Source organism: Anabrus simplex, chromosome 2, assembly GCF_040414725.1.
Source record: "Anabrus simplex isolate iqAnaSimp1 chromosome 2, ASM4041472v1, whole genome shotgun sequence".
Classification (NCBI taxonomy): Eukaryota; Metazoa; Arthropoda; class Insecta; order Orthoptera; family Tettigoniidae; genus Anabrus; species Anabrus simplex.
In genome coordinates, this window is record NC_090266.1 from 564430466 (window position 1) to 564502554 (window position 72089).

Genomic DNA, 72089 nt, shown 5'->3' on the forward strand with positions numbered 1-72089 from the left:
TGGGTGGAGGGGGGGGGGTGAAAGTGACTGAACATGGTGTTGAATTCTTTTAATTAGGCTACTGATATCTTAAAAATGAAGATGTTACAGGCGTGAAATTTGATATTTGCAATCTGCTTTAAAAGTAAAGAAACACGTATTCTCGGAAAATCCAATGAAGCGGGGGGAGGGGGGTTAAAGAATTGAAAAATTAATTGACTTTAATTGTATGAGAATATATACATCTAATAAAAACTAAAGTTGTTACAGACGTGAAAATTCGTATTTTGATCTCCTTTAAAAACGAAGAAAAACGCGTTTTGGGGGGGAAACCATCTTGGGGGGCGGGAGTGTAAAGGAGTTGAATTCCTTTCATGAGGACACATAAATCAAAAAGTGAAGAAGTTAGAGTCGTGATAATTGGTATTTAGAAGATCCTTCACTATTAAAGAAACAAGTATTTTTTGCGGGAAAGTTCACTTAAGGGGGGGGGAGTAGTTTGAAATGAAGTGACAAAAGTAAATTATGTTTATGGGGATACTTATATCTCAAAACTGAATGTAATAGACGTGAACATTGGTGTTTGGAATCTCCCTTAAACATAAAGAAACACGCGTTCTTTTAATTTGTGGGGGGGGGGGGGTTGGCAGTAAAAACTAACGGCGGTGGGGTGTAAAAGGAGGTGAGACCAATTGATTTTACTGTTCTTAATGTACTTATAAGGATCCTCCGTTGCTCAGGCGGCAGCGCGCCGGCCTCTCACAGCTGCGTTCCGTGGTTCAAATCCCGGTCACCCCATGTGACATTCGTGCTGGACAAAACGGTGGCGGGACAGGTTTTTCTCCGGTTACTCCGGTTTTCCCTGTCATCATTCATCCCAGCAACACATAATAGTAGTAATAATAATAATAATAAGAAGAAGAATAACATTATTATTATTAATAATAATAATAATAATAATAATAATAATAATAATAATAATAATAATAATAATAATAATAATAATAATAATATTGTTCCGGACCGTCGTCAAATGTGCGGACCGCGCTAGAAACAGCTCCTGGACGGGTAATGACTAAGAATGCAGTCCGACCGCGGGTTCAGTGCCGCCAAGGCACCCAATATGACACCACGCCGGATCTCCTGAAGGATTTTATCCAGATTAAAAATGATTATAGGAAAATACGGTCTGGCAAAGATTTACGGACCCAACTGACCGGGATGAATACCTGAGCCTAGCCGGGGAAGTACGAAATCGATTGCTGGAAAGGAAGATTGAAAAATGGGAGGAAACGTGGCGTAATCTAATAGAAAACGAGTCAGATCGGGAATACTGGTGGATTCTCGCTGAAAACGTGTCAGATCGCGAATTTCGGCGGATTATATATCTAAAAAAATAAGCATTCAATTACAAATTTCAGTATAATACCGTAGCGAAGCACGGGTACCTTGCTAGTATATATATATATAAGAAAACATAAAGGTCTGATAATACTGCCTTGAGGAATTCCCCTCTTAATTATTACAAGGTCAGATAAAGCTTCAACTACTCTAATTCACTGAGATCTGTTTTCCAGAAATATAGCAACCCATTCAGTCACTCTTTTGTCTAGTCCATTTGCACTCATTTTTGCCAGTTGTCTCCCATGATCCACCCTATCAAATGCTTTAGACAGGTCAATCGCGATACAGTCCATTTGACCTCCAGAATCCAAGATATCTGATATATCTTGCTGGAATCCTACAAGTTGAGCTTCAGTGGAATAACCTTTCCTAAAACCGAATTGCCTTCTATCGAACAAGTTATTAATTTCACAAACATGTCTAATATAATCAGAAAGAATGCCTTCCCAAAGCTTACATACAATGCACGTCAAACTTACTGGCCTGTAATTTTCAACTTGATGTCTATCACCCTTTCCTTTATACACAGGGCTTACTATAGCAACTCTCCATTCATCTCGTATAGCTCCCTCGACCAAACAATAATCAAATAAGTACTTCAGATATGGTACTATGTCCCAACCCTTTGTCTTTAGTATATCCCCAGAAATCTGATCAATTCCAGCCGCTTTTCTAGTTTTAAAATTTTGTGTCTTATTGTAAATATCATTGTTATCATATGTAAATTTAAGTAATTCCTTGGCCTTAGTCTCCTCCTCTATCTCGACATTATCCTTGTAACCAACAATCTTTACATACTGCTGACTGAATACTTCTGCCTTTTGAAGATCCTCACATACACACTCGCCTTGTTCATTAATTATTCCTGGAATGTCCTTCTTGGAACCTGTTTCTGCCTTAAGATACATATACATACCCTTCCATTTTTCACTAAAATTTGTATGACTGCCACTTATGCTTGCCATAATGTTATCCTTAGCTGCCTTCTTTGCTAGATTCAATTTTCTAGTAAGTTCCTTCAATTTCTCCTTACTTACACAGCCATTTCTAACTCTATTCCTTTCCAGTCTGCACCTCCTTCTTAGTCTCTCTATTTCTCTATTATAATATGGTGATTCTTTACCATTCCTTACCACCCTTAAAGGTACAGACCTCTTTTCACATTCCTCAACAATTTATTTCAACCCATCCCAGAGTCTGTTTACATTTTTATTTACCGTTTTCCACCGATCATAGTTACTTTTTAGAAACTGCCTCATGCCTGCTTTATAATTCATATGGTACTGCTTAATAGTCCTTCTTTTAAGACCTTCCTTTCTATCACATTTTTTTTAAGTACGACAAAAACAGCTTCATGATCACTTATACCATCTGTTACTTCAGTTTCCCTATAGAGCTCATCTGGTTTTATCAGCACCACATCCAGGATATTTTTCCCTCTGGTTGGTTCCATCACTTTCTGAATCAGCCGTCCTTCCCATATTAACTTATTTGCAGTTTATTGGTCATGCTTCCTGTCGTTCGCATTTCCTTCCCAATTGACATCTGGCAAATTCAGATCTCCCGCTCAAATCACATTTATTTCCATGTCGTTTCCCACATAGCCGACTATCCTATCAAATAATTCCGAATCCGCGTCAGTGCTACCCTTTCCCGGTCTGTCAAATAGTGTAAAAGTAGTAGATTTTGTACTGGTGGTAGTTGAGGTCATCCAACAAAGATTTGACATTACCTTACTACGGAGAGAATGCAAAGAACAAGAAATAAAAGCTTGTTGAGCATTACATGTATTTTCACAGTTATTCGGTCTAGAAAATACTTTGCTTAACATAAGGTGAAGTTATTTCGATGAATAATGACTTGTTTTTAATGTCTTTGGAGCAATCATAAATTGGTAAACACAAATTCAGTGACTGTAAAAAATTGCCTTACTTTTACACAGTTTCCAGAATTATGGCCACCAGTGTACAGAAATGGATGTATTGAAAGAACTTGTTGCTGCATTTTCGACACAGGTTACATTTGATTGGTCAATTTTCTCCATTCCCTTATCCCACCAACGCCCGAAATACCATTAGTATTGATTCTTACATTCTTCACAGAGGAGTAAGCAATTGTGGAGTAAAATATTTCACTGAAATTATTGTTGCACAATTTCTCATTTATCCATTTAAAACACGTTGATGGACATATCACTTTCCATCAGAATACCTTTGTTTGGTCAAGCTCATCTCTAGTATTAAAATGCTCGTGAAATTCTTTCATTCGTTCTTGGCCGACCTGTGATGCGTACGAAAGTTATTTGCCTCCGAGCTACCATCGATCGCTAATAAAACACCTTATCGCTGTCCGCACATTAAGGCATATCTCCAAACGATAACATTTCCCGCTCGTCGAACTGTGCTGTCTCGCGATCGATTACGCATAACGAACTGGTATGATTTTCGTGACTTCGCAAGCAGAGGTCAGACAAGCTTTAATACTAGGTAATTAAAACACAGCTGTTTGAGTTGCAAACCACACTAAGCAACAACAACAGCATACAGTTCCTTGTTTGTGCCATGAAATAGAGCGTATGTCTAAATTTGAGCAACTGAAAACATAAAACAGTCCTAAAAGTTGATACTCACTATGTATTAGAGTTTACATCACGCGAGCGACAGACATGGAGTCTGCCAGCGGACTCAAACAAAGAGAGTGTCTTTTCTTCGGGAGCTGATCCATTTATGCATTTTCCAATTGATGCCGTGAGCGAGCTTCTAAACAAGTGTAAATCGTCTACTTCACGTCAAAAGTCACTGCTTAGAGCTCGTAACTTTTCTACCGCAGGGTCTCACAAAATCTCTTCATCCTGTCCGTTGACATTCGAAAATATTAAGTTCATGCGTGGCTCTAAAATGTTTAATTCTCAAGGAAGTTTTAAAGAAAAGTATTAAATGCATCATCCAAAGCTGTTTTCTTTCCCCATCCATGGAGATATTCACGAAAGTCCAACACCTAGCTCTGTGGGCGCTAAAATGCAGCGTAATAGATCATGAAATACAAGCAATAAGCGTATGTTTCTTGACCCTGGTTGGTAATTCAGATTAGTAAATTGTCAAATAAATACCACACTTTCAGAGAAAATTAGTTGATTTGTTTTTGTGGAACACCATGCACTTTGTTTTAGAAATATTTTTTAATGTAAGTCTATTTCTATTCAGCCATTGGGATAGAGTTTAAATATAATTTTTTCCGTTTGTTCTATATTTACAAGGTCATTAACACAAATAAGAAACGTAAGTGGTCCTAAGGCAGAGATTTGAGAAATGCCAGTTTGAAATAGTTAACAAGCTTCTTTTTACCCCATTTCCCACAACATACTGATTCGTTCCTTCAATGTACCTTTGAAAACATGAAATTCCCACACCTGTGGGGTCGCGGGTGTGTTGCACATGTGGATTTGACACTGTTTTACGGCCGGATGCCCTTCCTGACGCCAACCTTATATGGAAGGATTTAATCATTCTTGCGTGTTTCTGTGGTGGTTGGTAGTGTAGTGTGTTGTCTGAATATGAAGAGGTCTGACTCCCACTTAATGCAATTTACATAATAGAATATGGTGTTCTACTGTATCATAAGCTTTATTTAGGTCAATAATTAGTCCAGCAGCTAATTTGCCACTATCAAGAGAACATTGAACTGGTATTACACCTATTGCAGCGCTTTCTGTGCTCGATTTCCTTCGAAAGCCGTACTTTTGATGGTTTAATACGTTTTTTTGCTAGCTGTTTTACGTCGCACCGACACACATAGGTCTTACGGCGACGATGAGACAGGAAAGGGCTAGGAGTGGGAAGGAAGTGGCCGTGGCCTTAATTAAGGTACAGCCCCAGCATTTGCCTGGTGTGAAAATGGGAAACCACGGAAACCCATTTTCAGGGCTGCCGATAGTGGGGTTCGAACCTACTATCTCCCGAATACTGGATACGGGCCGCACTTAAGCGACCGCAGCTATCGAGCTCGGTAAATACGGTTTTAGGGTCTATGAAAGGAACAATTGTCTCCTTAACTATTATTTCCAGCAGTTTTGATAATTCTGATTTAACGCTTATTGGTATGTAGCTCCCGGGATTAAACAGGTCATCACATTAACGGATTAGCACTAGTTGGTCGATTTTTGTACCTTGTCATACGAGAAAAGTAGATTAAATAGATCAACCGAAGCACTAACAAGAAAAAGTTTACATTTCTTCAGTATAATGTTCCTTACACCGTCATTTGTTGCACAGTCAGGGATTTTCAGCTCAGATATAATTTTAATTACTCCCACATTATTAGTAGGTGCTACAAAGCAGATTTTGGAACTGACATCATTTGATTTGGCCTTTGCTGGCAGGACCTAGTGTTTACAGTGCACTATGTCTTCTGGTATGGGCTAGAGTAATTTTCTTACTTTCATTGATCTGTCTCTGTCTTATCCTTGGCTTTGACAATATGAAAGTGACTGAGGTATGAGCGATGCTAGTAATGCCATTCCTTCTGCAGCCAGTCCCTGCTATGAATGGTATGAAAATGTTGCTCATAGGGTCGGTTGGTGCATGCATTTCAGTGGGCTTGGCAGACTGATATGTAATACCAACTTCTGGCTCAGTGAGGGAAGCAACGGGAAGATACCTCACTCCTCATCTCCCTAGTACGCTTCTTCAGTGATGCCTAGGCCATCTATGACAGCTAATGGCGGAGCTGTTGAGGATCCAACCAGCCTTAGGTCTGAAGACTGAACATACATACACATACATCACAGAGATGCCAACTTTCAAGAAAGGCAATTCGTAATGCACCCGTTAGGGCACAGGGGGGGGGGGGGGAGGGGGGCGGAGGCCGTAGATTTTTTTCCGAGATCTTACTAACATACAGATCATTGAAAAGTCAATGAACAACATACAATTCCATCATATGTAACAATTTAAAGACTGGCATATAAAGAGTGTGTGATTCTTACCTGCTAAAGTAACAGGTGATCTGCAGTACATATCTGAGTGGAGGTTGAAGGATCATTTCTTTTGTTGAGTACTGTAGTTGCTCCCTTAGCAGCTTGTAGTTCTGTTTGGTAAATGTACATCTGTGGCATGCTTTTTCTTTTGATATTATGTGCATCCTCTGCACTAACAGAGCACTTAACAATTCGGAGTTCATATTAGCACGGAATTCAGTCTTGTCCTTCCTACACACATTACAAAACACGTGCGAATTAGGTTTTGAGGAACGCAGTAAACAGGGCCATTCATTCGAGTATTCCTCCGTAAATTTTGGAACTACTTTTGGTTTATTACTAGCATCACTAGTCACGGTAACGTCATTACACGTATTTTCCTGCACAAGAAATCGCTTCATTAATTGCAAACCTTTCGCATTTCGTAATACACGATTAGCATATATCCTAAATGAGCAATATATGCAAATTTGGCAAGCAAAATTGCAATAAATACTTCAGTATTCACAATGAAACGGAGTTTGTCACCACTTTGCCGCCAAAACAGACAAAAGAACTCGCACACTTGCATGGAAGTCTGATCACGTGACAAACAAAGGCAACAACTTCGCAAGATATACTACTTCTCAGGTGCCTACTTTTTCGGTACTGGAAGTCTTTACGGTGTTTGCCGGAAGCACACACTGCGCTTGGCACTTGAAAACTCGAAATATTCTTAAACGAGGGACACGAACGAACTTTAAATTATTACTGAAAAATCCGAAAAGAATATTCTGAGATTTCAAGCTGTAATGGTATCCTTTGCGTATCCTTTTGATCACTTCTTACACTTATATTTAAAAATCAACAAAAAATCGTAATTTGTGGTGTGTGATTCGTAAAGGCGTATTTATGATAGTCGATTCGTAATTATTACGATTGAATCGTAATAGTTGGCATCTCATCATTTGACTGTTGTACTAATATACGACATTCGTGCTAACATTTCCCGCTATGTTCATCCCTATGTAAGTAGAATAATGATGCAGAATATTACAGGTCCCATACTAACCGCTCTATATTATACTCAGTTCTAGTTTTTGGTGATTGTCTAAAGATATAATTGATATTTTTTTTTCTAGTTGCTTTACGTCGCACCGGCACAGATAGGTCTTTTGGCGACGATGGGACAGTTAAGGGCTAGGAGTGGGAAGGAAGCGGCCGTGGCCTTAACTAAGGTACAGCCCCAGCATTTGCCTGGTGTGGAAAGAGGGAAACCACGGAAAACCACTTTCAGGGCTGCCGGTAGTGGGGTTCGAACCTACTATCTACCGAATACTGGATACTGGCCGCACTTAAGCGACTGCAGCTATCGAGCTCGGTATAATTGATAGTAGTTCAATTTTTTTTTGTATTTGTTTCTCCATTCAAGAGTGATGGAAAATAATCTGTCCGTAATATTCTCTTCTGTTTGGTTGTTTAACGTAGAACGTTCTTTGGAATCTTCAATATCTTGTTCTGGAACAAATTTATGTTTGGTTAGGTCTTTGACACATCTGACGCCCCGAAATTCAGTGCCTGTGCCTGTAAGCTAAGTGGACACTTTCTTAATTAATTTTTGCACCGGGCGGGTTGGCAGTTAGGTTAGACGCGCGGGGCTGTGAGCTTGTATCCGGGAGATAGCGGGTTCGAATCGCCCTGTCGGCAGCCCTGATGATGGTTTTCGGTGGTTCCCATTTTCACACCAGGCAAATGCTGGGGCTGTACCCTAATTAAGGCCACGGCCGCTTCCTTCCAACTCCTAGGCCCTTCCTATCCCATCGCCGCCATTAGACCTATCTGTGTCGGTGCGACTTAAAGCCACTAGCAAAAAACAAATATCTTTTACAAGATTCAGGTAATTCTGAAAACATGTATTACTCTAAGAGGTAATTTTTTTACAAATTGCTTTACGTCGCACCGACACAGATAGGTCTTATGGCAGCGATGGGAGAGGAAGGGGCTAGGAGTGGGCTTAATTAATTAATTAAAGTTAAGTGGGAAACCAGTGAAAACCATCTTCAGGGCTGCGGACAAAGGGATTCGAACCCACTAGCCCCCGAATGCAAGCTCAGAGCGGCGCGCCACTAACCGCACGGCCAACTTGCTCGGTACTACTCTAAGACAGAAGACAACCCAAGACTCGATTCGACTGGAGACTACCGCTAACTTCAAGTGTTGGATGGAATTGAACGTGGTCGGAAAAATACGGCCACCATCCTTACCACCATGTGGCGTTAAATGACTAGAACCGAGCCAGCAGATTTCAGGGCATATGCATCCTAAAGTAATCTCTATAAGGAGGAAAATCCCATCGTATTCACGAATGAAAATCTTCTAGAGTTAAGTCAAATTGAAGTATTTCCTAATTTTATAAATATGTTAATCCTATTACTTTAAATTCGAGTACCCATTGTTAGAAGTTACTCCCTTTCATCCTCTAAATCTTACTTAAATTCCTTTGGTGAAATTTAGTGTATTTTCTAAGTGTCGAGCTTGTAATTCGGAGTAGCCGTACTGTAAGCATTTCTAATATCTGCTTCTGTAGAAGGTAGTACTCGATCTTCTATTCATTATTACCTAGTGTGAGATTACAATCATGTGTTAATATAATGTGTTGTAAAAGTACCAATTCCATCTGACTGAAATTCAGTAGTTAAGTAATGCAGTGTTTTATATTCATTGGAATATTAATTTCACTTTTTGATTCCTAGGTTGGTGTAATATCATCATTTAATCACGATACCTCTTGATATGAGTTGTTATAGGCTCATTATAGTTGAAACCTTCCTTATTCCGGACTATGGGGAGGCATTGTTTAATATTATAATAAAAACAGTAAATTTAAAAAACCCGCATCAATTAGGATAGTTAATAATCAAGAAAAGAAAAAAGAGCCTTACTTGAGATATGTTTAATTTGTACAGTACTTAATATCATAGGAGTCGTCTCTAATGCTCCCACTGTATTGTATTTGAGTGAAGATTTGTGTGGTTTGTGATGGAGTAAGAACTATCGATCGTCCAGTCAAACATTTGGGGCATTATTTAGATTTAGCGAGGATATTGTGGATTTCTCAGTCGAGAATTCGAGAGAATAGATTTATTTATTTTGAATTATTAAAATGTTTGTAGTTACCGAAGGTCAAATCACATTTCTGTTCGACATAATAAATACATAGTATTGTTAAATATTACAGTTAAGTGTGAAAAATTTATTGGTCATAATGTTACTTATCTCAATGAAGTAACTACGCTCAGATCAGTGCGTGAGAGACAGTTAGCGAGATTCGCTCTCTGGGGCGTTCTTCATCTCACTTTGCGAGAGAGAGTCGGCGAGTTCCGTTTCTCTATGAATTCTCCATCTCATTTTGCTAGGCAGAGAAACGGTGTCGTCCGATTCTTTGGCTGATCCAAAACTGCATTTTCATATATCACAGTTGAGGTAATCAGCGCATTTCGAGATTCGCTTGGTCACTGTGAAAGAACAACTTTTAATGATAAAAAAGATATAACGGCTGTATTAAAATATGTTATTAATGGTTATTAATGTGAACATTACAATATAAATGTACAAATATAAATGTAATATGACAGTTGTCATAAGGTTTCCTACGAAAATGACGCTACGCAACGACTCCTTGTCTCTTAAGCCATATGGCGGATACATGGTCAGGAAGTCGTGGCCTTAAGGGAACATTGAGAAAAAATAAATCCTCTGACGCGTAAGTGAAAATGAAATGTAAAATTTCGTCCCTGGACAAATGCTCTAATTATAGTGCAGCATGTAATTTCTCAGTTTGGAGATCTCGAAAGCTGTCCAGTCCGCTCATGTGACTCCTATATGGAGAGACGTTCGTGATCCAGGGTGTGAAAAGTATGTAACGTTCGGCGGCAATGTGCATTAGTTCCATGTTTCCCACGCGATCCAATAAAAGAGCCAGCTCATTGAGAGATCTCATCACAATAAATTGTCAATTTTGGGTGCCTTGTAAGGACGGATGCACGCTCGTCGCTTGTCCACATTTGACTTAGTTAAAACCATAAGTAACGCGCAGGCCCCTGTTTTAGCCGTAGATAGTAGGAACCATTGCTGTTTCGTAGGGTTCACAAGAGATGAGACAATGATCTAGGTGTTTTACACCGGTGTTAGTCTCTTCCATACCCAATAAAATGCACGGAAAGCAAAAGAGTGAATTTGTTAATTGACAACCATACATCCATTCCCATCGTTCGTACACATTTTTGCTGAAGCTTATACGCTCTATTTTTATCCTTAAATGTCTGAATTATACACATTTTAGGTCGCAGAGGACCTAATTCCTTTGCAAGTGATCAGTTCTCATGATTTATAGTTTCAGTTTGTAAACATCTCATCTGATTCATTTCACTTACGGTAACTGACACGTCACACACAAATAACTCTTGAAGTAAGCTTTTATTCCCCACCCTGAAGGGGCCTCCTGGAAACAAGCGCCCTCTATCAGGCCGAGGTGATTTGAGCTGAGGAGAAAGTGAGCGGGAAAGGATTTGTCCCAGTATTCATCTTGATGAAAAATAATGGAAAACTGCGGAATAACATTCTCAGGACAGCCGACGGTGGGGACCACACTACCTCCCACCACCTCCCGAATGTAGATCTGGAAGGCTAGCCAAAAGTAGCCGTTGTTAAATCGAGGCCTACGCTACTCAGCGTGTTCACTAAAACGTTCTCTAAAACATATCGAACCGGTGCCGCACACTAAAATAAACAGTAACCATGTGTTTACTTCCCGCTTATCACTTGTGTTTGGTTCAGCTTGGCCAACACAATTGCATGGAAAACCGACAAGCACTAACAGATAATACAATAAATTCATTTAACGTAAGTGAAAATGAATTCTTCTATGCTGGTAGAAGAAGTTGAAATGACCAATAAATCCCAACATGAACATTACATTTTAAAATCCCCTGCTAACTACTAGAAATATCTGGAATACGCGAAGTCTAGTGGGAAAATGCTACATTGGCACCACTGGTTTGGTTCGCTCTAAAACAGTGAAAGCAAATGCTGCACGAAAATGTCTCTTTTCGGTTTCTATTTTTCCTCACATTACCTGTGTTTCCAGTTTAATACAGTTTCTATCATGAGAAAGCTTCTCATAATTGGAGAAAGGAGAAAAAAGGAATTCAGCATAGCAGGTGAGGCCGCTTGGGCGAGGTACTGGTCATCCTCCACAGTAGTATCCCCCGACCCAATGTCTCACGCTCCAAGACACTGCCCTTGAGGCGATAGAGGTGGGATCCCTCGCTGAGTCCCAGGGAAAAAGCCAACCCTGGAAGATAAGCAGATTAAGAAAGAAAGTTATAATAAACTAGCAAGATACCCGTGCTTCGCTACGGTATTATACTGAAATTTACAAATGAATGCTTATTGTTTTAGATATATAATCCGCCGAAATTCGCGAACTGACTCGTTTTCTGCGAGAAGCCGCCAAAATTCGCGATCTGACTGCTTTCTAATACATTACGGAATGTTTCCTCCCATTTTCAATCCTTTTTTCCAGCAATCGATTTCGTACTTCCCGGGCTAGGTCCAGATATTCCACCCGGTCAGTTGGGTCCCTAAATCTTTGCCATCTTTTCCTATAAGCATTTCTAATATGGATGAAATCCTCCAGGAGATCCGTCGTGGTGTCGTCTTGGGTGCCTTGGCGGTACTGAACCCGCGGCCGGACTGCATTCTTAGTCATTACCCGTCCAGGACCCGTTTTCAGGGTGGTCCGCACATTTGACAACGGTCGAGAACATTATTATTATTATTATTATTATTATTATTATTATTATTATTATTATTATTATTATTATTATTATTATTATTATTATTATTATTATTATGTTCTGGACCACACAGAAAGATGCAAGACCGCTACTTGGCGGTAAATTACATCTGCTGCCAGTGTCATTGTTACAATGTGACCAACATCATCGTCGCGCGTAGTCAAGTGTGCGGGATTTCTGCCGATACCAGTGACATCCTTCCGTGCATTATTGACCTTATTACAGAGGTGAACAATTTGACGGGCAATCTCATTCCTATCGTTTATTTCAAACTTTTTTAATTTTGTATTTATATGCCAGGAAAATCTACTGTAATCTAAGAACGTTCTCCGAATGAAAAGATGGCTGTTGAAAACGAACCCAGGAAAGATTAAAAATGATCGGTTTATGATGAGAATAAGTACATCGAAATTATATAGCCTGTTTCCAGTCATTCGACAGAGTCAGGAATGGAATGAATAAAGCCCCATCTAGCGGCGACAATAGGAATTGTGCCGGCTGCCGAAGCACACCTCTGAGGCAATGATCGATGAATGACAAATGATATGAAATATTGGACAGTGTTGCTGGAATGAATGATGACAGGGAAAAGCGGAGTATCCGGAGAAAAATCCTGTCCCGCCTCCGTTTTGTCCAGCACGAATGTCACATGGAGTGACCGGGATTTGACCAACGGAACCCAGCTGTGAGAGGCAGGCGCGCTGCCGCCTGAGCAACGGAGGCTCCTTATAAGTATATTATGAACAGTAAAATCAATTGGTCTCACCTCCTTTTACACCCCACCACCGTTAAGATTATTTACTCCCCCCCCAAACAAAATTAAAGAAGGCGTGTTTCTTTATGTTTAACGTAGATTCCAAACACCAATGTTCACGTCTGTTACCTTCAGTTTTGAGTATCCCCATAAAAATAATTCATTTTTTCACTTCCTTTAACACTCCTCCCCCCCCCCCCCCCCACCCGTAAGTGAATTTTCCGGCAACGAAATATTTGATTCTTTAATAGTAAAGGATCTTCTTCTGTTATGATTTATGTGTCCTCATGAAAGGAATTCAACTTCTTTTCACTCCCGCCCCCCAAGATGTTTAACCCCCCAAAACGCGTTTTTCTTTGTTTAAGGAGATTCAAATACCAACTTTCACGTCCGTAACAAATTTAGTTTTTATTTATTTTATTATATGTATGTATTCTCATACAATTAAGTCAATTAATTTTTCAATTCCTTCACCCCTCCCCCCCCCCCACTTCATTGGAGTTTCCGAGAATACGTGTTTCTTTACTTTTAAAGCAGATTCCAAATGTCTAATTTCACGTCTGTAATATCTTCATTTTTGAGATATCAGTAGCCTAATTAAAAGAGTTCAACACCATTTTCAGTCACTTCCCCCCCCCCTTTTTCCACACAAGTGGTAGTTCCGAAAACTAAAAATACACGTTTCTTTATTTTTAATAAAGATAAAAATACCATTTTTCACTTCTGTAACATGTTAAGTTTTTGAGATATACTGTAGAAATTCTCATTGTAAAATTTTACCCTTTTATAGTTCTCCTTAAGTGGAGTTTCCAAAAACAAATCACCTGTCTTTCTTTACATTTACAGGAGATTTCAAATACCCACTTTTTACGTCTGTAACACTTTACGTTTGTCAGATATTCTGCAGATATAGTCATTCAAAAAATTCACTCCAATTTGTCACTCCTGTTTAACCGCCATTAATTGGATTTTCCAAAAACAAAAACTACGTGTTTCTTTAGTTATAAAGGAGATCCCATATACAAATTTTCAGTTTTGTAATATCTTCAGTTTCTGAGATATATGTATCCTCATAAAAGGCATTCAACCCATTATTCACCCTTTTACACCACTCCTATTGGGATTTACAGAAAACAAAAAATACATGTTCCTGTATTTTTAAAGGAGATTCTAAATACCAATATTTTACCTGTAGATGTAGACACACTCATTTTAAAAATGCACCCCCTTTTTCAACCCCCATTATTTGGATTTTCCAAAAATGAAAAAATACCTGTTTGTTTATTTTTAAAGTAGACCCCAAATACCAATTTTCAGGTCTGTAATATCTTCAGGTTCTGAAATATAAGTAGCCTCATTAAAGGCATTCAACCGCTTTTTCACCCTTTTCCACCCTTTTTCGCGCCTGTAACAAATATAGTTTTTATTAGATGTAAGTATTCTCATACAATTAAGTCAATTAATTTTTCAATAATTTCAAACAAATGCGTTTTCCTTTGTTTTTAAAGGAGATCCCATATAAAAATTTTCAGTTATATAATATCTTCAGTTTCTGAGATATATGTATCCTCATTAAAGGCATTCAACAAATTATTCACCCTTTTAAACCCCTCCTATTGGGATTTACAGAAAACCAAAAAATACGTTTTCCTTCATTTTTAAGGGAGATTCTAAATACCAATTTTTACATCTATAAACTTTAAAAGTTTTGATATATAGATACACTCATTTTAAAAATTCGCCCCCTCTTCACCCCCCATTAATTGGATTTTCCGAAACCACAAAAATACGTGTTTATTTTTAAACGAAGTCCCAAACACCAGTTTTCAGGTCTGTAATATCTTCAGGTTCTGAAATATAAGTAGCTACATTAAAGGCATTCAACCCGTTTTTCACCCTTTTCCACCCTTCCTATTGGGATTTTCCGAAAACAAAAAAATTTGTGTTTCTTTATTTTTAAAGGAGATTCTAAATACCAATTTTTACATCTATCTGCTTTAAAAGTTTTGAGATATAGATACACTCATTTTAAAATATCACGCCCTTTTCTGCCCCACCATGAAATGTATTTTCCAAAAACCTAAAATATGTGTTTCTTTATTTTTAAAGGAGATCCCAAACACCAATTTTCAGGTCTGTAATATCTTCAGTTTCTGAGATATAAGTAATCTCTTTAAAGGCATTCAACCCCTTTTTCACCTCTTTTCACCCCTCCTATTGGGATTTTCCGAAAACAAAGAAATACGTTCTTCTTTATTTTTAATGAACATCTAAATACCAATTTTTACATATGTAAACTTTAAAAGTTTTGAGATATAGATGCGCTCATTTCAAAAATTCACCCACCTCTTCACACTCCCGTTAATTGGATTTTCCAAAAACAAAAAATACGTGCTTCTTTATTTTTAAAAGCGAACAAAATTTCCAATTTTCAGGTCTGTAATGTCTCCGGTGGTATCCTGATTAAAAGGCATTCAACCCATTTTTCACCCTCTTTCACCAATCCTATTGGGATTTTCTGAAAATAAAAAGAATACGGGTTTCCTTATTTTTAAAGAAGATTCTAAATACCTATTTTCACATCTGGAAACTTTTAAAGTTTTGAGATATAGATACACTCATTTTAAAATTTCACACCCCCTTTTCACCCCCTTAGCGACGGAATATCCAAAAATCCTCTCTTAGCGAGCACCTACACCTTAATATGAATATACCCTCAAAATTTCATTCCTTTATGTCCAGTAGTTTTGGCTCGGCGATGATGAATCATCAGTCAGTCAGTCTGTCAGTCAGTTACGACAAGTTACTTTATATGTATAGATGAACATTAAAAATATCGACACGGAAGCACCGACTATGGATAAATCCAATGTGCATTTTGCATATCACCTGAAACATTCAACCGAGTAATAGGTCCATGGCTATGCGTAGGAAATGGTTGCCGCTATCTGGGCTTAAGGGAGACACGATTCCTTAGCACACTGTGGTGTTTATAGACAGGTAAACCTGTCCGCGCCGCCGCCTCTGTGGTGTAGTGGTTAGCGTGATTAGCTGCCACCCCCGGAGGTCCGGGCTCGATTCCCGGCTCTGCACGAAATTTGAAAAGTGGTGCGAGGGCTGGAACGAGCCTCGGGAGGTCAATTGAGTAGAGGCGGGTTCGATTCCCACCTCTGCCATCCTCGAAGTTGTTTTCCGTGGTTTCCCACTTCACCTCCAGGCAAATGCCGGGATGGTACCTACCTTAAGGCCACGGCCGCTTCCTTCCCTCATCCTTGCCTGTCCCTTCCAATCTTCCCATCCCCCTACTAGGCCCCTGTTCACTATAGCAGGTGAGGCCGCCTGGGCGAGGTACTGGTCATACTCCCCAGTTGTATCCCCCGACCAAGAGTCTGAAGCTCAAGGACACTGCCCTTGAGGCGGTAGAGGTGGGATCCCTCGCTCAGTCCGAGAGAAAAGCCGAACCTGGAGGGTAAACAGATGATGATGATGTTGATGAAACCTGTCCGCACATTCGAGTTCAGAACTTGTAAAAAAAAAAAAAAAAAAGCGATAGCCTAGATTACTCCATTGGTACAAAGTTACGAGACCTGCTGTTTGTTGCCCGGACTGGCTGCGTGGTACTAATCGCAGCCAACATATCATCCATTGCAGGGATTCGGAGTTCGAATCCAGTTACGAAATTTTCATTTTTATATTATACTCGTAAAGGTATACGCAATTAAAGTTTAACTTTCTTATGTCTGAAAATGTTCGCGTCTGTGGTGTAGTGGTTAGTGTGATTAGCTGCCACCCCCGGAGGACACGGTTCGATTCCCGGATCTGCCACGACATTCGAAAAGTGGTACGAGGGCTGGAATCGGGTCCACTCAGCCTCGGGAGGTCAACTGAGTAGAGGTGGGTTCGATTCCCATCTCAGCCATCCTGGATGTGGTTTTCCGTGGTTTCCCACTTCTCCTCCAGGCAAATGCCGGAATGGTACCTAACATAAGCCCACGGCCTCTTCCTTCCCTCTTCCTTGTCTATCCCTTCCAATATTCCCATACCCCTCAAGGCCCCTGTTCAGCATAGCAGGAGAGGCCGCCTGGGCGAGGTACTGGTCATTCTCCCAGTTGTGTCCCCGACCCAATGTCTCACGCTCCAGGACACTGCCCTTGCGGCGGTAGAGGTGAGATCCCTCGCCGAGTCCGACGGAAGAAAACAACACTGGAGGGTAAGCAGATTAAGAAAGAGAGAAAGTCTGAAAAGACATTTTTCACCTTTGCAGAGAAAGCATACCTAAGAAAGGAATAATAACATGCAATGCAAACGGCTACAACGTTCCTGAGATACATAATTTCCACGATTTTTTTGCCATAATTCGGTATTTCATCATTAATTCTGATTTGATTGATACGTATAAACGAATTACAGAACGCGTAGTAAGACCAGCCTTGGTTGTGAACAGCCAAGGTGAATATTTTTTGGTTAGGCTATGATCTTGGGGTTGCATAAATCTAATTGAATAGGGGCAGCTGCACCACACAGTATATATACCGATTGAGTTGGCCAAGTAGTTTAGTTTGGTCGTGTAGTTTAGAGCTAGCACTCGGATGATGCTGGGTTCCAATCCCACCATCAGCAGCTTTGAATACGGCTTTCCACGATTTCTCATGTTCAAACCAGGAAACGCTGGGGATGAACTTTAACTAAGGCCATGTCCACTACCTTCCAAACCTTAGCCCTTTACCATCCCCATGTCACCGAAAATCTTCGATGTCTTAGCGGGACGTTAAACCTCTAGCTGAAAACAAAAATTGGTGTTAAGTACGATTTTTTGTAAATACGCTTACTCTTTCTTCAAAATAGTCGATTAAAATCGAGAGCATTGTTTTATATAAGGCTAGGAACGTCGTAAAGCGCAGATTACATTCTACTACGGTCTAGTAGAGTTCCCCTCCCTGCTGCAGTGGTTATTGCGGTTAGCTTCCACCACCGGAGGCACGGGTTTGTTTCCCTAGCTGAGTCCGAGGGAAAACCAACCCTGGAGGGAAAACGACTGAGAAAGAAAGAAAGAAAGAAAAAAAAGAAAGAAAGAAAGAAAGAAAGAAAGAAATAGATTACTATTATTATTCCAATCAAGACTAACTAATCACTTATCACACTACAATTCTAATATGAAGATCATTTTATTATTATTATTATTATTATTATTATTATTATTAGATAATACCGTACGTTTTACGTTTTTCTACTAATATCGATATCAAACGGTGCCGAAATGCCAGAACCTTCTCATGCAAAATTATTGCTTCGTTTTTTATTGGTGCGAATTTATTCCGTATAAGCACCACTTTCAAACCTGAGTTGTTAATTTTAAGCGGATTTTAAACTTAGATCAACAGAGGACTTAAGGATATAAGGTTCATAACACCGTTGTTGTACATCTAAGACAAAAAATAGGTAAAGTTATACCGCTAGAGCCGTTCCATTTCCGTTAACCCTCAAGGGTTGGTTTTCCCCTCGGGCGACTGGTCGAGAACGGAGCGGTGTAGTCCATTTTGTGCTATGTGTATAACAAAATCTCTTATTATGTTAGTTCAGGCTTAAGAAAATGAATTTGTGTTGCATCAAGAAAAGTGCATAGTCAGTGTAGTTCATAAGTTAGCATTTAAGTGAAGAATGCCACCTATCATTATGCGGCACTAAGTCGGAGTTTGCTGGCTTGCTAAATGCAGCCAAGAAGACGCTACATCAACCAGTACAATTACATGTCTATCTGATTCCAGAATTATGTATTTGTAGTTAGAAATGTGCACGCTTGTCCTCTCAGATTAGTTAGTTAATCCTGACACCGCGTTGTATATGTGGCGTGTGTAGAAATAAGTGTGTTGCGCTGGTGACTTTGTGTAATGTCCGAAGGAATTATACCAGGGAACACTGTGGGTGTGATTTTCGGTCATTTTGTAGCCACGATATGCCTAAAACTGTGTTAATTTTCTTAAAATTTGAAATTAAATATTACATTATAAATAAGTTAAATATGTTCGCGCCGGTAAAATTGGTAATAATGATAAAGTGAAGATAACAATTATAAGTGTGGTAAATTCAAATAACAATAATAACAATAACAATGATAATAATAATATTTACGCTTCAAGTGAATTGAGATAATAATAATAATAATAATAATAATAATAATAATAATAATAATAATAATAATAATAATAATAATAATAATAATAATAATAATGCTTTGAGCAACTGTCTGAGCGATGTTAGAGTTTCATATCGATATCCAGTGAAGTGAGATAAATTTTGGCAATTGGAAATTTATTTTGCTGACACCGTGTATTTGATTATTAGAATCATGGCATGTTCATTCGCTCCTGAGGCCTGGGAAAAGATAGAGAAGCTACTTTGAAACTATCAAGAAGTTGTTTGATTATGGGATGACGTTTACTTAAAATTTGATCAAGCTCTAGAAGAAATAGATCAAAATGAGGAATGAAATATTTATGAGAATAATTAGGAAGAATGCTTGAGGCAGAGTAAGCTCTGTGTATTATGAGTGGGAAAATCTAAGCGAGATGCCGAAGTGAAAAGGCCCTGCAGTTTGATGGAGAGGAATTTTTGTGACACGGTGGATACGTTGATGTGTAATATTTCCGAGACATGCTATGTAAGAGGAGCGACATCCTGTAGTGATCCTGAATTATGTTAAACAGAGCAATTGAAAAATGTATGGGTTGTCAAGTCCATGTGAGTGAGTTGTAACGCATATTTTAAGTACAAGTGATATTCTCCGATGATTATTATACATAAGACTGTAATTAAAGTGAGTTAAGTCAAGTTTGCGATTCCATTTGATACCAGTGATGTGCATTTTGTTATAATCGAGCTCACGAACAAAATACATTCTTACACACGGACGAGGTAGTATTCGCTTATTGAAAATTGAATTTTATTCTGTATCTTTACGAGGCGAAAAACATCACGAATTGTAAACATTACGGGTGACAAAATCAGTTTACCAATTTGAGAGCTTACTTTGCGTATATTGATGAAAGCTTACTTCATTGGAGAGTTTATAATGACACATGCCTGTAGTATTGACATTGCAGATTATTTGGAGCCTCACACTATACGCTACGCCGCGAATATTATGGTGGTTGTGATTACTGTTTCCATTCGTATCACGTAATATCAGACAAGATTTAAATTTATTTTGGTTTAGCGAACTTCACTGTATTAGTTTGTACTTCTAGGAGTGATAGATCGAACTATTCGAACCCGTCATTTAATTCCCTTTTCACACTTTAACGTAGGAAGCGATCATTGTTAATATTACTCCAAATTCGAATTCAGTTTTGTAGCGGATTTCACATGATATGTTTGAATTTCAATGAGAATTAGATTTAAATATCCGGACATTGTTTTAAGTTTTCGATTTCGCCCAGCAGTATCAGTATCGGCTCAACGATAGGACTGAGGCGCGTGTACATAAAGTTAGAGGTATGTAGATACCATATTGTTGACTCAAAGATAGGTTTCGGATGCTGCGTGTACATGATTACTGTTAGAGGTATATAGATGCTATAGTGTTAGCCCAACGGTAGGTTCGAAATGCCGCGTGTACATGATTACCGTCAGAGGTGTGTACACACTATAGCGTTGGCTCAACGATAGAATCTGGACGCCGTTTTACATGTAGCCAAGTCGTAGGTTAGGCATTTTGATGAATCGACTTGAACGATGATAGTGTCTGCCGTATTGGATGCAGGTATGGAGGATGTTAGCAGTTACTATTTAGGTCACGTTTCGGCATAATTTTAGTAGCTGAAAAGTGCTTCCATAATAGCGTTGCATCAGTATTGGTTTAAATGTAAGTGTTGTACCGCGTGGAAACCTGGCTAAAGGAGACTGGCCCCTACTACTTAGCCACGTGCGTTCAATCTCGATGACCATTCATTATCTATTTTCTATTGTTCTTCTTATTTACCTCGAGATTTATTAGTTCGCGTGTACGGTATATTAGGATAGTGCAGTGTGTTAACACTTAGTTATTTGTTTTGCACTGAGGAATTTACACTACGAATACGGTTTGGATTCGTAAGCTGTTACAATATTTAATTTATTTTACGCTATTTACATTATTTGTGTGAGACGTTGGTCTAGCTTAAGGGGACCAGTCTAGGTAGATAGATTTGTAATTGTAGTTATGTAGAATTTGATAGGTTTCATGTTTTCTTTTGTGACTTGTACTTCAACTAATTTAACGACGAAACTGTTTCATAACGTGAAAGTTGGTTTAGTAAGAAGTCTTTTCGTGTGATTTATCACTTCTATTTAATTTCAGGGTTTTTCGTTTCTTCTAAATACGCAGTGAGTTAATATTTCCCTGCATTTTGCAGTTTGGTTCATTCAGAACGATATGACGTAAGATCCTCTCGGATCAAGTGTTGTTGTTTCATTCTGAAAATCTGTTTGTGGAAATGAATACTTCGGCATCGGGATTTATCTATAACTTAAGGGTGTCGAGAGAGGACAGCACAAGATGTGATTTCATTTCACATGTTAATAATTGCTGTTAACTTGTAACTAACACCATGCTTTCAAATAATATGTTATAGAGCAACTGTTAGTTAATTTGGTCTGATTAAGGATCCATTCGGAAGATGTTTCAGTAACCGAGAGAGTATTCGACTGGTGGATATCCTTAATCAAATGTAAATCCAGAATTCGACTTGTTGAAGGTCAGATTCTCACCGGATAGTTTGGGTTAACTCTCAGTTATCTTTCGGGTCAATGTTGCCCGATTTTCTGGTTTTTCTGTTCATTTTTGGTTTTTCAGTCTACAAATCTAATGTAAATGATTTCAAGATACTTTCGCTGTTTCTGTTACGAAATGTAACTGTTTTATAACATTTTGTAATAAATATAATATTCTCAATTTTTTTGGTTATTCAGTAACCGAGATTGTCGTGATTTCGTTCAATAAATCATTAGTAAGCAAAATTTTCTCCTCACTTGAAGTACTTATGCTCCCCTCTGAATCCTGTCAATCGGTAGATGAAGTGAAACAAAATAATCCCACACGACTCCAAGGTCTACGAATCAATATTGCTCTACCGAAGCAGCCGAGGCTGACGACCGACGATGGAATAGCAGGATCAAGGGTTCAGTACTGCGCACTTGCAGCCAGTACTCTATTGTATTAACCACGATGCAATAAGTTTCCTAAAGAAACAGCAATACCAACATTATAATAAATCCCCATACAAATAGCAAATTCATTCGAAACACAAAAAACCGGATTCTCAGTCAGACTATGAAGAATTGGGTGTGCTATATCTCCTCTCATTCTTAGTATTTCTCCAGACTTCGATAGTGGCACATTTGCATTTATTGTTGTTCTCTTTGCAGCAAACTTCCTTACGCACATTTGGTTGACGGCAGTGTTGTAGCTACTTTGTTTCATGCCCCAGTTATTGGTGTCTTTAACTTGCAAGAACTTTGATATCTCTGTATGAGTTATACAACTTCGTACAGCTCTCAAGGTATTCCCTGTAGTCATTAATAATATACTTTCCCTGTAAGGGAAAAAGCTACACCGAAGCAATATTTTTAAGTTGGACGAATAAGAAGTTAATCTAACTTATTGAAATGTCTTTGCCTCTTTAAGACGTTGGACAAAATATGTAGGAGTCTCATTATTAGAGTGCTTAGTCGATTGTAATTTGCCACCTCTCTTCTGCAAAGTGCAGTTGTATTATATACTCTCCAGGTATATATCAATTGGCCCGCCTATGCTTTTTACAATTTGACTAGTGATTGTGGGTCGTCATCAAGGTGAAAAATAAAAACGGGCTCATGTAATAACATGCAATATGTGACCAGTACCTTAATGGATCCTGATGCAGATATGCCAAGTGGATTGCTTAAATAGAAATTTACGCATTCCTGTCAAACGCGCTGTTGGTCGTAGGCGGTCACTTCATTAACGAAATAATTTCCATACCCAGATATTTAACACTGGCATTAAGGGAGTGCACGTTTTCAAATTTGTCACTGTCACCTGTTAGTTGCCCGAAGGCCAAAGAGACGAAGGCCACGTATGGCTGATGGCTTGTGTTGATGTCTCCGGGGAGGGTGAACATACAAAGAGATTCTTATGCATCACCCTCCCCAAGTTTTCAACTTTCAGAATGTTCAAAGGTAAAGAAATACAAATTTTTGTTTTCGGATAAACCATTTAAGGTGAGGACGTGGGGTGAAAAGAATTGAGGAAGGAGTTGAATTTTTATCATAAGGATACCTTTATCTCAAAACTTGAAGATGTTGCAGACCTGAAAATTGGTTTCTGGAACCTCCTTTCAAAATAAACACGTTTTTACGGAATGTCCACTATGTGGAGGAAGGGAATGAAAAGATGTGGAGGAGATGAATTATTTTTATGGGGGTACACATATCTCAAAAGCTGAAGATAGTACAGACGTGAAAATTAGTACTTGGAAACTCCTTTAAAAATAAAGAGCCGGGCTGAGTGACCCAAACGGTTGAGGCGCTGGCCTTCTGACATAATCTTGCAGGTTCGATCCTGGCTCATTCCGGCACGTAAAAGAACTCCTGCGGGACTAAATTGCGGCACCTTGGCGTCTCTGAAAACCGTAAAATTAGTTACTGGGACGTAAAGTAAGTAACATTATTACAAAAAATATATAAACACGTATTATATTGTTTTCGGAAAATCCAGTTATGTGGGTGAAAATAATTCAAAAAGCGTGTGAATTTTTAAAATGACTGTATGTACAGTATATCTTATAAACTTAACATGTTACAGAAGTTAAAACTGGTATTTGGAATCTCCTTTAAAGAAAGGAAACACGCACTTTATTTTCCCGGAAGTCCACTTAAGCGAGATGGGAGGATTAAGAAAGGTGTTAAGTCCTACATCTCCAAACATGAAAATGTTGTAGGTGTGAAAATTGGTATTTGGAAACTCCTTTAAAAATAACGTAATACGCATTCGTTTTCGGAGAAGCTAGTTAACGGCGGATGAAAAAATTGAAGGAGGAGTAGAATTAATTTGATGAGGATACTTATATGTCAAAAACTGAAGATGTTACAGACGTGGAAATCGGTATTTGAAATGTTCTTTAAAAATATAAAAAACTTTTTTTTAGCTTTCGATTCGAGAGACGACTATTTCTCACATCTAGAGTTCCATGTCGCATGTTCCAGAGATAGCTCTACCAGTAGCCTGGTCATCTTAACACCAAAAGGCAATACCACAAACGTGGTTTACAAAGATGTTATGTGTCAAATGAAACTCTTTTTTTCGGTGAGTTTTTATACTTTGGGGATTTTCAGACAATGTCATTGTGCATTACCGGGGACCGATTAATTTTATCAAATTACGAAATCCTTGCGAACGAAGCCGCGGGTAACAGTTAGTTAACACATACATAGGAGAAGAGTAACAAGAAATTCTACAAGTAAAGGCTACCTGTGACTGTGAATTTGAAGGGTTACATGTACAATCCTGCCAAGCTCGCTGGAAGAGTATTCGAATAACTGTGATGTTTTTAACATCAGAGATGTACATAAAATTATCAAACTATGTAATTAATATGAAATATGTGTATATTTCAATTTTCGTGGGTCTTTCTACATTATTATCCATATATATAGGGTTTCAAGATATTTCACACTATCATCTTATTTCATCGTATCACGGCAATAACGAAATCTGAACGAGTAAGTCTTGAGTAAGGTATTACAACGTCACCCGTATTAATAGCTTGCAGTAATTTTCAGTAGCCCGAGGTCAGACGACCGGACACGCCATGCTAATTTTAGCCCTTTACCACGAAAGAGACGTCAAAGAGATTGCAGAATTACCTAGTCCCCTTCATATTCTGAAGAGGCAGTTAGAATTTGTCAACTCCCACTTTTTAAAGTTTTTTTTGCTATTTGCCTTACGTCGCTCCCACACAGGTATGTCTTATTGCGACGATGGGATAGGAAAGTCCTAGGAATGGGAAGAAAACGGCCGTGGCCTTAATTAAGGTACAGCCCCAGCATTTGCCTGGTGTGAAAATGGGAAACTACGGAAAACCATCTTCAAGGCTGCCGACAGTGGGGTTCGAACCCACTATCCCCCGATTACTGGATACTGGCCGCACTTAAGCGACTGCAGCCTTCGAGCTCGGTTTAAACTTGGTTACCTGATGCTCACGATGCCCACGAACTTTCAATCTGTGCGAATGAACGTTACGAAACAAGATGATGGATATACAGCAATGGAAAGGAGAGAGGTAGAATATCAGATCTTACTGGACAATGTGATATGGGAGATGGAGGGAGATTTTGAGCTGATATACTTCAACGGCAAGAGCCCGAGAGAGTCTTAATATCAGAAAAACTTAAAATGTTATCATTGGAGGTCTGAGGTCTTAACATCCTAGCGTCTGAGGGTCTTAGAGTCTGAACGTCTTAGCGTCTGATGGTCATGATGATATAAGAAGAAGGTCTTTCTCATCGTTTTTATTATACGAGAGAAGACACGGCAGATAACAAGAAGAGGTTCCCCATTTATTTTACAAGTTCACTTTAAATCTGAGTAGAGCACTATTCAAAGTTTCTCTAACTGAGAACTGGCTATCTCAATGACGAGAGATAAAGTTAGTAAGATATCGGTTTTTGGCTTGTTTATTATATCTATGGTTACGCTATATTTCTGTAATACGGAGGAATCCAAGGGTATTCTCTCCATGAACGCAACCCAAGGTTGTTTTGATATTGAAACGAGTATTGTAGGATGTGTTAAAGTCAGAAAAGTTGTTGTCCAATTAATGGGCAATGCACGAATCGGAAATAGGACTGGTACTTACTACGAGAGGTAACAACTGCAATACGAGAGGACAATCAGTCTACAGCTCCTACATGGAACGTGTCCCGATACCAGAGTCTACAAACGGTGAGCTAATGTCATAAATTACTGCAAGTCTCCTCGTAACAGTTCATTTGATTAAATTTTATTTCATTCAATTTTTCTTTTGTTTCCGTTAGTTCAGTTTTCGTAAATACGCCGTCACGTTTATCACCCCAACAAATCGTTATTTTATTTGGTACTTTCATAAATTCTTATTAATGATCCTTAGTTTCTTGGTTTGAGTGCACTTAATGGTTAGTGTTCTGTCACCCCACCTCTTAAAGTATCTAGAGTCTCATTATTTATTACTATTAATTATCAACTATTCCTTCAAGCCGCAAGTTTAAAGACGGGCACCCAAGAGTTATTGTGTATGGGGAGGGAAATGAGCGAGTATTTATTTATATTAAAATTGAGGTGACCCATCACGTCACATAACAGCATTCTAACCAACACTTTTTCCTTAATTCACCTGCAATCTTTCGCCTTCACTATCCATTACTTAACTGTACACAAATAATTTATCGGAAGTATAAGATGTCAGATAGGGGTTCAGTAGGGTGAAAATGTGGTAGTCCAAGCTGAGGGTACTAACTAGTTCGCCACCGTTCAGGTTCCGATAAGGCACCTGAATTTGATTTGATTGTTCTCAAGACTTTCAAATTGGACTGGTATGTATGCTACATAATTCGAAGTTATTTTTACCTGCATCTGATCTCAGAGATATTATGTGATAATGACAGGCTTCTTCACTGGAAAATATACGATTGAATCTAAAATTTTCACTATGATTTCAAGGCAATATCTCCTCGGAAGGTTTACTGTTCGCAACATTTTTTATTATTTTAAGTATGGTAATACCCCAGTGGTGTAGTGGTTAGCGTGATTAGCTGCCAACCCCAGAAGACCGGGTTCTATTCCTGACTCTGCCACAAAATTTGAAAAGTGGTACGAGGGCTGGAACGGGGTCCACTCAGCCTCGGGAGGTCAACGGAGTAGAGGTAGTTCGATTTCCAACTCAGCCATCCACGAAGTACTTTCTGTGGTTTCTCACTTCTCTTCCGGGAAAATGCCGGGGTGGTACCTAACTTAAGGCCTCGGACACTTCCGTCCCTCTTCCTTGTCTTTCCCTTCCAATCTTCCCATCCCCCCCACACAAAGCCCCTGTTTAGCATAACAGGTGAGGCCGCCTGCGCGAGTTGCTGGTCCTCCTTCCCAGCTTTGTCCTCGCCCCAATGTCTCACGTCCAGGACACTGACCATGAGGCGGTAGAGGTGAGATTCCTCACTCAGTCCGAGGGAAATGCAAACTCTGGATGGTAAACAGGTTAAGAAAGGGTGAAAGAAGAAAATGTCCCAGTGTTTCAACAAATAATCCTCCTTCATATAACAGGTGATAAGAAGGTATGAAATTACGTGCGCCATATCTTTAAGGTTAGAAAGGTAGTGTTTACCTTATTCCCTTCAGGTTGTTGCCATCAATCGCTTAGAAATACGCACTTCTTATTATTAACCTTTATGTCTCAAGTAATTCTTAGAACCACCTCTGAAAGTTGTTCTTATGCAGGACAAGAAATGAAAAAGCCGGTATTTGCTTCTAACAAATTCATACCTCCAGTCTGTCCAGATTCTAGGTGTGAAAAACGGAGTGTGTAAATGTTGTGTTAAAGAAAAAGGTCCAGTGCAAATATGGAACTAATTTATGTGAAAGTAAATGGCAAACGATATGGTTCGTGTACAGTAAACGTTCACACATGAAACTCTAACGCATAACCGATTACTTCTATATTACATACATTGTAATACATATATTTTCGTTTACGGCCATTAGAGACCACGTTAGGTAACAGTTACATGTTTCTGGAAGCCTTCTTCACAGCCCAAAACTTTAGCATCATTTCTCTGGCAGCCTGTCGTTTTTCTTCTGTCCACCCACGGTTAAGGTTTGGTTCGTCATGGAATCCCTGGAATTTGTCGATTACTGACCTGAACTTTGTTCGGTTTGAGATGTCTTCTGAATTTAGTCCCAGCTGTTTGAGATCCTTTCTCGCTTCTCTGAAACATTTGTCCGACACTTTATGTCTGCTGTCTAGTATTGTGAAAATCCATTTCGTTAGTCTCTTCTCATCCATTCTAAATAAATGCCCATAGAATTTAAGTCTCCGTTTTCTCAGGGACTCAGTTAGCCTTTCATTGTCACGGTGAAGTTCTTCTCTTCCTCGCAATCTATACTGTCCATCCACAATCTTTGGACCCATTATTTTGCAAAGGATCTTTATTTACAATTTCTAAAGCTTCTCTAAGTTCCACTTTCCCTGTCTTTTGGAGGCATTCACTAGCATACAGACATTCCATTTTAATCACTGCGTTGTAGTGCCTTAGTTTAGCTCGTCTGGAGATGGTTTTCTTCTTGTATATAGGATATGGCCCACGAAAAGCCGCAGCCATTTTCTCCCGTCTGGTGTTGATTGCTTCTCTTTCATTAGTTTTCAATTGCACTATTTCACCCAAGTACTTAAAGCTCTTTCTATTTTACCGGGTTCTGTCTTCAGGTACCGAGGGGCTATTTTGATGTTTGTTATATATTTAGTTCTTTCGAAAGAAATCTGTAGTCCTGCTTTTTTTTTTGCTTGTAGTTTTAGTACATTCAGCTGTTCTGTTGCTGTGTCAGTATTCTTAGATAGCAGTGCAAGGTATATCAACAAAGGCAAGGCAACAAATCATGACACCACTTTTTGACCCTCCAATGTATACGTGGTTAGGTAATCCTTTTCTGTCCAGTTATTTTTGCCATTTCCGGATAATCTTCTCCAACACACAGTTGAAAAGAATTGGTGATAGTCCATCACCCTGTCTGACTCCTGTTTTAATTTCGAACTGCTTGGAGATCTCTCCCTTGAACTTAACTTTCGAATATGTCCCAGTTAAAGTCTGCTTAATAATTGCCGTTCTTTTGGCGTCGATTTCAAATTCCACCAATATATTGAATATCACTTCCCTGTCGACTGAATCATACGCCTTCTTGAAGTCCACAAAAATCACTGCCAGATCCTTTGAGAGATGATTCTCTAGTACACGTTTCAGACTCCAGATTTGATCAAAGCATAATCTTCCATTCCTAAACCCCGCTTGATACTCGCCTAGTTCGTGATCCACTGATTCCACACGTTTCCTCTGCAGTGCTTTAGACAGTGTGTTCTATGTTACAGGTGTGATGGAAATGCCGCGGTAGTATTTAGTATCTGCTCTATCACCTCTTTTGTGTAGAGGATGAATGACAGCACTTTTCCAGTTTTCAGGGATTACCTCCATTTCCCATATCTTTTCCATTTCTCGCCTTAAAATTTTGATTCCGATTTATTCACCACTTTTCAGCATCTCTGCTGTGACAGAGTCTTCCCCTGCAGCTTTATTGTTCTTTAAGTCTGTAATTATTTCACGGAGTTCTTTTACGTCAGGGGGGTATTGAGTTTTCATTCCGTTGCTTTGGATCCTGTTTTGGCCATTTACTTTTGTGTTTTTCACAGTTGTAATAGTTAATATCTCGGATTAATTTTAATTGCAATGGCCTATCTAAACACGATTTCATTTATAAATTACAGTATTGTTATCAACACGGTAAAAGTAACTCTTTCGCTTCTTTTACCACATTCAGACTGTAATGAATGAAGCTTGGTCATTAACAGGTTCGCTGTGCACTGTGACTACCAGTTCCTCCACTGAGCGGGGAGGTTGTCGTTGTTCATGTAGCAACCGGCGGCAAGATGCGCTCTAGGATGGTGAATGAAACCTTGAATGGCACATATGCTACTTCATATTAATTGAATGTATTAATTATTCATTCAGCCACATATATATAAAAATAGCCCACATCGGAACACATTATTCAAACTTAAGATACCGTGGAAGTTGAACCGTTATCATTGTTTTCATAACCATTGGAATATAATACACGAGAAAATCTCTGTTTATTAACTGGCGAAGAAAATACAGTGCATTATTGTGCAATGGTAATATAAATAATTCTGCACAGTATATTATATTATAATTCATCATGGTACAGACTTCAGAAGGGATCCAACACCAACGAGCATTTATATCTACATGATTAGTAATTTTTGTTTCATACTCTGTACTATGGAATATAACGTATAGTTTTACCTGGAATCCGAAACATTAGGACATGCTTTCAATTTTATAATATAACTTGATTTCACCAGTATTGAAATTGCATCTACCTTGATAAGAATATTAAAAAAAAATCCAAACCCCATGGCACTAGAGCCCTTGAAGGGCCTTGGCCTACCAAGCGACTACTGCTCAGCCCGAAGCCTGAAGATTACGAGGTGTCGTGTGGTCAGCACGACGTATCCTCTCAGCCGTTATTCTTGGCTTTCGAGACCAGGGCCGCTATCTCACCGTCAGATAGCTCCTCAATTCTAATCACGTAGGCTGAGTGGACCTCGAACCAGCTCGCAGGTATAGGTAAAAATCCCTGACCTGGCCGGAAATCGAACCTGGGGCGTCCGGGTGAGAGGCAGGTACGCTTCCCCTACACCACGGGGCTGGCTTGATAAGAATATAGTGAAATAAAATATGAATTCGCGGAACACGGTTTACCCAACTGTAACTGTTGACCTACATGTCGTGAATAGAAGCCCAGTAAAGCCGGTGTTAATATTGGGTTCGTACAATGTCATAGAAACCACATACTGTGGTGGGTTCAATTTTTCTAGCTTTGGTAGGGGGATAAAATAACAAAAATTGCTTTTAATTGAAATTCCTTCAGTGACCGCTGAGCTCTGCTCATGAATAAAACTGAATAATGGGAGTAAATAAGGCAATGACTCGTCCATTTTGAAACATGTAAGTGTTCAAGCCCGATTAAATCCCCCATCGCTCTAGGAAAATATAAGTGATTCTTGAGAAAGACAAGCCCTGATAAATTGTCCTCAATCACGTGTGCTCTAAGAAACGAGTCAGTCATAATTATATATCTTCTTCCCTGGAGGAAAACTTATGGGACGCATAAAGAGAATGTCATCCGGTCAAATAATGCGTATCGCCACTTCAGCAGGAGTACGTGTTTCATAAAAATGAAGTAATTCTTCTTGTCTTCTCCATATTCAAAATATCAAGCATGGTCGTTGAGAAATGGCAAGTACCAATCAAATATTCCCGACTCGTAAGTACAGTACGTGAGATTTATTTATGACGAGAGTTATTCCCATTCAGGTGTCTTCGTCTTGATAACAGCATACATGTGTTATATGAAGATAGTTAGTCCCAGTCAGGTATGTCCGTCTCGTAAACTGCAGGCATGTGATTTATGACGCGAGATAGTCCTAGTCAGGTGTTTTCGTCTGGCAAACTGCATACACGTGTTATGTGAAGAATTAGAGTCAGTCAGGCGTGTTCGCCTCGTTAACAAAACACGTGTGATTTATGACGAGAGTAAGTTCCAGTCTGGTAATAATAATTTCGTGTGGCTATTTCTAGCCGGGTGCAGCCTTTGTGAGGCAATCCCACCGATGAGGGTGGGCGGCATCTGACATGTTTAGGTGGAGGGTAGTGTTATGTGTGGGTTGTGAGTTGCAGGGATTTTGGGGACAGTACAATCACCCAGCCCCGGAGCCATTGGAATTAACCAATGGAAGTTAGAATGTCCGACCCGACCTGGAATCGAACTCGGAACCCTCTGAACCGAAGGTTAGTACGTTGACCATTCAGCCGACGAGTCGGACTTCCATTCTGGTGTGCTCGTCTTAGGAACGGCACGTATGTGAATTATGACGATAGTTAGTCCCAGTCAGGCCTCTACATCTTAAAAATAGCACGTGTGTTATTTATGTCAATAATTAGTCCCTCACAGATGTCTTCATCTCGTAAACATCACGGATATGATTTATGACGAGAGTTAGTCGCAGTCATGTGTCTTTGTCTCGCAAGCAGCCTATATGTGTTATATGAACAGATTTACTCTCAGTCAGATGTGTTCGACTCGTAAACATCACGTATGTGTTATATGAACAGAGTTAGTCCCAGTCACATGTTGTTGTTGTTGTTGCTATTTGCTTTACGTCGCACCGACACAGATAGGTCTTGTGGCGACGATGGGATGGGAAAGGCCTAGGAGTTGGAAGGAAGCGGCCGTGGCCTTAATTAAGGTACAGCCCCAGCATTTGCCTGGTGTGAAAATGGGAAACCACGGTAAACCATCTTCAGGGCTGCCGACAGTGGGGCTCGAACCCACGATCTCCCGGATGCAACCAGTCAGATGTGTTCGTCTCGTAAACATCATGTATGTGTTATATGAACAGAATTAGTCCCAGTCACATGTGTTCGTCTCGTAAACATCATGTATGTGTTATATGAACAGAGTTACTCCCAGTCACATGTGTTCGTCTCGTAAACATCATGTATGTGTTATATGAACAGAGTTACTCCCAGTCACATGTGTTCGTCTCGTAAACATCATGTATGTGTTATATGAACAGAGTTACTCCCAGTCAGATGTGTTCGTCTCGTAAACATCATGTATGTGTTATATGAACAGAATTAGTCCCAGTCACATGTGTTCGTCTCGTAAACATCATGTATGTGTTATGTGAACAGAGTTAGTCCCAGTCACATGTGTTCGTCTCGTAAACATCATGTATATTTTATATGAACAGAGTTACTCCCAGTCACATGTGTTCGTCTCGTAAACATCATGTATGTGTTATGTGAACAGAGTTAGTCCCAGTCCGGTGGGTTGGTCCCGTGATCGAAACACATGTGATTTATGACAAGTTTTAGTCCCAATCAGGTGCATTAGTCTCATAAATATCATGTGTGTGATGACTAGTGTATAAAAATTGACTCGAAAGAACGTCCCCACTAAGGCAGAAAAAACATGTCATATGACTACTGTAAATTTTTGTTGTTGTTGTTCTTGTTGTGATGATGATGATGATGATGATGATGGTGGTTGTGGTGGTAGTACAATTCTACAGTAATCAAGGGAAACCAGTAAGTCTACGTACTACACAGACAGAAAGGACAGAACATAAACATGATCAGCTGGACATTTCATAATCTATGTAGCACCCAGTACTACTTCACAGAAACGTTTGGAGTTTTGCCAATAAAACCGGGTGTCACACTATTTCATTTAATCTATGATCTTCGTGCTCGGTCATGCAGGACTCACTGTCCTCGTTTCCTCTGTAGAAAGCCTGTATTTAATGGAGACAGTTAACATCACTTAGCTTTATTAATCCCGTAAATAGAACACATATGAATCACGAATTTATCCCAGTAAATCTACTGACACGAGGCTGACGTATTTGAGCACCTTCAAGTACCACCATACTTAGCCAGGATCGAACCTGCCAAGCTGGGGTTAGAAGGCCAGCGCCTCAACCGTCTGAGCGTCTGCTCTGTTGTTTCCTGTCCAATAGCTCAGGTGAGTTCCACAGTAAGGGCTCACTGTTAATCAGCTGATATCATCACCCAAGACCACGAGGGTATTAAATGAAGGAAGAGGACACCACGCTGCCACTTTCGTCTCAACAACAGCCTACAGGAGTTTCGTGTGAAGATGATCCTTCACTTCCTTCACTTTTCGAGAAACCACGGGACACGATGGCACTTACTAGGAGTCCTGTTATCTGAAATTCTACGAATGTCAGGGTCGCTAATAATAATAGCGTATGGCCTCCGGAGAGGCCTGGTGCAGGTCTTTCTCTAGTAGACGTCCTATTAGGCGATCTGCATTTCTGTGAAGATGAGGGCCCTACCTAGGATGATTTCTATTGTTGAATACGCCACAGACACCCAGCCCCCGAGCCATTGGAATTAACCAATTAAGGTTAAAATCCCCGACCCGGCCGATAATCGAACCCGGTACCCTCTGAACCTAAGGCCAGTACGCTGACCATTCAGCCAACGAGTCGGACTTGGGTCGCTGAGTGACAGTAACACTGGCTACTCATCAAGTCGACCGTGGTGTGAATTACGCCAGGGAATGTGGGATATATTGGGATACGTGTACACGTATTTTAATAGCACGCAATAAACAGCATGTTTGAGGAGTAGTCCTTCAATCCTGGAGTGACTATTGTGTAAGTTTGGCTCTTTTTACATTGCTGACATGTAGGTAGAAAGTAATGTATCATTGACCTAGGTATCAACAGTGTTAGGTGAGTTCATTATCTTGATGAATTAGAAGAGGCTGTTAGACAACGCTTAGCCTATACATACAACATTACATAAAAGGTTTCCAAATACTTACTCAAAATATCCCTATTATAAAGGAACAATTCAGGGACCAGACCACTTGCTAAGAAATTTGGTAGGACGATCAATTAAAACGTGACAACATAGCTGCACGCCTTTCATTGTTAAAAAGCCTGCCTACAGCATGACGGTATGAGTGATACTGAACGGCCAGAATATAATAGCCTATTTTAACAAAATATTAGTTTAACAACATGCACGTTTATGGTATGCACAGACGACCAGTACTTCCTACTAGATACTATTCTAGCTTGCACTGCAAATGATACAGCCGTTAGAACCCTAATAATTTCATATTTGAACATACTGTGCACGTTAGAAGAATAGATTTGTACAGATTTATATTCTGTTCGTTTTGTTGACATTTCATTTTCATTATAAAATTACATAATCTTGAAATAGGACTGTATGTATATTTATACAGTAAAATATACCTCGCCATCGTCAGCTAAAGGCTTCGTGCCCCTCAGCTTTTTTAGCACTCCATTGTATGCAAGCAAAACTGTTGATTTTCCGAAGGAAGTGAAAATTACCTTTACATTTAGGATATATTAATTGATCATTCAAACACTTTCAATGAAGTCTGTCCGGTCCAACACAAAGATTTCTCTTGCATACTGTATACTGCTAGATATTGGCAATTAATAGAGTTGAGTATAGTGTGCTATTAGGGTCTGATAAGAATTCGCCGTTTTAGTTAATTCTAGAGTTGTTCGATAGGATTGAAGTTAGAGCTCTCAAATCACCAGTCCTTTTTCGGAAACATTTTGTCCACAAACCACTCATAGATAGACTGCGCTTCATGGTAGGGAGAATATTGTAATGCTGAAACACACAGTGATTACAGCAAACTGGTCACCATAAAGGGTGCCCGATATTTTTGATGAGATAACGTATAGGCTATATGTTACAGCTAAAGTTAACCTTTTCTAATGACGACATCCACTACTGCTCTTAGATTAAGTTGATTACGTCAGTCTCAAATAATGAGCAGATCAACATTAACTAAGGATTGTAGATTATTCATGACCAATGTCAAACTTTCTTACTGAAGTTTAGGGAATGCTAAAGATGAATAAAATGACATTAAGGGAAAACCTCAATTATTATCACGGTGCTATTTTTTACAATTTTCAAGCCTGATTTGATCAATGTAACTTCTTGTACTCAAATGTTCTCCGTGAAGTAGCAAGCGTGTGTGGTAATGGTGATCGTGTCATAAATAAACGAAGAATACGTGAATAATAGACTAGAATAGGTCACATGAAATATAAATATACAAAATGAGCATGTCTATTACTAATAGCAAAAGTAGGACAGGCATATGGTACGTTTGGGAAGGGCATGGAGATAGACACACAAAACGATAGCTAGGAAGGAAATCTAAAGGAAGCCATTAGCAGGTCATGTTGTGCAACATAATTAAGTCCCACCCAGCAAACCCAGAGAGGAAGAGAACAGCAAAACTAGCGGCATCTTCTGGCGCTAAACCAAACCATCATCGATGTTCTGATGCGGCACATAAGAGATGCACAGAGGTAAAGTAACAAGTCAACTGTTTGGGATAAGACGCGGGCATACTAAAGATCTGCCTCTTTCATCAGAAAGTGTTATTTGCGATGGTGACTTGTGAAGAGAACCATCTGCCAATAGGCATGAAATATATGAAATTAGGAAAACAGATGAAAGAGACTGCAAGGGTTGTTTAACACGCAGTGAACGTTAAGCCCTCAAACATGCCTATATAAATAGCTGTCATGCGTCAGCCATCAAATTTAATGTCTGTCTGTTAGGTCATCAGCCCAGAAGCTGGTTGGATCCCCATATAGCACCACCAAAGGCAGTGCAGTTATAGGGAAACTGGAAAAAGCAATGGCCCAAATGAGGCGTACTAGGCAAAATGAGGAGTGAGGTAGTTTGCCATTGCTTTCCTCACTGGACCAGAAGGTGCTACTGAAGCACGACTGATCGTATGAACAACACCTTTCATAACACTCAGACACTAGTTGTGCTCCAAATGTCATTACTCAGCACCACCAATAGCCCAGCAGCTTCCATATTGTCACAGCCATGGATGAGACTGGGACTTCGGTGGAAGCTACACTTTGCTCTGATCTGTGCCATAAGACGGATATAAAAATACTGAATCCATCAAGAAATGGCAACAGGCGGCTCAAATTTAATATTTTCAAGTATTGAGTCCTTATTGAAGTGTTTATTTAATTAATCAGTCATTTATTCAAGTATACAGAGAATATTTTCTTTTTATCAAGTACTAGTAATTGGCAGGAAACATTATATTCAGCAGCACATATCGCAATTTCTGCAGGGAGCTTGGAGCTAGGGTTTGTTTGCTCGCCAGCTAAGTTTGAAAGGTGGGATTTCGATATGCCGTACACAAAGCAGAACAGGGAAAAAAATAGAACTCCAACGGACTTTGTGACACGTAATTTCATTTCAGGACTCCACGTTGATTTGTGCGTGATATTGTAAAGTCCACTAGTTGATTGATTTTGTGTCATGTTACTATTGTTCAGGAACCTGCGTTGAATAGGAAGTGTTGCTTAAAGTGTAATTATGTTCCCTTTTATTTCCGTTGAGGTTTTGAGTGGATGCGAGTTGCGTGAATGCCGCATGCTTTTCTTAATGAGCCCTGGAAAATATGACATCATGTTTTGTTTCTTTGAATGTATATATTTTTCCATTTATGTGATTTTGATTTTGTGTGGTTCCGATCCACATTTTTATTTTGCTCATTAGATTGCTCATGGCTCGAGATGTGTATATCTTGTGCATAGGATATTTTACCACTCAGCTTGTTATATATTGTACAGTTAGGTTAGTTTTGTCCCCCCCCCCAGTTTTTTGCGCATTAAATCACGTCTTTTCTTAAGGTTAGGGACCCCACTGCAATGTCAAGTTTTCAGAAATGGGTAATGTACTCATCTACAGTTAAAAGTGTTAACAAAAAGTAAAGCCAGGAGCGTGGTGCGAGCACGCCCATGTGTTAAAATTAATGACACTTCAAGATTTCATTTGATATGTTACGTATGTGTGTCGGCATACGCTGTAAATTTGTAAGACATTCTGATACTCAAGATGGACTTTATCAAGCTGAGATTTAAAAAAACCAATCTGAGTCTTGTAAAATCTGGATCATTTGATACTTTTGCTATTTTTAAATTATTTATCTTATTTATATTAATAAACCGATTTTCCTCCAAAACAGACGTCATGCTTCGCCTTGCTTTATTTGTAGTTTTAACTGACCTCACCGTGTCCGTATTTAGTTATATGTTCCCCATCAAGATCCATGGTGTATGTATTTTAGGGCATTATTTTATCATAGGTGCTCAGATACGTCAGCCTCGTGTCGGTAGATTTACTGGCACGTAAAAGAACTCCTGCCAAATTCCGGCACTTCGACGTCTTCGAAAACCGTAAGAGTAGTTAGTGAGACGTAAAACAAATAACGTTATTATTATTATTATTATATATATCTAGTTGTAAGAGGGAAAAGGCTCATCAAGCAAGTAAAAGTTAAAATTAAATAAATAAAGTTTAAATATAATATTTTATCCACTCTCTCCCCTTGTAATATTATACGGACGTCCATCATAACGATATGATAATATGGGTATATGAAAGTAGATGTATATCTTTAATAATAATATTATTAATCACATAGTTTTATTTACTTTACACCCCACTAACTACGTTTGGGGTTTTCAGAGACACCGAGGTGCCGGAATTTAGTCCCACAGGAGACTTTTTACGTGCCAGTAAATCTACTGACACGAGGCTGATGTATTTGATCACCTTCAAATACCACCGGATTGAACCAGGATCGAACCTGCCAAGTTGGGGTCAGAAAGCGAGCGCCTCAATCGTCTGAGCCACTCAGCCCGGCCTTAATAATACAGTATTAGCCACTTATTTTCTCTTAATATGTTCAAAATAACGAATGTGTACCAAGTAGCTTTAGTACCGATTTTAAACTGGACACACACTAGCATTGTGAACGTTAAAATATATCACTGAGCTTGTAATTCTCTTCACAATACACTGAGCTCGAGGGAAAGTCCAAATCCCTGGTTTTGGAAAGCTCAAGTAGAGGAAGGGTGTGGCTAAATATCTTGCCGTGTCGACAATGCACGAACTTAGCCGATACGGCTCCTGAGTGTCAGGCGCTAGAACAAAGAAATCAAGAGCAGTCCCGAGACAAACGCTGCCACCTACATCAACTGGAGGGAATTCAAGTAACACACAGAACCCCCACAGAGCACTTCACGATGGGAGGGAACTCTACGGCAAATAACACTCTGAGAAAAGAAACAAAGCCCAGCGAAGAAGAGAGTGTCCACACGATGAATATAAAGACAATGTTTTCGAACGTACTGACCGGACTCTAAGAAATGAGTGAAATATCATGACACTCAAGGAAGAAATTCAAAGTTAGACAGGAATCTAGAAACCAGATGTGTCATACTAGAGAACAAAATAACCAACGCAGACAAAGCAACTATGGAAAAAATTAAACAGCTAGAAGACAGTATCCAGGGAATGGAAGAAGCGTAAGAGCACATACAGTGCGGACAACGAGGAAGCAACATCATTTTAAAAGCAAAGAAGTCGATAAAGTTACGGAGAGAGAACTGGACAAACAAGGTCAAAAATATTCCAAAGAAGATCGTGATGGGAGAAGAATTCACCAGAGCTATCTACATAGGCACAGATAAACCGGGAAAGGATTAAGTAAGGGTGGAACTCACACACCTAAAATGATAACATTTCCGTCAAGAAGAACAAGAACAATCTCAAGGGGTGGGATTTTTTACATAGATGACGATATGGCCGATAAAGGAGGAGAAATCCAAGCAGCACTAAAAAAAATGGCAAGGGAGGAGAGAGAGAAAGGAAACATAGTACTGGTAGGATACCAGGAAACAAATATTTACAACAAGTGGATAAACTGGCAACCTATCTCGCAGCAACAAATTACGTAGATACCAAAATCAAATATAAGATCACACCACAGACGTCATCCCACAAGAAGGAACTAATAATAGCAACTTGAAGAGCGAACACATTGAACGCGTACGCAATGGAAGACTTTAACAGCCAAGTAGGCAGGAGCACACAAGACGAAGAAGAAGCATTAGGTCCGTATGGCCACAGAAAGTGCAACGAGAGAGGTGAAAGACTGATCCAGGACTTGACCATGTACTAAAGGAAATAACTGAACAATTGTCTGGTGACCTATTCTGCTACAAAACAGCAACGCCTGGCCAGAAAGGAATATGATTCGTAATAAAATATGAAGTGAAACATATGGTAAACGAAATAATTGGAATTTATGAAAGAAAAATGGCATTAAACTTACATACAAATGTATCCAGAATTGCAATCATCGAAGCATACGCTCTCACAACGATCAGTTTTGAACAAGAAATAGAAGATTTCTACGAACTGCTGGAGACTACCCTGGTGAAATAGAAATCACAAAAGAAGCTTGTCATAGCAGACTTTAACAGCAAATTAGGCTGGATCACACAAGGCGAAAAAGAAACAATAGACCCATATGGCTACGGAGAGCGCAGCGAGAGAGGTGAAAGACTGATCCAGTTCGCACAAGAACAGCAATTGAAAACTGTCAACTAGTTCTTTAACAAGAGCCCGCAATCACGATGAACGTGGCAGTCGTTTGACGGGAAAACACGGAACGAAATCGACTACATCCTCAGCACTGGACTAAGAGGATTAAAGGCAATCCAGGTGCTCAACTACCTAAAATTCAAAACCGATCACAGAATGATGAGATCAGTAACGAAGGTCGGAAGCCCAGCCATTACCAGTGCTGCCAACGTAGACCGCTTCGTGAAGTGCGCGCTGGACGACTTCATTAACTCGGACAGCTTCCTTGAAAAAATTGTGCAGGCCATTTCGACCCGCATAACAGAAGTGGTCATAAAAGAACTCGAAAAAAGTTTAAAATTTAATATCGAAGCGTTGTCAGAGTTAACTGAAAAACTTGATAAGAAGGAGGCGGAAATTCGCAAACTGAAGGAGGATATGGACGCTAAGTGTGATTCATTGGAGCAATATAGCCGGAGAAATAATGTAAGAATTTTCGGCATTCCTGAAAGTTCGAACGAAAACTGCGATGAACTAGTGCTCAACGTGTGTAAAGCAGTAGGTGCAGATGTGAGACTTAATGACATCGATAGGTGTCACAGAGTAGGACCTCGATCTCCAGGAGAAACACGACCTATCCTAGTGAAATTTGTGTCATATCGCTCACGGCAGGACGTCTTCACGAAGAAAAGGAAACTTAAAGGATCATCTACAACAATCCGTGAAGACCTTACGGCTGTCAGAATGTCCATCTTGAAGACAGCAATCCAGCGTTTTGGGCTTACAAACACTTGGACTGATTCAGGAGACATCATAATCAAGAAGGCGGATGGGATGAAATTAAGAGTTTGCCAGTTAAAGGAACTTCCTATGGCATAAGGTTCTGTTGCAGTGCTGCTTTATCACTTGATAATGTGAGTCTACTTCCCATCCTTTACCGTAAGTCACAGCCGAGAAGCTATCTTTCAATTTAGTTTAAGAAAATCTATCTATCTATTTATCTGTCTATCTATCTATCTATCTATCTATCTATCTATCTATCTATCTATCTATCTTTCTATCTATCCATTTACCGTATGAATTGATCTAAATATCGATTAGCTTATCTGTCTTCTTATCCTACCATCTGTCGATTGACTTACTCTTTAATCACTTTCCTAACTGGTTCTAATTTAAATCAGGTCCCCGTATTTACGTCTACATAGATCTAACATCTACACTACGGAGAATAAGCTCCTACTCGAGTTATTCTGTACGCGTAATCTGCTGTTGCACGTTTATTATTATTATTATTATTATTATTATTATTATTATTATTATTATTATTATTATTATTATTATTATTATTATTATTATTATTATAGACAATTTAGCTAAAATACGTAAATTGCTGATTATTCATTGGATGTATTCGCATGCTGTGTTCTACTTCTAGTTAGTTTTCATTTTAGCAATTGGCAATGCATACCACTAACAGCAGTAATCCCTCTGACCATAGCAATACTTTTCCTTGTCACACTTCCCCTTCCCCACCCATCCCTTCAACCTGTCTACCTGCTAGTCCGTTGACCCGAACCCCACCCCTTGAAGCTACAACACACATTCTCCAGTCAGCCCTAAATAGACATAAAAGCGCACTTCACATATGTCACCTTAATGCCCAGAGTTTAGTTTCTCAAACTCGTATAGATGAACTCAAAGCGATTTTCATTCCCCTGTCCTTTGATATCATCTTATGCAGTGAAAGTTGGTTGAAAGTCGAACATCAAGCTAAGAATCTTGAATTACCTGGCTACTGCCTTCTGAGGAATGACAGACTTGGCAAAGGGGGAGGTGGGGTCTGTGCTTTTGTCTCTTCGCGCTTGAAACCTCAAATTATCTGTCAGTCGCTTCAACAGTACGAGCGTAAACCTGAGTACATGTTCATAGAGATACAGGTCGCTACTGTTAAATGCTTGGTAGGTGTAGTATACAAACCGCCTAAAGCTCGCCGTATGAATGACTTAGAGACTGATATTAACAGACTGTTACCTATGTACGAACATTTTATAATGATGGGAGATTTTAATACAAACCTTCTAAATCCAGATTCTTCCGAAGCCACCCATCTATTGAATACGTTTCAGGCATGCAGCTTGGCGGTCCTCCCACTTTCTCCCACTCACCACACTAAAACTTCACACACACTACTGGACCTAATAGTAACGAACAACCCTGACAGAGTATTACATCACGGCCAGACATCTGCTCCCGGACTGTCAGCCCATGATATCATCTTTATGTCTTACGCCCTGCAATGCCCTAAACATAAACCTAAGTACGTGACTTACCGAGACTATAGCCGTATTAACAACGAAAAATTATTGGAAGACGCTTTTTCGATGCCGTGGCAGGAGATAACTCATAAAACTAATATTGACGACATGGTCACCACTTTCAATAACATGATAATACATATTTTTGACAAACATGCCCCTATACGAACAGCACGCGTCTGTAAAAGACTCTCCCCGTGGCTAAATGATGATATTAGAGCAATGATGGCTAAGCGTGATGCAGCTCATAGGAAATATAAACATTACCCGACAGAGGAAAACTTTATCTATTACAAACGACTACGTAATAAAACGACTCAGACAGTAAGAAACGCTCGACTACGGTACGCCCACGACCTCATAAAACCTGACGTAAGACCCGCTACTTTATGGAAGTCAATCCGCCATTTTGGACTAAACAAACCGGACAAGGTAGACGATTTGGAAGTTTCTCTTGATGAATTGAATAATCACTTCGTATCCTCCCATGTACAATTAAACGAAGAAGCAAAAGAAAACCTTTTGTGTGCAAATTACAACACACCACCCGTAGGCAGAGACAAATTTTATTTTAGTTATGTCTCACCCCTTCAAGTGAAAGCGGCTATCATGCGAATCAAAACCAAATCCACAGGGGTGGACAATATATGTATTATAATGCTAAAGAAAATTATCGACGCTATTATTCCAGTATTGACATTCATATACAATTTCTCCCTTCAAAATAGTGTATTTCCAACTGTCTGGAAAATGGCCCTGGTGCATCCTTTACCAAAGATAAAATCTCCTAGACTAAACAGTGATTACAGACCTATAAATATACTGTCAATAGTAGCCAAGGGACTCGAACACATTGTGCATAATCAAATCACCAACTATCTCAACGACCACGACATATTAGACCCACACCAGTCAGGTTTCCGACGCAATCACAGTACATGTACTGCCTTACTAAGCGTGACTGACGATATAAGGCAGGCTATTGATGAGCAAAAACTGACTATCCTAGTATTATTGGACTTCAGCAAAGCATTTGACTCTGTAGACCATGAGTTGCTCCTATCCAAACTTTATCACCTAGGGTTCTCCTACAGTACTCTGAGATGGTTGGGAGCTTATTTACACGAACGTCAACAACGTGTCACCAATCAAGGTGCGTTTCCTTCGTGGCAATATGTAAAAAGAGGTGTCCCACAAGGGTCAACCCTTGCTCCTTTGCTATTTTCTGTCTATATCAACGACCTAGCTAAACAGCTCACACATTGTAAACATCACATCTATGCTGACGACGTACAATTTTACATCCATGCAAAACCAACAGACGTTTTGACAGCAATCGAGAAAATTAACATGGATCTAGAGGCCATAAGTAAATGGTCTTACCTGCATGGACTTATTTTGAACCCGAAAAAGTCCCAAACTATAGTAATTGCCCACCCAAGACTTATTTCCGACAATTTCCGCATGTCCATCCCCGACGTACAACTTCAAAATCAAGTGTTGCCCTTTTGCAAGAGCGTAAAAAATCTCGGAGTAACCATTGACCAGCACCTCTCGTGGACGGATCAGATAATATCTGTGAGTAGACGAGTTTTTGCTACGTTGCACACATTAAACAATTTCAAATTTACTTTTCCGTTCAGTTTAAAGAAGAAACTAGTTGAAACCCTCGTTCTTACAATATTCGATTATTGTGATGTAGTTTACAAAGATGTGAAAACCGAGCTTCGAGATAAACTACAACGTGCACAGAATGCCTGTGTAAGATTTATATGTAATCTGAAATTTTCAGATCATGTTACCCAGTCTTACGTCGACCTCGGATGGCTACGCCTTGAAGACAGACAGAAGCTGCATACCCTGACTTCATTGCACCGAATCCTTACCTTACAATCCCCATCTTACCTGTATGAACGATTTCATAGCCTTTCTGAACACCATGATAAAAACACCAGAGCGCTGAACTCGACATTGCTCGCTATTCCTAAGCATAAATCCTCAACCTACAACAATTCCTTCACTGTTGTGGCCAGCCGTGAATGGAACTTCCTTCCGCAGGAGGTCAGAGGGATATCAAACCACGGAAGATTTAAAAGTATGTGTTCAAAATATCTCTATGAAACGAGCTCGTAGTGCGACAGTCTTCTTCTTTTCCTTCTTCTTCTTCTTCTTCTTCTTCTTCTTCTGGTCATTCTTCTTCTTCTTCTTCTTCTTCTTCTAATGGTCATTCTTCTCTCCATGGCCCTTGTTCTTCCTCTTCTTCTTATCATTATTAGACTACTATTATTATTATTATTATTATTATTATTATTATTATTATTATTATTATTATTATTATTATTATTATTATTATTATTATTATTATTATTATTCATCAATAGTGTTAGAAAGTACTCAGCTGTGGTTTCCTGCATAGTTATCCTTATCCCTATCCCCATTTGGCAATGTTTTTCACCCACAGTAAACACATGAAAACTGAACATTCGTCAATGTGATATACTTTTGGAATTGGACAAATTAATTGTAAATATTAGTAGGTTTATCTATATTTATTATTATTATTATTATTATTATTATTATTATTATTATTATTATTATTATTATTATTATTATTATTATTATTGAAATTGTAATTCGTTCTTTGTTGTATGTTAATTTCTTCGTAAGAAGCAAAATGTTAATTTATATTGTGTATTATAATAGTTATTTTTATGTACAGCAGGATAGCACAGTACCGTAGTAATTTGTTTCAGTCTCTTTTTTTTCATTTATTCAGTATGTTAAATATTTTTATGTTAATTATGTATTTCACTGGTTAAGTGTAAGACAGGGACACGTGTCCCTAACTTTGCCAGTTAAAATAAATCATATCTATCTATCTATCTAACAGCAGGCGTTACGTCTCCGAAACGAGCGAGGCCGAACCAATAGACGGATGAAAATTTCTGGAGCACTTAGAAAACTAACGCTCACAAGCAGACTTCAACGCCGACCGTAGAGTCAGGGAGCTCTACAACAGACACAATATTGCATACTAAAAGCAGGCATCTGTAGCACCAGAATAAAGGAAATTAAGAGGTCGAAGTAAACATAAATCTATAGACCATCATACTCAGAGAATAGAGGGAAAAGCTTCAAAACTTCAGATTCAACTCAGCCAAAGTCAACGCCGTTTACGCCGAACCATATAGACCGACAAAAAGAGAAATTCGTAAGGATATACGCGAACAGCGCAACACAATAACGATACAAATACGGAAAACCATGAAGTCTACCAGAAGAGTAAAAAAAAAAACATTTAACCAATGGGAAACAATATGTCCTGGGAGCCAATAAAGCGTCAGGCGACAGTACGACGAAGAGAACAGAAATATTAGAAGAGGCAAGGAATTTCTACAAAATGCTATATGAGAGTTCCTACCAGAATACAACGAGTAATATGCAAGGCATTAGAGAACAATTTCCCCTTTATACTGCCAAGCGAAATAAGAAGGGCAACTGCTGAACTCAAGAACCGGAAAACCCCCTGTGTTGACGGCATCTGGAATGAGTTCATAAAGAAGGGATGGGAAATTCTAGATCCTGGAAACAGAGATCATTGCACTGCAATGGAAATCCGTCTAGGCAGAGGAGTAAGACAGGGCGATCCCACTCCCCTAATCCATTGAACTGCATGCTGGAAAATATATTCAGGAAACTAATATGGGATGACAAGTACAGAAAAAAATAAACGGGAAGGGACTTACAAACCTGAGATTTGCTGGCGACAATGCGCAGGCCGCAAGATCCGAAAGAGTACTACAACAAACTGAGTGCAGCCAGTAAAACAGTAGGACTTGCAGAGAACTACAACGGAACAAAAGTAATGTGCAATAGGCCATCAAACCAATTACTGCCGACCGAAATGCACTACGATACGTTGACGAATAATTTTATCTAGACCAAATGATTTCATTAACACAATGAACGGACAAAGAAGAGAAGAATAACCGAGGACTGGAAGGCCTTTTGTGGACTGAAATTCATACTTCTGGATAAATCATTAAACATTAAATTCAGACTAGAGGCACTCAACGCATGCATCATTCCCGTATTGATTTACGCCTGTCAGACTTTATCAAACAAAGGAGAGCAATAGAAGTATGTCAAAGGAAAATGGAATTGAAAATAGTGGGAATACCATTGAGAGTCAGAGTTCCAATCAAGAGACTCCAAGAAATTACGTCTTCAGAGAACATCACGCAACAGGCCGCAAGGGCAAAATGGAACTGGGCAGGACACATATCGAGGCTACACCAGGACTGAAGGGCACAGAGGACAACCATGTGGGAATCCTACACAAGCATGAGAAGCCTAGAAGTAGATGGAAGACGACTTCAGGCAGTTATTAGGACTTCACAGAACCAGGAGAGCGCGATACAAAACTGATTAGAAAGGAATGGAAAGGCGGTGCTTCCAGTAAACTTTGAAAATTGAAAGTGAAAGGAAAAATGTAAAAAGTGGTAAAATATGAGTTTCGAAATAGATTTGTAGACGGGAGACTTACATGATTGTAGTGAATTGTGTTGAAATGAGTACTAAATGTCGAATCAGAGACAAGAAATCTCACACACGGGAAGGCGAAATGTAAAAATTAGGTATAAGCTAAACCAGAGGGAAATGATTGTCAAAAATGATATAACCGATTAGCTCACCGCGCGAGATCAATCGAACAGAACAGAAGCCTTTGCCCTTGATGGGACACTACAGGCTTATTCATTCATTCATTCCCACAAACACGTTAAATAGTTAGTAAATATTAAATTATAACCAGAAGCAAATTTTGAATATCTTGGCAACTTACTTTCTTCTTATGAAATGTCAAAGGCTATTCTAAAACATTGGTTAAATATAATAGCTCCTTATCATCTTCATGTTGATATAACTTGAACGTTTTTTAATATAAAATGGAATGTTTGTAGTAAAAACTATGTTTTATCACAATATGAACTAGAATACTCAATTTATTAAATGACAGAATAGAGTTATATTCATTGAATAAAATTTAGATTTCGTGTACATATTAAGAGATATTCTGATTGCAATTATTAGTACAAGTTGTAGAAGCCCATTTTCCTCATGTATGACATATTTTAAAATTTCATTTTGATCGAGGAAGAAGAGAGTATATAATAACCCTCATCCTTGAGTCAGGCGTGTTAGTGAAGATCGACGTTCAATAGGATTTGCTGATTATGTTATGCCTTTTAAACTTACACCTCTCTTCCCAGTGAATGCCAATCATCAGTAGTAATAGCCGTCAGTCACGGACTTTCAACATTCACTTTTTATATGTACATTAAATACAACTTCTTTAATTAGAAAAACAATGAATTATAAGTTTCACTCCTGATTGAAATAGCTATATTTCGCCTCTTAGATTTTAATGTTACTGATCCTTAAGGGTATGGTACAAAATCTATATATATAGTACCCTTGGGAATGTACTGACTGACTGACTGACAGATTCATCATCGCCGAGCCAAAACTACTGAATATAAGTAAATGAAATTTTCGAGTTACATTTATATTAGAGTGTAAGTGCTGACTGAGGGAGAATGTTTGGATATTCCGTTGCTAAAAGGGGGGAAAGGGGGAGTAATTTTGTGAAGAGAACATCTATATCTCAAAAACTTAAAAGTTTACAGATGGAAAAATTGGTTTTAGGAATCTCCTTCAAAAATAAAATAACACGTATTTTTTGTTTCTTGGAAACCCAATTTATGGTGGGTGAATAGGAGCGACAAAGAGGTGAAATTTTTGAAAAAATTCTACGGTATGTCTCAGAAACATAACATGTTATAGCGTAAACATTGGCAAGATTTATTTTCGGAAAAAGCACATGGGGGGATGGGGTTAAAAGAACTGAAAATGGGGTTGAATTCTTATTATTAGGTTACTGGCATCTCAAAAACTGAGGATATTACACACGTGAAAATTGGTATTTGGAAACTCCCTTAAAAGCGTACATATTTTTGTTTTCAAAAAATCCACTTAAGAGGAACTAAAATTGGGGTGAATTTCTAAAATGAACATATCTATAGTATATCGCAAAAACGTACCATGATTCAGAAGTGAAAATTGGTAGTTTTAATCTCTTTTAAAAATAAAGAAATATGTATTATTTTGTATTCGGAAAAAACATTTCGTGGGGGGTAAAAAGGACTAAATGGGGGTTGAATTCCTTGTATTACGATACTGATATCTTAAGAACCAAAAATTTTACAGACATGAACAATGGTATTTGGAATCTCCTTTAAAAATAAAGAAACACGCATTTTGAAAAAAAAAAAACAACTTCGCGAGTGGGGGGCTGAAAAGGAGTTAGGAGTTGAATTCCATTTATGAGGACATATATATCTCACAAACAGAAGGTGTTACAGTAGTGACAATTGACATTTAGAAGCTCCTTTATAAGTAAAGAAGCATTTATTTTTTGTTGTCGGAAAATTCACATAAAGAAAGTGAAAAGAATTGAATTCCTTTTATGCGGATACTTTTATCCCCAAAACTGAAGGTTACAGACGTGAAAAGTGGTATTTGTAATCTCCCTTAAAAGAAAGAAATACGCATTACTTGGGGTGGGGTTGGGTGGGGGGGGAATCAAGTGGGTTGGCAAGAAAAAGAAGGTGAACTCCTTTTTTGACGATCCTTATATCTCAAAAACTTAAGATGTTATAGACATGGAAAATATGAATTTGGAATCTTGCTTCAATGTAAAGAAACGCGTATGCTTTTGTTTTGGAAATATGCACTTAATGGGAAGGGGTGTGAAAGAATTAAAAGTTAGTTGAATTACTTGTATGAGGATACGTATATCTAAAAGACCAACAACTTTACAGACGTGAAAATTGGTATTTGGAATCTCCTTTAGAGATAAAGGAACACATGTTTTTTGTTTTCAGAAAATCAACACACGGGTGGGGAGATGTTTGAAAATTACTGAAAAAGGAGTTGAATTCGTTTTAAGAGGATACTTATATCTCAAAAACTTAAGATGTTACAGACGTGAAAGTTGGTATTTTGAATCTCCTTTTAAGATAAAGGAACACGTATATTTTTCTTTTCCTATAATTCATTTAGGGATCCAAAAAGAACTGAAAGGGGGAGTGAATTTTTAAAACTAGTACCGGTATATCAACAGTACTGCATATGTAAAGAAAACTTGACACGTTACAAACATGAATCTTGGCATTTGAAAAGTCCTTTAAAAATACAGGAACACGCATGTTTTTGTTTTCGGAAAAGGCACTTAACGGGGGTGAAAATATAGTTGAATAATTTTGTATGAGGATGCTTATATCTCAAAAACTGAAGATGTTAAAAACATGAAAATTGGTATTTGGAATCTCATTTTAAAAAATTGTTTTCGGAAAATTCACTTAGGGCATGGCTGATGAAGGACTGATAAAGGGGTTGAATACTTTTTCATGTGGATACTTATATCTAAAGAAATTGAAGATGTTACAGACGTGGAAATAGGTATTTGGAAACTCTTTAAAAAATAATGAAACCTGTGTTGTTGCTTTGTTCGACTTGTGAGAAAACTGTTTCACACTTGTCGCATATGGTCTTAGCCCCAAAAAAGTTGTATGCAAAGATTTTCTTTGGTAAATGAAACTCATTTTTTGGTGAGTTTTATACTTGAAGGATTTTTCAGATAATGTATTAGTACTGTACCGAGGAACGATTACTCTTATCAAATTACGAAATCCACGCGGGTCAAGCCGCGAGTAATTGCTAGTAGATAATATGGTAAATATTAAATATGTTTATGGGTGAGTTAATCTCCAGGTTCTCTTAAAATTCGCTTATAGCAAGTACTTTACATGCCCCACACTGGTGAATACTGAACATGACCAAGACCAACGATTACGGTGACTCACGCTCCAAATTCATAATGATGGCCGAGGGTCACACCATAGACTATTCATGGTTCCTCTTTTTCAAGCGGGTAAAGAAAGCAAATAGAGGTTTTGGAGTTATTTCTTAGGCGAAATAGAAGAGGCGACATTAATTAATCAGCCTCAATGTTCCAATGTTCACTATAGGCCTACAGATTGGTTCCCGTACATCTGGATCGAGATATTTAGAATTCTTAGTAACACGAGTTCTCAACTCTTTAATTGTTGATTAATGTAATAAATGTGTTTTCTCATTCTTTTCTTATAAATTGAGTGATAATTTTTATCAGTTGAGAGTACATTCAACTGTACAATATCAATTATGATATAATAATAATTAGATAGATATACTTAGTTTTTAAGGTGTTTATCATACGATTTGCGTCAGAGTTTAGCGGTCAATGGTGAATTTACTATTGAATGCGATAGGATGGAGACGTTCATCGGTGATTGTCGCGTGCGGTCCTTACCCTTTTTTTCTGAATTCACGTTAAGCTAGCCAAGAAGGAAAAATTAGATATTTTTCTTATGTCAAGAAATACCCTGAGATTACATCTGGCTGTCGGGATATTATGGCTGTGTCGTACCTGGACGCGGGAAGGGCTCATTATTAAGGCAAAAGTAACATTGCTTCAAAACTGGCAGAACTTAAACGAAGTGGAACATTCCAACATGGAGTACTATGACTGAAATGTATATTAATCTACAATATGCTTTTACATTGCACCGACACACATAGGTTTTATTGCGACGATGGGACAGGAGCAGGCTAGGAGTGGGAAGGAAGGGGCTGTGGCCTTAATTAAGGTACAGCCCCAGCATTTGCCCGGTGTGTAAATGGGAAACAACTGAAAATCATCCTCACTGCTGCCGACAGTGGGGTTCGAGCCCATTACCTCCCGGATGCAAGCTTGCAGCTGCGTGCCCCTAACCGCATGTCCTACTTGCGCGGTAGATTGATCTTAGATAACTTTTGTTATTAAGGATGCTCAATACGATACATTTGTTTCATTGGCTGAATGTTCAGCATAGTGGTCTTCGATTCAGTTGGATCCAGACATCGATTACTGGCCGGGCTGGGTATTTTAGCCGCGTCTAGTTAATCCCTCTGGCTAGGGGTGTGCTTGTTTGTGTTCGTTTTAATACACATCCCTTCATTTACACATTAAACATCGCAATACCACCAACTTTGAAACATGCAACAATGTATACTACCTCTTCATGAGTTGAGCATCACGAAAGGCATCAAGCTACAAAACTGAGCTTAATCCATATGATGTGCCAGTCCTAAGTAATTATGAAAATATTACGAAAAAATACGATGATGATGATCGGCCATTAGTCCCATTCTCCTTTCTCATAGTTCTTTCATCGGTACTGCCATCTTTCGCACGACCACAACCTCAACCACCATCATCATCATCACCACTACCACCATCAACACTATCTGCACCATGATCATTCTGTTATGTGCGATGCGTGTTGAAGTATAACGTGAGAACAAATGTACAAGTAGTCCCACAAATACAAGATGCTCCAATCTATCTATATCTATCTACTTTATATCTATATATATAAAATAACTTGTCCTGACTGACTGACTGACTGATTGATTCATCATCGCCGAGCCAAAACTACTGGACATAAAGAAATGAAATTTTTGGGATATATTATATTGAGATGTAGGTGCTCGCTAAGAGAGGATTTTTGGATATTCCGTCGCTAAGGTGGTGAAAAGGGGGGTGAAATTATACGTGAGTGTATCTATATCTAAAAACTTTAAAGGTTTACAGATGTAAAAAAAAGGTATTTAGAATCTTCCTTATAAATAAGGAAACCGGTATTTTTTTGTTTTCAGAAAATCCCAATAGGATGGGTGAAAATGGGTTGGATGCTTTTAATCAGGATATCGGTACTCATATCTCCGAAACTGAAGATATTACAGACCTGAAAATTGGTACTTTTGATCTCTTTCAAAAATTAAGAAACACGTATTTTTTGTTTTGTTTTTGGAAAATCCATTTAATGGGAGGGTGAAAAGGGGGTGAATTTCTCAAATGAGTGCATCTTATCTCAAAACATTAAAGTTTACAGCTGTAAAAATTGGTATTTACAACCTTCATTAAAAATAAAGAAATACTTATTTTTTTGTTTTTGGAAAATCCAATTAATGGGGGGTGAAAAGGGGGTTGAATTTAAAAATGAGTGTATCTATATCTCAAAACTCTTAAAGTTTATAGATGTAAAAATTGGTAATTAAAATCTTCATTAAAAATAAAGAAACATGTATTTTTTTGTTTTCGGAAAACACCAATAGGAAGGGTGGAAGAGGGTGAGAAAAGGGTTGAATGCCTTTAATGAGGCTACTTATATTTTAGAACCTGAAGATATTACAGACATGAAAATTGGTGTTACGGATCCCCTTTAAAAATAAAGAAACACATACGTTTTATTTTTGGAAAATCCAATTAATAGGGGGTGAAAAGGGGGAGAAATTTTAAAGTGAGTGCATCTATATCTTAAAACTTTCAAAGTTTACAGATGTAAAAATTTGTACTTAGAATCTACTTTCAAAATAAAGAAACACGTATTTTTTGGTTTTCGGAAAATCCCAATAGGAGGGGTGAAAAGGGGTGAAAAATTGTTGAATGCCTTTAATAAGGATCCTTATATCTCAGAAACTGAAGATGTTACAGACCTGAAAATCGGTATTTGTGATCTTCTTTATAAATAAAGAAACATGTAATTTTTGTTTTTGGAAAATCCAAATAGTGGAGTTTTAACGGGGGGGTGTGTGAATTTTTAAAATGAGTGTATCTATATCTCAAATCTTTAAAAGTTTACAGATGTAAAAATTGGTACTTAGAATCTCCTTTCAAAATAATGAAACACGTATTTTTGGTTTTCGGAAAATACCATGAAAAGGGGGGGATGTGGTTGAACACCGTTTATGAGGAAACTTATATCTCAAAAATTGAAGATGATACACTCATGAAAATTTAAATTTCGAACCTCCTTTAAAAATAAATAAACATGTATTTTTTGTTTTTGGAAAATCCAAATAATGGGGGGTGAAAAGGGGGGTGAATTTTAAATTAGTGTATGTATATCTCGAAACTATAAAAGTTTACAGACGTAGAAATTGGTATTTAGAATCTCCTTTCAACATAAAGAAACACGTATTTTTTTGTTTTCGGAAAATCCCAACAGGAGGGGTGAAAAGGAGTGAAAGATTGGTTGAATGCCTTTAATGAGGATACTTGTATCTCAGAAAATGAGATATTACAGACCTGAAAAACGTATTTTGGATCGCCTTTAAAAATAAAGAAACATGTACTTTTTGTTTTTCGAAAATCCAAATAGTGGAGGGTTGAAAGGGGGTTGATATTTTAAAATGTGTGTATCTATATCTCAAAACTTTCAAAGTTTACAGACGTAAAAATTCCATCATCTATCTGTATGTAGTTTTCTGCCAGTATATTCGATATCAGGGTCGTTGTGCTCGTTCTTCCAATTAGTTCCTCCAGTTTATCTATTAATACCTTTCTGTTGACCGTATCGAAGGCTTTTGAGTAATCAACAAAAACCACACATAGTTTTCCTTTTGGTCTTTCTATCGTGTGTTTTATTTGTTCCAACAGGTTTTTTACTGCCAGAGTCGTGGACCTTCCCTTTCTAAAACCAAACTGTTCCTCTGGTAGAAGGGGTTCTAGCTTCTCTGCCAGCCTTTTGGCGAGGATTCCTGTTAGGAGTTTCAGTAATGTAGATTCCAACGCTATTCCTCTATACGCGTTTGGGTTCTCTGTGTCTCCTTTTCCCTTGTATAATAGCTTGATTGTTGACTTTCTACATTCGTCTGGTATACTTCCTAATTCTAAACATTTATTTAGAAGGGAGGTCCATATCGGTACGTATTCTTGTGCTGTCTGCTTTAAGTGTTCACTTCTTATTCCATCTACTCCTGGTACTCTGTTATTCCTCATTTTCTGTATCGCTTTCGCAGTTTCATCCGTGGTGAAGATCTTATCAGCTTGTGGAGTCATAGGTGTCTTAATCATGGGTCTTGTTTCTTTTGAGCAAATTACTATTCTTATATGATCTATCCATGTTTCCATAGGTATGTTGGGCTGTATTTTCCGCCCTTTTGGCCTCAGAGCTCGGTAGGGGTCTTCTTCTGCCTCCTCTACCATTTTATTATGTTCTTTTTCCAGGTGTTGCTTTTTCTTCTTTTTTATTAGGTCCTGGTATTTTTTCGTTCTCGTTGGTATTCTTCGGTGGTTGCGCTTGCCATTTGTCCTCTAGTTTTATGTAGTGCTTTCAGTGTCAATTTTCTTTGTTCATAACATTCTCTGTCGAAACATGGCCTCGCCTTCCTATTTGAATTTTGTGTGGTGGCCCCACTTATTATAGTTGCTTTCAGCCATGTAGCGGCCTCATCAATATTTCCTGCTCTTATTGCTCTTTCAACCTTATCTTTTTCTTTCATTTTCCCTTTAATTTTTTCCATGTCCAGGGTCTTGCCAAATGTTATATTTCGTCTTTCTTCTAATTTGCTACTTCTACCGTTTTCTATATTTAATTGTAATGGAATGTGTTTACGGATGACTGCTGCTTCTTTTTTCACTGTGGTGGCAATGTGTTTTGATCTAAAGCCCTTTGTGATTGTTAGGTCTATTGTGCTAGCTCCGTTATTCAATATGTATGTCCAGTCCTCCTGTCTGTTGTGTATTGTAAAGCCTTCATTTGTTAGATATTCCATTACTTCTTTACATTTTCTATCTTGCCTATTTATTGCGCAATTCAGATCTCCCGTAATGATTATCTTATCCATACTTCTACTATGATCCAAGGCCATCCCTAGTTTATCTATTATGACTGTCGCGATGTGATCTGGATTAAAGTAGACTGCTACTATAACTCCAATTCTTGTCCTGACAACCAGCATGTTTTCTTCTCTTAATAGTAGTTTGAAGGGGGCCAGTTGTGGTTTGATGATGCATAGCACACCACCCGCTGATCTTCCTCTTCTCACACACTGTATCGCATAGGCATGGAAATTGTAGTATTCTGGGATGTTCAGTTCTGTGTCCTCTTTTACCATTGTCTCTGTGAGTACTCCAGTGTCATAATCAGCCATGATATTTCTCGGAAGCAGGCTGAAGACTCCCCTCAGGCCTTCTACGTTCCATGTTATTATATTAGTCCCTGGTTACCGGGCCTCTGAACTTCCAGGGTTGCCGAAAGGGCCGACATATTACATCTTCTGGCCAGAAGTTTCCATCGTAGACTGTTTCTAGGTCTTGCATTGGAATGCCTATTTTGAAGGCTCTGCTTCCTATTTTGTCATTCACCAGGTTGCAGTATATTTTCCCTTTACTCCGTTTTCCTTCAAGTATTCTATGATAGCTTCCTCCGTCGTATTTTTGTCCAGTTTTCCCACGTATAACCAGGCGTATCGTTCTGCTGCCTTTATTTTACTTTCCCCTTGTCTCATTCCCATTTTTCTTCCGTTCACTTCTTTTCCTGTCTCGTTTTCCCGTTGTCTGTTCCCGCCTCTCACCGCTGTTGTCCACTCCCTATCCTGATTCTCTAGTTTACTCTTATCATTTACTGGTGTTCTAGGTTGCCTTGTTGCTCGCTTCCACTCTTCCTCTTCTATTATATTTATTTCAGCGTCGTTGGGTCGTTCTTGCTGGCCCCTGCGCTCTTGTCTTGTTGCCTTTGTCTCTGTTACGCCATGTGTTTGAGCTGGTTCCTGTCTTTGTGTCACCATTATTTTCATTTCCTCTTTTATCATCTTTATATTATATGTCAGATTTTGAACCATGTATTTTATCTGTTGGTTCATCTTTTCTATTATTATACCTTCTATATCTTCTTCCGTTCGTGTTTGGTGTTGTGTATCTCTAGCCAGGTCAGGTGACTGACCATTAAGTGTCACCAATTCGTCATCATTTCCCTTAGTCAGTCTTCGTTCATCACTACTAGTTGCCTGCTGATCTCTTTGTATCTTGGAGATGTCGTCGTTGCTGTAGCCGAGAGATGTCACTAGTTGTTTTTCTGTGAAACTATTGCTGCCAGTTGGCGGAGACCATTCCATTGCCAGCTTGCTACTTGAAGGTTCATAGGTGAAGTCGGGAGATGTCACGAGTTGTCGCGCTATGAAACTATCATTTGTCTCCTGACCTGCGTTTGTTACATTCATTACCTCTTCGACATTTATTTCTTGAACATTATTCTTGTCTTCAAAGGCATGTTTAGTTGTTTGAAAGTACTCACGAATGATCTTCACCGCTTCCTGCAGCTGTTCCTTCGTTTCCTTTTTCATATATCCTCTTGCGTCCGCTATGTCTTCAACGCTTTTCAGAGCACTTTTAAACCGTTGTTCAGCTTCGTCCGCCATCTTGTGAGAAAAAAAAATCTTGTTCATTAGGGCTCCCTCCCACATAATCAGCTGAAAAATCTTCTTCCGAATTCCCAAAGATTTTAAAACGATTTGCTGTATGGTTATAGTAGTCGGCTTCTATGAATTTCGGTACTTGCCGGACTGTCTCGTATTATTCTTTCTTCTACGATGTTCTCCCGATCCTGAAGGCAACAGATTCTTTCTGTGCACTTCCCAAGTCTCTGCTTAATAGAAAGTATTGTCGCATTTATAGCATGAGATGGGAGTTTCCCTTCTGTGTGGTCTTAAATGTCTTGTCGCATTTGTCGCATAAAGTGAATGCTTCACCCCTGTGCGGTGATAGAATGTCTTGTTGCACTCTTGGCATGAGAATGGAGTTCCTCCTATGTGTGTTCTGGAAAGTCTAACCGCATCTGTTACAAGAGATGGAAGATTCCCTTGTATGTTTTTCTAGAAAGTCTTGTCGCACTTGCAGCAAGAGATGAGAATTTGTCTTCTCTGCAGCCTGCGTTGGCAGCGTTACGATCTAGCGGTTTCTCTGTTCAACACACCGGCATGTAGTTCCAACATGCAACATGCAACTAACCTTTTTGAGGTTAAAATTCCGCCAGTCTTACTGGTATTGATCTTCTCAATTTTCCCACACTTACGGGATTTTCGGTTGTTTTTCTTCCCTCACTTTTCTTCTCTTTTGTTAACAGGCACTTCCTAAGTATGTAGGCTAGTCTTTTATCACTTTTAACACATATTTTTACCGCGTTTTCGGGACCGTCCGACGCACGTTAGAGCTGGGAACGGAGCTGTTGCTCCCATGATTGCAATCGGTAGTGCGAGTGCAGCGCTCCCTCCGGTATTCTCCGGTAGTCAACTGTTGCTTGGAAACCAATCGGTGGTTTCGGAGGGCATATCTGACTGGCTGTCGCAGACGAACGGTGTCCTCCAAGGCGATCCACTCAGCCCTATCCTGTTTAATGTTCTCACGAACGATGTCACCAAAGGAATGGCAGGAACAAGCACATACGTATACGCTGATGACATGGCCATCACAGCGACAGATATAGATAAACTGCAAGTATCGCTAAACACACTATGTGAATGGGCAGAGAGAAACGACATCCAGATAAACGAAGAGAAGACGGAATTGGTAGTATTTAGGAAAGGAGAAAGACTCACTGAAGCAGGAAACATCAAATGCAATGGCAAACTACTCAAGAGGGCTAACAATTTTAAATATCTAGGTATCACAATTCAAACAACGGGAAAGAGTTTCAGTTTACATATAAGATCTAGAGCAGTGGCGGCCACTAGGGCTATGAATGAAATCAGGAACATCACACAACTATCGATCAGCACAGCTATGGACTTGTTTAGGTTAAAGATACTACCTGTTCTGACGTATGGCCTAGAATTAGTGGCAGAATACCTCACGTACAAACAGCTGGAAGAATTGGAGCGAGTAAAGGCTAGATACCTGAAGAGAATTTTAGGAGTCCAGCAGAATGCAAGATCGAGGCTAGCGTATGAGCTTACCAGGGAGACCTTCTTAATAGAGGATCTGAGATGCGAGCTCATACTTCAAGCTAGTACCAGCTTCAAACAGCTTATACAAGATCTGCATGAAAAGAAAAACAACATACCAGAGGACTTCTATGCAACATCTGCTATCCAAGACAGGACCTGGATGGAAGCTAATCATGATATGCGACACGTGACGACGAGATTGGCGATCCATGGTTTCCACCACAAGGTGTGCTGCAACAAATTGTTTCACGAACCAAATGACGAATGTGTGTGTGAGTTGTGCTTGGAATTCTGTGATAGATACCATATTGTAAAATGCAGGAATAGACAGAAATCCATCGTAGCTTATAGCAAAGAAAAGTAATGTGTATGTAATGTAAATGTAATGTAATGGCACGGCATGTGCGCATTTTTCAATAATAAAAGATATAAAAATTGGTATTTAGAATCCCCTTTTAGAATAAAAGAACGCGTATTTTAATGTTTTCTGTAAGTCCCAATAGGAGGGGTGAAAAGTTTGCATAAGGGGTTGAATGTCTTTAATGAGGATACTTATATCTCAGAAACTGAAGATATTACAGACCAGACAGTTAGTATATAGAATCTCCTTTAAAAATCCAGGAACATTTATTTTTTTTGTTTTTGGAAAATCTAATTAATGGGTATTAAACAGGAGTGACAAATTGGGGTGAATTTTTAGAAAGACTATATCTACAGTATATCTCAGAAACGTAAAATGTTACAGACGTAAAAACTGGTATTTGGAGTCTCCATTTAAAGTAAATAAACAGGTGTTTTCGTAAAATCCAATGAAGGGAAGGGGGGGGTTGCAAAATTGAAAAATTAATTCAATTAATTTTCTGAGGATACTTACAACTTATAAAAACTAAAGTTGTTACAGACGTGAAAATTAGTAATTAGATTTTCTTTAAAAATGAAACGACGTGGTTTTTTTAGGGGGGGGGGATTCATCTTTAGGGGCGGGTGTGAAAAGGAGTTGAATTCGTTTCATGAGGACACATATCTCAAAAACTGAAGATAATCGGTATTTAGCAGATTCATTACTATTACATAAACAAATATTTTTTGCCGGAAAATTCACTTAAGTGGGGGGGGGAGTGTGAAAGTAAGTGAAAAAAGTGAATTATTTTTATAGGAATACTTATATCTTAAAACTGAAGGTAACGCACGTGAACATTGGTATTTGGAATCTCCTTTAAACATAAAGTAACACGCCTTTTCTTGGGTGGGGCGTAAATCAATTTAACCGCGGTGGGGTGAAAACGGTTGTGAGACCAATTGATTTTACTGTTCTAATGTAGTTATAAGGATTCTACGTTGCTCAGGCAGCAGCGCGCTGCCCTCTCACCGCTGGGTTTCGTGGTTCAAATCCCGGTCACTCCATTTGAGATTTGTACTGGACAAAGTGGAGGCGGGACAGGTTTATCTCCGGATACTCCGGTTTTCCCCGTCATCATTCATTCCAGCAACACTCTCCAATATGATTTCATTTCATTCGTCATTCATTAATCATTGCCCCAGAGGAGTGCGACAGGCTTCGGCAGCAGGCACAATTCCTATCTTCGCCGCTAGCTGGGGGCTTATTCATTCCATTCATCACCCGGTTGAATGACTGGAAATAGGCTGTGGATTTTCAATGTACTTATTCTGATCATAAACAGATCATTTTTAATCTTTCCTGGGTTCGTCTTCAAAAGCCATCTTTTCCTTTGGAAAACCTTCTTAGATTACAGTAGATTCATCTGGCATATAAATAAACATTTAAACACATTTGAAATAAACGATAAGTATAAGATTGACCGTGCAATTGTTCACCTCTGTAATAAGGTCAATAATGCACGGAAGTATGTCATTCGTATCGCCAGAAGTCCTGCGCACATGCCTACGGGCGACAATGGTGCTGGTCATCTCTCATCAATGACAATGGCAGCAGATGTAATTTACCGCCAAGTAGAGGTCTTTCATCTTGCTGTGGGGTCCAGAACAATAATAAAATAATAATAATAATAATAATAATAATAATAATAATAATAATAATAATAATGATGTTCTGGGCCGTTGTCAAAATGTGCGGACTGTGCTGGAAACGGGTCCTGGACGGGTAATAACTACGATTGCATTCCGGCCGCCGGTTCAGTACCGCAAAGGCACCCAAGACGACACCACTCCGGATCTCCTCAAGGAATTGATCCACATGAATTATGGTTATAGGAAAAGATAGCAAAGATTTAGGTACCCAACAGACCGGGTGGAATACCTGGACCTAGCCCGGGAAGTACGAAATCGATTGCTGGAATAAAGATTGAAAAATGGAAGGAACGTTGCCGTTATCGCTCAGAAAATGGGTCAGATCGCGAATTTTGGCGGATTCTCTCAGAAAACGAGTCAGATCGTGAATATCGGCGGGTTATATATAAAACGATAAGCATTCAATTATAAATTTCAGTATAATACCGTAGCGAAGCACGGGTATCTTGCTAGTATATATATAAAAATGGATGTATGTGTGTGTGTAAATGACACATCTCCTCCTAAACCACAGGAGCAATTTCAATCAAATTTTGAACACTTATTATTTGCTATCCGGAGACGAGCACTGTGGGGGTAAGCCACCTCTAGCCCCCTTAGGAGTTGGGGGTTAGGGGGTCAGGGGAAAATAATCGAAAATAGGGTCGAATCCGTAGTTTTTGGGGTCGCTGAGGTGAATAGTGATACTCCCGATTTCTTAAAAGTCAAATTTCTGCTCCCATTTGGATGGGGGGCGAGGGGGGACTAATGATGGATGTATGTGTGTAAATGACACATCTCCTCCTAAACCACTGGAGCAATTACAATCAAAATTTGAACACTTATTATTTGCTATCTGGAGACGAGCACTGTGGGGGTAAGCCACCTCTATCCCCCTTAGGAGTGGGGGGTTTGGGGGGTCAGGTAAAAAATAATCGAAAGTGTCGAATTCGTAGTTTTTGGGGTCGTTGAGGTGGAAAGTGGCACTCCCGAGTTTTTCAAAGTCAAATTTCTGCTCCCATTTCGGTGGGGGCGAGGGGGGACTGATGATGGATGTATGTGTGTAAATGACACACCTCCTCCTGAGCCACTGGAGCAATTACAATCAAAATTTGAACACTTATTATTTGCTATCTGGAGACGAGCACTGTGGGGGTAAGCCACCTCTATCCCCCTTAGGAGTGGGGGGTTAGGGGGGTCAGGTAAAAAATAATCGAAAGTGTCGAATTCGTAGTTTTTGGGGTCGTTGAGGTGAAAAGTGGCACTCCCGAGTTTTTAAAAGTCAAATTTCTGCTCCCATTTGGGTGGGGGGCGAGGGGGGAGTGACATATGAAATTAAAGGAAAATAGTGTCGAATACATAGTTTTCGGGGTCGTCGAGGTGAATTGTACACTCCGGATTTTTAGTATCAGGAGACAAACCACGTGGGGGTAAGACAGCCCAGGAAACTTTAGGGGCGGGGGGTAAGGGGGTCAGATATACAAATTGACGAAAATAGTGTCGAATCCATACTTTTTGGGATCGCTGAGATGAATAGTGACACACCGGGTTTTTAAAAGTCCAAATTCAGCTCCCTTTGGGGGGTGAGGGGGAGTGATATATAAAAATGAGCGAAAATGGATGAATGTATGTGTGTAAATGACCTTCTCCTCCTAAACCACTGGAGCAATTTCAATCAAAATTTGAACACTTACTATTTGCTATCCGGAGACGAGCACTGTGGGGGTAAGCCACCTCAACCCCCTTAGGAGTTGGTGTTTAGGGGGGTCAGATAAAAAATAATCGCGAATAGTGTCGAATCCGTAGTTTTGGGGTCGCTGAGGTGAATAGTGACACTCCCGACTTATTAAAAGTCAAATTTCTGCTCCCATTTGAGTGGCGGACGAGGGGACTGATAATGGATGTATGTGTGTAAATGACACACCTCCTCCTCCTGAAACCACTGGAGCAATTTCAATCAAATTTTGAAACTTATTGTTTGCTATCTGGAGACGAGGTCTGTGGGGGTAAGCCACCTCTAGCCCCTTAGGGGTGGGGGTTAGGGGGGTCAGGTAAAAAAATCGAAAACACTGTCGAATCCATAGTTTTTGGGGTCGCTGAGGTGAATAGTGACACTCCCGATTTTTTAAAAGTCAAATTTCTGCTCCCATTTGGGTGGGGGGCGAGGGGGTCTGATATATAAAATTAAAGGAAAATAGTGTCGATTACATAGTTTTCGGGGTCGTCGAGGTGAATTGTACACTTCGGATTTTTAGTATCAGGAGATAAACCACGTGGAACCCTTAGGGGCGGGGGGTGAGGGGGGTCAGATATACAAATTAACGAAAATAGTGTGGAATCCATACTTTTCGGGGTCGCTGGGATGAATAGTGACACTCCGGATTTTTAGTATCAGGAGACAAACCACGTGGGGGTAATACACCCCAAGAAAATTTAGAGGCAGAGGGGCAAGGGGGCTCAGATACAAAAATCATCAAAAGTAGTGTTGAATCCGTACTTTTCGTGGTCGCTGAGGTGAATAGTCACACTCCGGAATTTTTTTAAGTCCAAGTTCAGCCCCCTTCGTAGTAGGGGGCGATGGGAGAGTGATATATGAAAATAATCGGAAAGAGTGTCGAATCCGTAGTTGTCGGGGTCGCTGAGATGAATAGTGAGACCCCGGATATTTTATAAGTTCAACCCCCTTTGCGGCGAAGGGGCTGTGATATAAAAATTATCGAAAGTAGTGTCGAATCCATACTTTTCGGGGTCGCTGAGATGAATAATGGCACTCTGGAATTTTTTAATGTTCAGCCCCCTTCGTGGTGGGTGGCAATTGGAGAGTGATATATAAAAAATAAACGAAAATAATGTTGAATCCATAGTTGTCGGGGTCGCTGAGATGAATGGTGAGACCCCGGATATTTTAAAGTCCAAGTTCATCCCCCTTTCTGGTGGGGGTGAGGGGGATTCAGATTTAAAGATAATCTAAAATAGTGTCGAAGCCATAGTTTTCAGGGTCGCTGAGATGAATAGTAACACTCCCGATTTTTTTAAAACTCAAAGTTTAACCCCCTTTAGGGGGAGGGGGAGTAAGATATAATAATAATCGAATATACTGCCTAATTCGTTGTTTTCCGGGTCGCTGAAATGAATAGTAACATTCCGGATTTTTAAAGTCCAGCTTCAAAAATGCCCTCCTTTGGCATAGAGGGTGAGAAAGGGTGAAAATTAAATGGTCAAGAATGCCCAAGGTAATAGACGTGTGTATGTTCCAGTATGACTTTCAGGTATGACTTACTACCTGGAAAGCATACTGTGGGAGTAAGACGCCCCTAGAACCACTTCGGAAGCGGGTGAAATATATAATCCATATTAATAAATAGAAGGCAGTTTGGCGCGATCTATATATACTGCGCTATACATATATAAATTATGGCATAAAAATGAAAACATACGTGAATTAATGAGACCATTCTAGGCATCCTAAAAACTTAAAACTTGGTACCAGACAACCTGATGACTTTGGGATCCCTAGAAAAATCTAAAATACTCCAAATTCTCTGAGAGGGACACGTTGGGAGTTTCAAATCTGCATAAGAACACAGTAGGTGATATTTATCCTGAACGATAACCTATAGGTTTCATGGGCTTAAAAGTTTCCTGAAAGTCCTAATGTTTAACCCCCTCCCCCATATCAAGATGGCAGCACTATCTCCCAGGCGAGTTAGAAAACAGAAATGTGGCAAAATTATAGCTTTTTGCCTGTAACCGATTGCAATTTTATGAGATGTTTAAGCATTTTATATTTTACTCCCGGAAAATATCGAAGTATGGAGGCAATTTTAATGACGGTATAGACCTTTCTTTCGAGGTATTTGGTGGCTAAACGGTAAGTCGTATCACAAAACGGATGGCACAATCTCCGTTCAATTTGGAGTGATCTACAACTTTGGTCCTGAGACTTTTTGTCGTATCTCTATCCTTTATGTTATATTTGGCTCTATTTGTGGATTTACCTAAATTTTGCACTTTATACACACATAATTGATGGTTTGATTCACTTATAGGAAAGATGGGATCATCAGATTCTACACGAATATTGGCCCACGCAGACAAATTCTATGTTTGGAGCTGTCGCATAAGTCTCTGAAAAGTAATTCACTGTGTGGAAACCTTACACAAATTTCACCCTATTCAACGTTTCTAAAATAATCTAACCTTTAAACAGATGAGATACGAGGAAATATCATAGGTCCAGCCATTTAGATCGCTAAATGAGGCCTGAGGCGTCTTTTCATACAATCAGTTTTTCAATATGGAAGCACCGTTTAGCAGCAGTTATTCTGTAAATGAAGGTGAACATGCATATACTTCCGTATGTCGATCTACGTTTATTAATTTAAGTCGATTTGTAGCGATCTAGAAGGGGGTGTGTCTTACATTGTAATTAATACTTCACAAATCAATAGTGACTCTCAGCAGGAGGGCGTCTGCTGTTGTAATCAGTACTCCCCACCTCGACATTAACTAGGAATAGGAATGGGGTCCTTCTCCAGCGCCTGTGTACCGTTGTAATGTATAACTCCCTTCTCGATTTGACTAGCAGAAGGCAAGGGAGCGTGCAATTAAAAAAAAACTATTTTACCTGATTCTCTATAACATTAGGTATAGGTGCCTTCGATTATAAACAAATTTACCCATCAAAATGTGACTGGCGTTACGCATAGTGATTTGCGGCAGGCAAGTGGACCTGTCGTTATCATCACAATTCTGCAACTCGCACTTTACATTGGAAACAACGTCTGCGGACCTCCTTATGCTTTTTCTCGGATAAGGCCAAGAGACATGCAATTTAAAAAGACTTATTCACTTCATGTACAGCAATTTACTTCGATATCCGTATACATCGTAGAATACCGTAGCGAAGCACGGGTACATTTGCTAGTAAGTATGAATAAACTCCAACTAGATTACATCTTTCAATTTATATTGTCAGGTGAGTCTCGTTGTTGCTGATGGACGACTTCAGCTAGCAAACCACTCGACATTACATTTTATAGCCCTTGTGTTGAACGAAACAGATATATATACTCAGGCAGTATAACTTTTATCTCATTGCTCGTATATATCTGAATATTTAACTACTATTTACTTTTGGTTTATCAGGAAAAATAGCGAAATATATTGATCATGTCAGTCCAAATTATTGTCCTGCACTGCAAGAGAAAACATACTCAGAATGAGGTACTCTTCTTCTCTCTTCCACTCTCTTTTACTTCAGAAGCAATATCAAGCGCATTATCGTTTTGCCACTGCTGATGAAAATTTAAGTGAATTTGGCACTTAACTTTGAGAGTAATTGATAACTTATGTAGTGGAGGGTACCCACCTGCAGTATCACACACGGACTCATACCCGGTCCTATACACTGATTTGGTGAATACGCCTGTTATTAGCAAACTTACCTAATGTAAATTTATCATTGTGTGTAGATCATGAATTACAGAAAATGTTTTTAATATCTGGGAAATAAATAGATCTATGCGTTATTTATTAGTGATCGTGCCTCCAAGATCGATGATGATCTGTGTTATGTTCATACGTTCTATCAATAACGTTGCATCTACGCGTTATCTGCAGAAAGAACCAAGAGCAGCAGAGCCATATTAATTTCCTTCCACTCTTTCTTAATACTATCAAAGGCACTGAGAATGGAGATGCCTCATACACCTATGCTCACTCTTTGGAGAACTGTAGATATTTAATACGTTAAAGAAGCATGTGACGAGTTCGCTGGCATGTTTCCTCCATTCTCCATACATGATCCCACTACCGGAGTGGTTTCTGTGTACATCTTCAACTATCAATTTACCTTCTCATTCAGAGTTTCCTCCTCCATTATTCTCGTCTGCATCTACCAGTGGATTGTTGCCCAGTTCAAGGCCAACTGCAATTACATCAGACCGCAACACGAAGAAACACGGCAGACAACGATGTGCGACATGAGAGGTTAAAGGTAAGATTATGTATGGTTATTCCGAGTCACCTAAAGAAAACATCACACGTCAAACGTCATGAAATGCAACTCTTGAACTCAAAATATGAATAGTTATTCACTAAAAGCAACGTTATTGCGTGATTTTAATTGTTATTTCAGAGGGATAATAACGGAGGGAGAATTATTTTATCAACGTAATGTTGAAAGACACACACACTATAAAAAGATTTTACGTATGAAAATTCCGACAGCAAATAAGATAAATAGATGTCAACGGATAACATTACTAACCTTAAATGAAATAAGATAAAACATCATTAACCACATCCAATTTCGTAAAACTTGCGAACAAATGCATATCTCGAACAAAATTTCAACTCGCCACAATACACTTCATTTCAACTCACGAGAAATTGGGTTAGATTTCGGTTACGTACCTCCATTATAAAACACTAACAATATTCAATTGCATCATTCTTGTACCCGTTGAATTGTGTTTCACATCTCAGTCGTAACTGAGTCACGATTGTTCCGGTATTTCCGGGACTGATTTCATTTCATAGTTATGTAGCCGAGCTGAGTGGCTCAGACGGTTGAGGCGCTGGCCTTGTGACCCCAACTTGGCAGGTTCGATCCTGGCTCAGTCCGGTGGTATTTGAAGGTGCTCAAGTACGTCAGCCTCGTGTCTGTAGATTTACAGGCACGTAAACGAACTCCTGCGGGACTAAATTCCGGCACCTCGGCGTCTCCGAAAACCGTAAAAGAGTAGTTAGAGGGAGTAAAGCAAATAACATTATTATTTATTATTATAGTTATGTACGTTGGGTGATTGGGGAAAAGGCTACGATAGGCATCATTAGGTAACCTCAGAATTTTTCGTGGCACCCGAACTGGATAAACACCTGTTATAGGTATAATATCTTCCCTAAAAATACATTTGTTATAAAATGATTAATGCACAAAACACCAATATCACTTGCTTCGAAGTTTTCCCTATGAATACACCTAACCAATTTCCCTTAATTCTAGGTATTTTGGAAATCCGAACACTGAAGCTTTCGCTGTGCTCCTATAATTGGACTTACATACAGGCACACAGCACACACGACCTATCCAATTAAACTATAAACGTACCCACAGGTAAGTGAACATATAAAGAAAACGTGTTCTGAGGGGAACATGAGGACAATCACCTTTTAACCACCGGAATTGTTCCAATGCTTACCCTTTTTATGTACAAACAGTTTCTTACGGCACTGAAAGCATACTTAACGATATAAATAGGTATAATTTCCGATTAATAATATTCAAATTTCCGCAAAACTTTGGTAGAAGCACGACATACACGAATGGAAACAAACACATGCTTGCACTCCAACTGCCACCATTGTGGGCAGTTTCAATAAGTCGGCTAAAATCTGAGGTGTTGTAGTTAGTCTTGCCCAGTTGTACTTCCTATTAAAACAATAATAATCAGAACTACCACTTATACCTACCAGCACTAATATCATATCGGTTGCTTCCAACTTATGAGCGAGGTATACCGATTGAACCCAGACTTCACTCACCTGGAATAAGTCGGTCTGAAAACAAAATGATAACTTTGTCGGGGAACACATTTCCCTCTTACAGAATACGTCGATAGCAACTGTACACTCACTGCATTAGCTTCGCTGCATCTTAAAACGATTTCACGTAGTACACCAACATCCTGAGAGAATACACATCCTGATTACTTGAAAATATTTCCCTGATCAAGTTTTGAATTCCTGATCTGACATTCAGCCTTCTTAGGTTTCTTCCCTACTGATTTCCTTTCCATACTCGCTACATCACATTTCTAGCTCAAGGAAATTAGACTGCAGTCTTTCTGCACAGTCTGCGATTAGGGCGAAATCGTAGCCATTGGCGTAACTTCTTACTTCGCTTCCACCCAACGTAATCCCTCCCTGTGATTTTATGAATTTACCAGAATGATTCACGTGCTGTATACTATGAATAACAAAGGTGTACGATTACAGTCCTGGCTAATCTCGGTAACTGTTTTTAACTAAGACCTCTTTTACCATCAATTCTCATTGCGACTAGATTGTCAATATAAATGTCTTTGATTGCCTGAAATACCAGACACCTAACCCTACAATCCTTCACTTCGGCCAACACCGTTTTATGTGGTACTCTGTTTTATTCCTACTGTAGATCTACGCAAAATCCATATAACTCTCTATTCCTCTCATATAGTTTTTTTATTACTTGGTGCATATAAAAGTCTAGTCCTGACAGCCACTCTGTTGTCTGAAACCGCACTGAATTTTCATAAAACTTTATCTTCAAGATTGATCGCACCACCCTTTCCAAAATATCTGTGAACATCTTACACGGTATTCACGTGAAAGGGATATCTCGATATTTGTTGCGGTTTCTCCTGTTCCCTTGCTTTTGGCTAGACGAAATTACTGCTTACATCCAGTCACAAGGCATCCTACTGGCATTCCATGTTATTCCTCTTCGTCTATGATGCCTCTTCAAACCTGTTGCCCCCTTACTCACCAATTTCAGGTCTAAGTGCATCTATTCCAGCTCGCTTTTAACTGTGTAGTTTATTTACCAAACATTCCACTCGCTGTAGCGTAATTTCGGTGCCATAATTGTTCTCCTCCCCTTGAGCTCCATTGTTCTAAACTTCAACGGGGATATTTCGTGTTACATTGAGAAGATTATCAAAATATTCTTTCTATCTCCATAGGTTTTCCCAGGAGGAACCCATAAGAAGTTCGCCTGATTTACCCTAAACCTTGCTCATTTTCCTACCCATTCCCTTTATAAGATTATTTATTACAAGCCGGAAATATTTTACTGGCGTTTGACTAAGCCTTTCAATGTTACTGTCTGAATCCTCACCCGAAATATTCCTGGACTCTACAATGGCTTTCTTCGCTTTACTTGTTTCATCCACATAAAATTCTCTATCTTCATAATTTCCCCTTTTGAAATGATTGTGTTGTACGTTTGCAAGCTGCCATGATTTTATTATTCTGCCAAGATGTTCACTCTTCCCAACTTCTAACGGTGTCATTCCTAGGTATTTTGCTACTACATTATCCCTGTATGCCATGTATTCTCTCATGCAATAGGTACTGTAACACGACTAGCAAATATGATTTTATCTTAAGGACATCGCCACTAAGCCTTCGGATCTTATTTCGTAAAAGAATCTTATTCCAAGCCCCAATTAATATTGTGATGAACTTATTTAATATCAATTGTCTCCTGTACGTCACCCTACGTCTCTTGCCTTCGTTTGATTAATTTGGAACACGTACTCCTGAACCGTATTAACTAATGGAATGTCAGCCTGAGCGCAAGTATACTGCTTTACTCGCTCTAGGACAAGCACTTGCTCTCGCTGTGAGTAAGCGTCCTCCCGGCAGATATGATGGATTGTGTCGACCGTTCTCCAGCAATGTTCGAGGATTACGGTAAAAATACCACCCGTTGGATATTGGAAAACTGGTAATTGTCACAAAGCAAGACGTGAACATGTGAGGTGTTCCTTAGACAAATTTTTTGTCATTTAATTAATCCAATTTTATGTAACCTATCACCTAATTCACTGTGTGTTTCCTTTTAGTTCATGTCTTTATTATCACAGTGTGTGCCAGTACTTAAACGTATAATTTTCAGTGCAACACTTTCATGATCATAATGATATGTCTTTATATGTGTAAAAGTACAATATACGTCCACCATGCCTGCAACATAAAATTAGTTCCAAATGACAATCTATGTCTCATATAAATTGTTATAGGCAAGGAAATGTTCTCCCACACCATTATCTGCTATATTGAAATTTACTTGTGAAAAATGTATGCAGATGAAGGCGTATTCAGGCTGTGCGCGCGTGTGTGTGTGTGTGTGTGTGTGTGTGTGTGTGTGTGTGTGTGTGTGTGCGTGTGTGTGTGTGTGTGTGCATCTCTAAAATGTATTTCTTGTTTTATGCAAACGATATTGGAAGCTCGTCTAATGAATTGTGCCATATTTATTTAAATATTACATCTCTTCCTGTGGGAGCGTTACAGGTTTATTGATGATGTTATCAATTATCGATAACCGTTTTAAAATATTTATTGGTCTTTAATTATACTAGTCTGTTATTGACTCACTAAACTTCCTCATTGTAACGTAGTCGTAACTTGAATAGCATTTATTATCTGAGGTATGCACTGTAAATTATCTTATTTATATCCCATTAAAATGATTTATTAATCACGTTTTATTCAAAACCTGGTTGTTCGGAAAAGATAGTAATGTTATTAATGGCAAATTCTTTGATTTATTATTTATTACCTTTCTCTGAACTTACCAGTTTTGGGGTTGTAACTCATTGTTTAATCAACCATGATTATATTTCTGTAGAACCAACCTGATTGATTTAGATCTTCCTCTTCTTTTATTGTTATGTGTTATTGCCTTCCCACGCCCAATTACAATCTTATTCTTACAATTCTTCTTATTTTTAGATGCTATCGGTATGTTACGATTTGGCTGGGTGTGTTATGCGATAATGATTTTCACTCGTCGTGGTTAAGGGACATTATTCGGTTCATGCATTTAAATTACTTATCTAAATTATTATGGTATTAGCAAACATAATTTTCTAATGAAGGAGTTGAATCAATTGTGTCTGAAGACATGGTCACTAAGGTTGTGCAAGAGAGTAATAACAATCTGTTGTGAAAATTCATCATTCTGTAGCAAATTTAGTAGGTGTTACAAGTTAATTTATTATAATAAAGTTTATTTCTCTTTAAAGATGATCATCGTTAAAGGTTTTCTTTTATAAATTTATTCATTTATTGCTATTCTACATTATTTGTAAACGGGTGCTAGTATTATATTAAAATGTAAAGACCCGATATATTATAACAGAGAAGTAAAGAGACAAAGTAGGAGGTGCAGGTTGGAAAAAATAGTTAGATATATTTGTGGAAGTAAAGAGAAACTGAAGGAGCATAATAGGAAATTGAATCTAGCGAAGAAGTCAGCTAAGGATAACTTGATGGCAGAATAACTCACAGTCAGATGAATTTTAGTGAAACATGGAAATGTGTATATAGATACTTTAAGGCAGAAACAGATTCCAAGAAGGACATTCCAAGAATATTCAGAATGCAGAAGGATTCAGTCAGCAGTATGTAAAGATCGTTGGTTACAAGGATAAAGTCCAGAATATTAACTAAGTATTGAAATCTACCTACGACAACAAATATATTTACAATATGGTACAAAAGGTGAAAACTAAAGGAGCAACTGGAATTGATGAGATTCATGGGGATATACTAAAGACAATGGGTTGGGATATATTACCATATCTGAAGTACTTATTTGATTATTGTTTGCATGAAGTAAATACATTAAATAAATGGAGAGTTGCTATAGTGGTCCCTGTGTATAAGAAAAGATGGATAAATAGCCTATTAAGCTGAAGATTGCAGGCCAGTCAAATTGATATATGTTACATGTACGCTTTGGGAAAGCATTATATCTGATTAAATTAGTCACGCTTGCGAAATTAATAACTGGTTCGATAAAGGTGATTTCGGGTTTAGGAGAGGTTATTCCACTGAAACTCAACTTGTAGGATTCCAGCAAGGTGTAGCAGATATCCAAGATTCGGGAGGTCAAACGGGCTGTGTCACAATTGCCCTAGCTAAGGCATTTTTAATTCTTTTGGACACTTTCCAATTGCGTGTTTCTGTGGTAGTTGGTAGTGTGGTGTGTTGTCTGAATATGAAGAGGAGATTGTTGGAACAAACACAAAACACCTAGTCCTCGAGCCAGAAAATCTAATGAAACTCGACTAATATCCAAGAAACCGCCGGGAATCGAGCCCGGGACCGTCTGAGCTTAAGGACTCAACGCTGACAATTCAGGCAAGGAATAATATATTATTATTATTATTATTATTATTATTATTATTATTATTATTATTATTATTATACCGTGGGTACAACTTCTCCGTTCAATTGAACTGCTCGCCTTCGGTAAGGCCATCTGTGCTGTGAATTCTAAACTATGTATCTGAAGATACTTGGACCTTTAATCCTTAGATGTCTGTACT